Below are 72089 nucleotides of genomic sequence, written 5' to 3' on the forward strand. Positions count from 1 at the left end.
TTGATCTATTTGGGAAAACTCCTTGCTTGGGGAAGTTTGGGACACCGCAATTATAGGACTACAATAGCATGATATTGACCATTAGTTCTACTCATAGCTAGTCACTCACGGTTATAGGGCCATGGGGGTGTGCTATTTAAGTATGAGGCCTAGAAATAGCTCTAACTATAAGGGAGAGCCAATGTTGGGCTTATTTTAGTTTTGACAAAGTGCCACATCAAGGTGGACAAAATTTTAACAAAAAAAAGTTGTTTAAACATCTGATATAAATATAGATCAAATAACCCTTTTGAAAACTTTAGTATTTTCATTGAGTAGGCTTTCATACACCATTCTCTCCAAAGTGACTAACCCTTAACTAGGTTACTAGGCCCTAGATCAAGCTCATACATGGATCTTCCAATCCCTCAAAATATTGGGCACATGGCAACTTACTTTCCTATCTTTGACAAGACGATGGGAATTAGTAGCCAAAAGCCTTGTTGACTTCCCATGCACCATAAGAGTGGATATATCACTCATGTTTGGCCCACACTACTCAACCATTGGCCATAGTATCAAGTAGTGCCCTTCTAGGATTCATCATCACCTTTTAGCGACATGGTGGAAGAACTTGGGTCAAGTTCATTGTTGTATAACCTTTCCTTGCCTCATTTGTCCATTATTTTTGAATCATGTGAGGGCTTTTCCTTGCAATATCTCCTTAATTGTTACAAGAAAACATCAAGAAAATCCTATCCATATTACAAAAGGTAGTCCTTTTAAGGCATTTGTTCTACTTACAAGTCCTTGTGATTCCATAAATCCAATCCTCCATCACTATACAACAATACTTTCTTATAATTAGTAGGTGCTGACCAAGCAACACCGTTGTCTAGCCAAAAAGTATTTAAGACATACTTAGTTATTGATATCAACTAACCCCTTTCTAAGAGGTCTGTGAAGAACCTATAAGGTACTTTGTACCCAAAGTCTTATGTTAGGATTGAAGGTTGGTCTAAGGTAGGGGTAGGAGACATCATTAACAAAAATACTTCTAGGATTTGTTAGACCTTATTCCAAGGACTTAAGGATTCAAGGGTGTTAAGTTAGCTACAATGGAGCTTCTGTGTAGAGATGCACGTTGAGAGAGAGAAGAGATAGAGACACATGGTTTGTGGTCCTAAAGAGTGTACCTTAATAATGTTTTAGATAGGTATATGTACTCTGTACAACCTCGCCCTTACGAGTGAACATGGGCATTGCCCTTTATCCCAACAACCTCCCCCCTAAAGGCAATGTGCCCAAAGGTAGAGGAAAAGAATCAGCTAAGTCTAAGTATGTACAAAGCTGAAGAGACTATACCTATCCAATATCCATCATCTATCGACAATGGGAAAACCTCTTTGCTAGAAGACCTTTCGTGAGAAGGTCTGCAAGGTTATCATCAATGCGCACCTTGACCAGCTCAATGCTCTTACTGTCAAGTACCTCTCTAATGAAATGATACTTCACTTATAGGTGTTTTGTCTTTGCATGAAAGACAGGGTTCCATGCTAACATGATAGCACTTTGACTGTCACAATGGAGGACAGGAACCTTAGTAATCCCAAGCTCAGCAATTAAATGTGACAGCCCATAAGGCCTCTTTGCATGCCTCAGTGGTGGTAGCCACATACTCTACGTTCATAGTAGACAGTGCAACACACTTCTGTAGCTTGGATATCTAAGAGACAGATCCCCCTATGAAGTTAAACACATACCTTGTAGTGGACTTCTTGCAATCCGCATATCCACCATAGTCTGCATCTGTAAAGCCAATGACAGATGTCTTCTACTTACCAAGGCAGATGCACAAATCCGTTGTGCCCTTGAGGTATCTCATAATACCTTTCACTGCTTCCCAATGCTTCTTGCCAGGGTTTGACATGTACTTGCTAACCACTTCCACTGCAAAGGCAATGTCTGGGTGTGTAGCAACCATAGCATACATCAAACTATCAAGGGCTGAAGCATACAAAATCTTGGCCATTTCAGCCTTTTCATCATCAGATGTAGGATTGTCTTTTGCGTTGAGTTTCACATATGGAGGCAATGGAACTTCGATTGCTTTCCCCCCCTCCATATTGAAACACTGCAAAATCTTGGATACATTCTCCTATTGAGATAGATAGAGTAACCCCTTCAATTTATCTCTGAGTATCTACATCACCAAGATCCTTCATGTCAAAGCTGCCATGAAGACTTTGCTTCAAAGAATCCAAGGCATGAGTATCCCTATATCAATTAGCATGTCATCAGCATACAAAATCAAGATAATCATGCTGCCATATGCTGCCTTCTTGGTGTACAAGCAGTGATCAACTTGACTTCTCTAAAAGCCTTGAGACTGCATGAAAGTATCAAACTTATGATACCATTACCTCAATGCTTGTTTCAACCCATACAAACTCCATTTCAGTTTACAGACCATCATCTCTTTGCCTTTAGCAACAAAACCTTCAGGCTGCTACATATATATGCCCCCATGCAGATCACCATGTAAGAATGTAGTATTTATATCCATCTGTATGAGCTCCATATCTTCAATTGCAACCAAGCCCAAAATGGTTCTTAGAGTAGTCATCTTAACTACAAGAGAGGAGATCTCATCAAAGTCAATTCCATGTTCCTACTTGTACCCCGTTGCAACTAACCGTGCTTTGTACTTTGGCAAAGAATGAGAAGTGGCCTTCATCTTGTAAATCCACTTGCATGGAAGAGTTTTATGTCCTCTAGGCAGCTACACCAAGGCCCAAGTACCATTCTTATCAAGTGATTCCATTTTCAATAGTATGGTCTTGAACCACTTCTTGATGTCCGGTCCAGTCATTGCTTCCTTGAAGCATGACAACCCACCACAGTCAGTAACCATGACATAATTTGCAACATACTACACACCGAGAACAAACCTATTTGGCTGCCTTGAAGGTCAAGACCTACACAATGAAGGTTCTGCATTTTTTTGCTGCTGGGCTTGCAAATCTGCATTTACAAGTTGTTGTCTTGAAATACGGGTCTATAATTCTGCATATATAGGTTGCTGTCCTAAAATTCTAGCATGCTGTTTTGACAATTCAAGCTATCCTAACTACATATTTCCAAGCTAAAACTGTGGTGTATCATGGGCAATACCTTGTTGGTCATTTCCAACACCATTTTCTGCGTTTTGAGGTCATTTACAATAGGTATATGTTATTGTCCACTGGGCACAAATGGCTATCTAAAAGGTACAACCTCCTTGAAAACAACCCTCTTGACTTCCTCAGTCTTCTTGGGCTGATTATGCTATATACTATCTTTCTTTTTTTGAGATCCCAAAGTCTATATCCCATCTCACCCTAGTCATCGTATCCTAGGAATATACATTTACAGGACTTTGGTTCCAATTTTTTACGTTCTTCTTTCCATATGTGCACCAAAGCCTCACAGCCAAACACTCACAAATGAGCATAAGAAGGTGGCTTGCCCAACCACTCTTCTTGAGGGACTCTCCCCCCCTAAAGACCTGTTCAGTGACGTGTTAATCAGATGAACAACTGCCATAACATCCTCTACCCAAAAGCCATGGGGTCCTACCATGCAGCATGAGATAGCATCGTACGAACCTTATCCTGTATGGTCCGATTCATGCACTCTATAACTCCATTTTGGGGTGGATTATGAGGGGTAGTGAGCTCTCTCTTTGTCCCTTTGCTATCAAAAAATGCCTAAAAAGGTTTTGGACACATACTCCCCACCGTCATCAAAGCAAAGACACTTAAGTGTCTTATCAGTTTAGTTCTCAACCAATGCCAAGAATTTTTGAAACCTGACAAGCACTTCATCCTTGCTATGAATAGGGTAAACCCATACCTTCCATGTAGCATCATCAACAAATGTGACAAAGTATTTCTTTCCTCCTAGAGATAACCCTGGCATCCGATATACATTGGAATGTACTAACTCTAGAGGTAAAGATTTCAGTGAAAGAGACTTTTAATGAGTTGTCTACGCATGCTTACCATAAACACAATGATCATAGTGCTCAAAATCAGCATAATAAAGACGAGGCAAGTAACCCAAATGAGAAAGTACTTTCATTCCTATTTGACTCACGTGTCCCAATCAGCCATGCCACAAGGAAATACTTGGCTGCTTGATCACGTTGAAAACATGGTCACACACACTAGGTACATGAAATGGATACAAAGTATCACTCTTGCAACCTCTTGCAATAACCCTAGATCCCTTATAGATCTTCCATTTTCCATCACCAAAGGTGGTATGAAAACCATCGTCATCTAGATGTCCAGTACTAATCAAGCTCTTCTTGAGATGCGGTACATGCCTTACATTCTAAAGAGTGAAGACAGATCCATGTTAAAACTGCAGTTGCACATTGCCAATGCATGCAATGTTACATGCATAATTGTCCCCAAGATGGACAACACCATGTCGACCTCCTGTATAGTCTATAAACCACTCACGGTGAGGGGTGACATGAAAAGAGGCACCTAAATCCAAAATCTAAGTGTGCATGTCATTGTCTGTATTGGCTATCAAAGCATGTGCACTAAAACATGAAGAGACAAAGAGTATATCATTTCCACTATCTCTCCCATGGCTAACTACATTCACCTCTTTGATCTTTACACTGCTCTTCTTAGCAGGTTGACTCTCTTTTTTCTCTTCCTTGTTGTCATCTGTTTTCTTGACATTCCCTTTCTCTTTCTTCCATTTATAGGAGTCACGTTTGAAGTGACCCTTCTTGCCACAGTGATGGCATTGGAAGACTTACGGGATGCATTGTTTTGTCAATTCATTTCTTCCATGAGTAGAGCACTCTCTACATCAACATACAAAAGCATAGCATTAGAATTGTTCATAGCAATCCTGAAGGTATCCCAGCTCTCTGGTAGAGTGCAAAGCAAAAGCGTAGCTTTGAACTCATCATCAATATTGAACTGCAAAGCAACAAGCTGGCTAAAAATGGAGTTAAACTCACTAAGGTGAGTAGGCATTGTAGTACCCTCTTTCATACACAAATCCATGAGTTTCTTCAGCTAGTAGACTTTGCTTGCATTACTCTTTGGGCATACAATTATGTCAATCACTTCTAAATGTCATAAGCAAAATCCAACTCTTCAATGTTAAACAACAAGGCATCAGAAATCGATAGCTCAATGGTCAAGCGTGCAAGCTCATGTAGCTCATCCCAGTCATCTTGCTTTACATCAGCTGGTTTGTTCCCTTTACTTTAATCGGCTTTGCTCTGCAACAAGATATTATAGCAAAGCTTTTTCCAAACTGCAAAGTTGTGTGCTCCTTCAAGCTTCTTGATATGCATAAGATGATTATCACTATTGCTAGCCATGATTCACAACCAAATAACTGTATGATAGTAAACGATAGCTAATGGCAAGCAATGGAAGCTCCAAAATCCACTCGATAGTATGTTAGAAATATCCCCAACTATGTAGTAGCAAGAGCATACATCAGTTCATTGCCCAAAATGCCTCAAAAGCATTCTATGACAGTAAGCACATCAATTTCCTAACAAAAATGGAGTGCAGTCTTGAAATTCCTAACAATACAGGTGGTTATCCTACAATTCAGGAGTGCAGTCCTGAAATTCTTGACAATATAGGTAGTTGTCCTATAATTCCGGAGTGGAGTCCTAACATTTAGAAAAAATTGGTCTTGAAAATTTAGAAATGAAATAACCTCTCAAACTGACTGAGATTGAGATGCAAAGATCATGCAAAGCTTCTCAAAAATTCACCATAATGTTATAGCATAGAAACATATCAAATTTCTTGACAGTGAGGTATGTTGTCCTGAATATGCAAGAAACTATCATGAATGTATAGCAATTGACCTGTAGGTAAAGCTGATCCAAAAATGAGCTTTAATCATTGCTCAAATGCATTCTGGAATCAAATCCAAGCATGTAACATCAACCACAAGTATGAATACATGGTATAGAATGCCCAAGACCAAGTCTAGAATCAAGACATAATGCATATGCAGTCAAAATGTCATTCAACCCTGTTATTCCAATAGCCAAATCTCTGTCAAAATGAAGCAAAATGATGACTCTAAACACCCCAAAATGATCTCTAATCATGGACATAACATCTCCAAGTCATGTAGCACCAAATGGGCATCATGTAGTCATCACATAAGTGAATCATAAGCATTATTCACTTAAGAAATAGTTGCTTCCCTGTTTCCAACCACAAATATGTTTGCAAAATGAGTCAAATCCTTGCCAAGATTAGCTCAAAATGGCCTCAAGTCAATGCCACATGGTTCCCAAAGCATCCAACATCAAGATACATCCAAATAGCTATCATATGAGCATCAATATCAAGAGAGCAAGTGCTGCCCTATTTATTACAGATCCGAATACTGTGTATTTCAAACCTAAAACTGAATGTATATCAGCCCCAAGTGTAATACTACACTTCAATGCTCAATGCTAAGCATTAGATGCAAAGTTTGGAGCACAACCATGATGCCAAATGAAGAGGAGCAGCTGATGTAGGTCTTGAGCATGCTGAAAACCAGATTTGCATACCCACACTGATGGCACCTTCAGCCCTGAAGAGATTTGAATGCTAGTCCAAGTGTTGGAGATGATGGGGAGGGTCCCCAAGTGGCCAATGATGAATGTCAACAAGCTCAAATGAAGAGGGAAACTTCAAGCTTCAAGAAGAAGCTTCAAACCTTGCTGCCCTGCCTGTAGACTTTCATAGTGCACTCTTCTTCAACTTCAAGCTCCTGCACTTGAAGAAATGCCAAGGTCTTGATTGCTTGAACTAAGCTCTGATACCAGTTTGTTGAGTTAGCTGCAATGGAGCTTTTGGTGTGTAGAGATGCAGGTTGAGAGAGAGAAGAGATAGAGACACATGATTTGTGGTAGTGGAGAGTGTACTTCAATAATGTTTTAGATAGGTATATGTACTATGTACAACCTGGCCCTTATGGGCAGACACGGGCATTGCCCTTTATCCCAACAAAGGGTTGGTTATTCCTAAGAATTTAGACTCGTATAGTCAAGATAAGGAGGTTTGCGGTCTATGGGCTCTTTCCTTTGACATTAAATAGGTTTGTGGTATGTGGGCTCTTTCCTTTGACATTAAATAGGTTAACATGTCCATTATATAGTACCTTCTAGATTAGTTTTGAAGTTTAATGGACATCAAGTGTCATCCTAATGGGTGCCTTTGTTAAGGAAAATTAAGTTTTGGTTATGATTGTCAAGCCATAAGGACGTATTACTCTTATTTGATTCACCTATTCTAACCCTTTGTTACAAACCCTAGTGTTCTATTCTTTTTATTAATTCCCCTTCATTAACTTGACCTCCTCATCTATCTCCTTGTTACCCTACTTGGACTAGGGAGTGAAACCCTAAATGGGGATGTTAATTTGCCAAGCCATTATTGGGGTAGCTCACCCTAAGGCTTTGCCTAGCTAGAGTTACCATGGTTGGCTTAAGGCCCTCCTAACTTCTCACCCTTCTTACTAATGGCCCTTTACTTTTCCATAAAGGAACATAGGGCTAACCCTAGTGTCCTAGATTTTAACTCATTGACCCTTGGGCTGCTACAACCATTTAATAAAAATTTCCTTTTATTTTAATGTTATTGGCTATAGCATGGGCCCAACTTTACCATCTTAAATTAAAAACCTATTTCCTTACAACCTCTTTAAACCACTATTAACAAATCTTGTTTCACCTAGTGATTAGGAAAGTTACCCTAACATTCATCCTCACTTGGGTCTCTCTCCCTCTCTTCCTCATAAGCTAAGGTTCTCTACTCTATTAGTAATCTACTTCTCCCTTTACTTTTCCGAGTAGTGTATAGGATTACAATTCCCTTTGTTAGATGCAGTAGTCTTTCTAGAATTATGAAATTTCTTAGGATTTCCTAAAAATGGTTATGGCTTTTAATACCTTATTATACACTCTATGCTAAGACTACCCTACATAGTTTATTGGTGGGTCTAGTAAGGTTGGCGTTTAGTGACAAGCATTTTTTTCATAGCTCCAAAAGAGCTTGAATTCTTCCCTAAAAGACTAAATAAGGCTAGACATTCATCCAAAACATGGTTGAATCGACATGTTGCCATCTTTACAAAACAATCACAATTGCATTAACAAAAAAAGAAAGGTTAGAGTTACAAATTGTTTGTCTAGGATGGCCATCATTTGTTTCCCCTTCCATAGGAATTATTTTCTAAGGTCTTGACACAATAATGCTATAATAAAGTTATTTTACAAGATCATATCAACCCTAATGAGCAATAACTCTTCCTAGATGCTACCACTTTCACTCAGTAGTTTCTTGCTTTTAAACAAAATTTAGGGGTTCCTTATGAACATTAGGGCCTTACAATAGCCTATAACCTTATTTGATATTTCTTTAACTTACATAATGATCTCCCAATGTAAATTGGTGAATGCATTGCTACTAGAGTCCTTGGTTATTCATTTCACATTAAGGTTGCATGTTAGTTGAACATGTATCATTGTAATGTAATCTCAGATTCAACATTTACCCTAACTAAGGTTTAACTTTAAGTTTTAGTTACCTAAGCTTAACTTTACAAAGATGTAGATAATAATATTAAGATTAGGAGAGTGATATTTGTAACCCCTCTTAGTTGTATATATCATAATTGTCAAATGAAGAGAACTTGGACTCCATGATTGGATGGTGGTAAAACAAAAGTGTTGTTCGACAGAGCTATGGTTGAAGCCAAAACTAAGGTGGTCAAATGGCTCTTGGGTTCTGTGTCACAAATTCCACGGGCTCATAAATGTCTCACTAATAGTCTTCATCATGTTTTTCAATTGGCGTAGGAGAGCCTTCATATAATTTGTGGGATGGTGGGATGATCATAACATTCAATACTAAATGATGGAGCTATTAGCAGTAAGTGGAGCAATAATAATACACCACAAAAGTGAAGTGTATGGTGGAGAAGGTATATAAGCTAATGGGTAGAGTAGAGGAGGGAGAGAGATTAATGTCAAAAGAATGAAAGAGGCATGATTATGGTTTAGGGCAATAACCATAGAGCATAGGGCAACAACTTGTCAATGTATTAAGTTGACCAACTTGTTAAACTTGGTATAATAACAAAAAGGGTAAATGTGTAAATAATACGTATGAAGTGTCACAAAGGTGTTCTAGTTGAGATGGCATTTTGTGTTTAGTGTTTATTGCTAATTAAGAAGTGGCTTTAAGAAAATGCAAACATTTTGAATTACTTTTGATTGGGCTGCATCATAATCAAATTAGATCAATGCAAGAGGGGAGTGATGATAATTAGGGTGATATCAACTAACATCAAAAGAATGAAAGGGAAGTGATGATGATTAGGGTGATATCAATAGAGAACATATGAATTGCTCAAGTATAGTTACAGAAGATTGACCTTTCTCTATCGATTGAACTATCACTTGTTGGTAAACGTGGTTATTGTGTTAAAAGTTTTGCAATACACTTCTTATTTTCCTCTAACTAACACACATACAATCTATATATTTTTGATGTATTGATTTTTGAAGAGTCTACTTTTGGCCTAGAGAACATACCAATTCCAATATTATTTCTGCTAGAATATTGTTATTGTTATTATTATTATTATTATCTTACTACTATATTATTTTGGTTGTAGGTGAACCTCTAGAGGGCTTTTAGAACAGTACCCCCTTTTCCAAACCTCCATTATTCAATTAAAACACGCTCCCCTCTCCTCTCTCATGTGTAATCTCTCCTTTTCTCTTCCCCCTCCCCTCTCCTCTCTCATGTGTAATCTCTCCTTTTCTCTTCCCCCTCCCCTTTTTAATTAAAAGTGCCCCCCCTTCTCTCATTGTAAGGCCTGGGCTTTCTCTCTCTTTGTCTAATTAAAACCCTCTCCCCTCTCTCTCATGTATAATCTCTTCCTTTCTCTTCCCCATCCCATTTTTAATTAAATTCCTCCCCCCTCCTCCCCTCTCTCATGTGTAAGCCTTAGGTTCTCTCTCTCTCTCTCTCTCTCTCTCACTCATAGTTACCTTAAACTTTCTTTTTAATTAAACATTTTTAAAGGATTTTTTTAGTTTAAAGTTTCTAGACATAGCTTTTCACACTTTGAGAGAGAGAGAGAGAGAGAGAGAGAGAGAGAGAGAGAGAGAGAGAGAGAACCTAACCCCTTTTCCAAACCTTCATTTTTCAATTAAAACCCCTTCCCCTCCCCTCTCTCTTTTTCCAAACCTTGCTTTTTTAATTAAAACCTCCGTCCTTCCACTCTTTCTCACGTGTAATCTCTTTTTTTCTCTTCCTCCTTCGCTTTTTAATTAAAAAGCCCTTTACCCTCCCCCCCTTCTCTCGTTGTAGGGCTTAGGCTTTCTCTCTTTCTATCTCAGTCTCTCTTTTTCCTCTCCTTTAATTAAATCAAACTTCTTCTTAAATCAAATGTTTCTCTCTTTGTTAGATTAATTTTAATTTTAATTTTTAATGAAATATTTTATTTTTTTAAAAGTTTCAAGTTTTGGACATAGTTTCCCACACACTTTGAGAGAGAGAGAGAGAGAGAGAGAGAGAGAAGAAAAATAATAGGAAGAAGAAGAAGGATAAAAAAAGAAGAAGAAAAAGAGAGAAAAAGATGGAGAGAGGGGGGAAAGAGGAAATAGATTAGTCTTTTTTAAATTAAACATTTTTATTCCCATCTTCCCTCCTCTCTCTCTCTCTCGTGTAGGGCTTAGGTTCTCTCTCTCTCTTCCCTCTCCTTTAATTAAATTAAACTTCTTTTTAAATCAAAAGTTTCTCTCTCTCTCTCTCTCTCTCGTAGTTAGATTAAACTCTTCTATTAAACATAATTTTTTAAATTTAATTTTTTGGACATGGTTTTTATACTCTTTGAGAGAGAGAGAGAGAGAGAAGAAGAAGAAGAAGAAGAAGAAGAAGGAAAAAAAGAAGAATGAGAAAATATATAGAGAGAGGGGAGGGGAAGAGGAAAGAGAATAGTTTTTTTTAAATTAAACACTTTTTATATAGTTTTAAACTTAGAGAAAGAGACAAAGAGGAAATATATAATTTGAAAGAGAAAGTAAATAGAGGGAGAGAAAGGGGAAGAGAGGAAAGAGAGAAATAGAGAAAGAAAAAAAATATATAGAGAAAAAAGCGAGTGAGAGAAAAAACCTGAAAGAGAAAGAGAGAGGAAAAGAAAAACACAGAGAGAGAGAGAGAGAGAGAAAGAGAGAGGAGAAGAAGAAGAAGAGAGATTATAAAGAGAGAGAGAGACTAATAGAGAGAGGAAAGATAAAATTTAAGAAAAAGAGAGAGAGAAAGAGAATAAAAATTTAAAAAGAGAATGAAGAGAGAAGAAAAATGAAAAAAAGAAGAAAAGAGGAGAGGGAGAGAGAAGGAAAAGAGAGGAGAGCAGTTGGGGGAGAAAAAAAGGAGAGAGAGAGAGAGAAGAAAAGCAGGGAGAAAAAATGGAGAGAGAGAATCAAGAGGAGAAAAAATAAACTAAAATAGAAGGCACAAAGAGAGAGGAAATTAGACAAAAGGAATTGAGAGATAGAGAGAGAAAATAGAAACAGAGAAAGAAAAGAGGAGAAATGAATTGCAGAGTGCGTGTGCATAGAACGCTAGTTATTATTATTATTTGTACATTATCTGATATCAAAATAAAGTTTTATTCTGAGTTTCTGGCCTAAGTAACTCATGGCTTAGTCCGGTTCCGCGTCAAAAGTCATCCTCCCGCAATCAACAAACAATTCGGAGTCTTGCTGTTGGCCTTTTGTGAAGATCGGCCATCGTGATCGAGCTGAGCCCCGTCTACGGCGAGCCAGGCCCTTTTCCGCCATACGAGTTTGCAGTTGGCTGAATGTTTGGAGGCATTTGCGACTGCACAACAGATTGATCATACACAGACTGAAGTTTCTTGCAAGGCTTCTGTATTCAACGCGTGGTTAGTTCATCAGGCCGCCTTCATAGTCGATTTCTCCTAAAACCTCTTTATTGGTGCACGGGAGAGGCATTATATGTTCAATGTCCTACCTTAGAACGCATACGTTTTCCCGGCATAAAGCATAAAATGTAGTTTGAGCTTCTCTGAAATTTTTGTTCTATTAGGACTTGCATCGAGAAGAAACAGTACATTTCTAGTTTTATAATAATAGATATATGGTGGTGTATTCTCTGGTCAAAAAGTAATGCACCAGAGTGAAGATAGTTATGAAATCAGAAAGATCATCAATGATCACCGCTTGTATGGCCTCTAGTTTAGAATTATCATTACTGTTTTTATAATTCTCTGAACTTTTCCACGTTTTGTCTCACAAATGCAGGCTATATTGTATCATGCTAGAGAAAAGAAGCCTTGTCATTGCAACATGGGACTAAAGATGATGTGTACTTGCTCGAGTGAGCAGTTCAAAGCAGAGCAGGACTCTTTCTATGCCATGGCAGCTGAAGAATATGCAGCTAGCGGTCTTTCTGCAAAGACTATAGAGGGTGAGACTAAACTTGATGAAGGCAACATTGAAGAAGCAGAATCCTCTCTTCGTGAGGCCCTATCCCTGAACAATGAGGTAACTGGGGATGAGCTCCTTTAATTTATTCTTTGTATAAACCAAGTGCCCTTGAATAAAACAGAACATATAGTCTCCATATTTTTTCCAATTTTGCAAAATAAACCCTCCAAGGTTTTTGTCCTACTATCACAAGTGGATGTAGTGTCATAGACCCTGTATACTCAAATCCCTGCGTCCATCCCATTGGACTTTTAGTTTCATTTATCATGTCATCTTCCTAGCTGATCACCCCCACGAACAATTTTGATTTGGTAAAATACAGTTTTATTGGTGCTAGATACCTGAATGCACCAGATTTAGCAGCGTATGAGATGCCATTCATGTAATCAAGTTTTGAAAAGACTCTCTTATAGCTTGTCAAAGTCATAATCTCATGGTGTTATAGTACCTATACTAGTTGATTGCTTCAAGAACAGGTTAAACAGTGAAACCTTATAGTAGCATGGATCTCAGGAAGCTCGAGCTCTTCTTGGCCGACTGGAATACCAGAGGGGCAATGTGGAGGCTGCTTTACAAGTCTTTGATGGAATTGATATCACCACTGTAAGATCTCGAATGAAATCTTCAATTGTAAGCAAAGGCTATCATCGTCGAGCCCGATCAAAAAATGAAAGTGTCCAACCGCTATCTTTACATGCAGCCAGCCTGCTTCTTGAAGCTATATTCTTAAAGGCTAAAGCACTGCAAAAGCTTGGCCGCTTAGCAGGTACTTGTAATCTGCATTGGATGCCATGGGGTGATGCATATGTGCATGGTTGAATGATCGAAATGGAACTTCCAAGTGAGTGAGTGTAATGCTACTAGGATCCATGAAGCTTTTGACAACAGTTGCTTATAATCCTGCATAGTGCATACACCATTTACATGCCAAGTATGACCCCCTGTGATACTGCATTAAAATGTTTGAGAGTGCTACTTGTGCGAAGGTCTTTGTATATACACTTAGATTCATGAAGTAAAGTGTTTACATTGAAATTCTTGAAGTCGACATCACTAGCAATAATTTTCAATAGTGCCCTGCCTTTATGGAACAAATTTCTTGCTTTTTGTAACGTTCCATTGTTAGCAGTGCAATTGTAAATCAGAATATGTCTTCATGAACTGCAAAGAAATCATATAGGAAACAGTGCAAGGAAAACTCAATGCCCAGTAATTGTCAGGAAACTCCATGATGAAGTGAAGTCATAGTTGTCTGTCGTTAGTTCTCATTTCTGTTTTAATGAAAAATTTCAGAATTTAAAGTATTTGCTTCGATTTGCAGACGCAGCTCAAGAATGCAAAAGTATACTTGATACACTAGAATTTGTCTTTCCCCAGGGCATCCCAGATGCTTTAGGTGAGAGCAAGCTACATGAGACCATCAGCAATGCTGTGGAGTTACTGCCAGAGCTTTGGAAACAAGCAGGTCTTTACCATGAGGCAATGTCTGCTTACAGACGTGCACTGTTACATCAATGGAATTTGAATCCAGAATGCTGTGCACGTATTCAGAAAGAGTTTGTCCTTTTACTGCTGTATGGAGGCATAGAAGCAGGTGCTCCTAGTTTAGGTGCCCAGGTTGAAGGTTCCTTTGTTCCCAAGAATAATCTAGAGGAGGCTATTCTGCTGCTAATGATTCTTTTAAGAAAGAGCTCATTAAGGAAAATTGCATGGGATCCAACTGTAATAGAGCATTTAACTTTTGCTTTGTCAATGTGTGGGCAGACTGCAACTTTAGCAAAGCAGTTTGAGGAAGTTTTACCTGGAATATACAGTAGACCTGATCGTTGGTATAATCTGGCACTCTGTTACAGTGGAGCAGGTGAAAGAAAGGTAGCATTGAATCTATTGGAAAAGTCATTGCATCAGTTAGAGAAGCCCGATGACATCTCTGCACTGTTACTAGCTGCCAAACTTTCTGCTGAAGAGGTAGATTCTGCTGGTGATGGGATCAAACTTGCAAAAAGAGCATTGGCAAATATGAGAGAAGAGTCTCATTTTGGCAAATGTGTTGTGTATCACATATTAGGAGTTGCCATGGGCAAGCAAGCAAGGATTGCTTCTTTAAACACTCAGAGGACTGGCTTACAGACAGAGGCTTTAAAGGCATTGCATGAGTCTGTAATGCTAGACGAAGACAATGCAGAGTCTTTCTTTGACCTTGGGATAGAGTATGCTGAGCAGCGAAACATGACTGCAGCATTGGAGTGTGCCAAAAAATTTCTTGACTTGACAGGTGGTTCTGTAGTGAAAGGTTGGAGATTCCTTGGACTGGTGCTTTCAGCTCAGCAAAGGTATGTTGAGGCGGAGAATGTGCTAAATGTTGCATTAGACGTGACTGGCAAGTGGGACCAAGGTGAATTATTGCGAACCAAAGCTAAGCTGCAGGTTGCACAGGGTCTATCTGCACGTGGTATTGAAACATACATGCGATTATTAGCACTGGTCCAGGCACAGCGAAAGAGTTTCGGAGCTGGCAGTTCACGTTCAAAGGTTTGATTCTTAATCCAGCTTGAGCTGCATTGCATGTCTCATAAATTCTGAGTTGTGGGAATGAAGAACATGCAGTTAAATCATAGTATCGTAATGTAATGTATAGAGTGTTTTACAATGTGCATTTCAGAAAGCTACAATGCCTGGTGCAAATGAGTATGAGATTGTAAGTCCAAACGGATTTCCTACTTGGAGTTGTCAGCCAGATTGGGTATTCAGATTGGGCATATCTTGTAATTATCAACATGGAAAGATGCATCTTAATGTCAGTCTGAGGAGGGAAACCTGTTTTACCTAGGATGGTTATTGTTGGAAGGTAAAAGAGAATGATGGAAACATATTTTTATAATTTTACTGCTGCCTTGGTATGATCTTCAAGTTGGAATCTATTTATTTGTTATTAGAGGAAAATTGAGTTTATGGTACTTCCTTTTGGGCTTTCCAATTGCAGCCTCTCCTTGGGAAGTGTGTTATTCTGTTTCTAGATGCTATCTTGGTTTATAGTTAGTCTTGGGAGAGGCACTGTGATCACTTGGGGCAGGTCTCGCTCTTATTCCAAGAGAATCAACTATTCTTGAATCGGTGGAATCATGAATCCTATATGATTTTAATTTCTCATTTAGGGTACATCATTTCTTCAAGGGTGATATTTATAGACCCCAAGAAGGTCAAGGCAATCATGGAGTGGCCCTGTCCTAAAGATGCACCAAAGTTGCACATGCTCTTGGGATGGATAGTGCTTTATCACAGGTCGTGATGCACTATATGTACGCGACATTGCCTCCTATAGGTACCATGAGGTAGGAGCTCTAGTGGACTATGTCATTGGAGGTGGACCAACTTCCAAGCTTTCAAGGAGTTGATTACCATCTATTCTTTGGGTCCTGTGCTGAGATTGCTTGTCTCAATGAACCTTTTGTGTTGATTTGTGATGCTGATGGTCATGGTGTAGGGGCAATGTTGCAACAACATGGCCATCTAGTGGCCTATGAAAGTTGGAAACTCAATGCAACTGAGTTGAATCATTCCACCTATAACAAATGTACGTGACATTGCCTCCTATAGATACCATGAGGTAGGAGCTCTAGTGGACTATGTCATTGGAGGTGGACCAACTTCCAAGCTTTCAAGGAGTTGATTACCATCTACTCTTTTGGTCCTGTGCTGAGATTGCTTGTCTGAATGAACCTTTTGTGTTGATTTGTGATGCTGACGGTCATGGTATAGGGGCAATGTTGCAACAACATGGCCATCTAGTGGCCTATGAAAGTTGGAAACTCAATGCAAGTGAGTTGAATCATTCCACCTATGACAAAGATCTATGGGCCATTATGCATGCCTCAAAGAAATGGAGACTTTATTTGATTAGCCATGATTTTCACATCAAGTTTGATCATCAAGCTTTATGCAACCTGTCACTTTGAAATTGGCCTTTGATAGCTCAAAGGGCAGTAAACCCTAGTTGGCAAATGCAAGATGACAACATAACCAGTAAATTCAACAATTTAATCCTCACAAAGGGGGCATCCTACTCTGCATAGAGACACCTGATTGGCCCCAAAGCTTGGTGCCCCTTTTGGTGTTTCTTGATTTGATGGAGAATTGCCCTTTATTGAGTATAGTGCAACCTGGCTATTGGTTGGTCTTGGCCCTATTGAATGAAAAATGCATTACATGCTGATTAGCCACAAACACGATCCTAGAGAGTGTTTGTGTCCCATAATCCAAACCCTAATTTGGGAGGGCCCATCCATCTATAAATAGACCTATTGCCCACCATTCAGTCTTAATCTTGTTTTTGTAGCTTGCAGGTGCATTCTTTGCTGTCCACACTCTGTTTGTGGAGCATATCTTAGTTTTGAGTTGCTATCAACATGATACAACTTCCTATCATTAGATGCTTCTATTCAATCCTTCTTCTACTTTGGTGACCGTTACCAGCTAGTTTACACTGCTAGATGTCTACTCCGGGCTATATTTTGTTGTTCTCTGTCACCTATTGCCTGCCTTTGACTATTAGCTGCTGTTGCCAATTGTCAAAATCAGTGCTTACTGTTGTGTTTTCAGTGTGTGCTGTCTGTACAGCCTGCCACGCCACTTGGACTCTTAGACAGCTGCTTTTTGGAGCTGCTGCAGTTGCCTTCATCCTGTAGACTAAATTCCACTGTTTCTTTGTTGCTCGTTTGTCCCATTGATCCAGCCACCTACTTCTGCGTTTGTTGCTGCCAAACACTCACAGAGACTGCCTGCTGCATTTCAGGATTTGTCATAGTATGGCACTCTCTTCCGCTCATACTCTTTGCCTTGGTCCTTGAGACATGGGAGTTCGGGGTTTAGTTTTCACCCTTGAAATAGTGTGTTTGCTGCATTGAACATTGTAGTTATTTATTCATTATTCATATTTCATTATCTTCTGTGTTAAACCCTGACCCTAATTGTGTTATGGGAGCACTAGATTGTGCTCGAGACACTAGACTAGATGCAAGATTTGTTACAAGAATTCTGATTTCAAGATAATCCCACGTAGGGGCACAAGGTACAATGATAACTTAATAAGATATGAAAAATCTCACAACCCAGGACCGTAGGTATAGACAATAGGACTCCATAGGATATGAAGGATTCCACATGGGATCGTAGATATGGATACAAGATATTGGAATTACAAGATCTCCTTGGATAGGGATGAACAAGATACAAGATAGTACTAGACAAGATCTCGTACTATGAGATTACAAGGTGACAAGACAACAGGAGTATAATGGAAGACAAGACAAGACTAGATATCATGACTAGATAAGAACTAGAATTGGAACTCGAAGTTACTTACTTGGTGGTCTTGACTCCTTAAGCTCCCAAGATTGGCATTGGCAAGACTGAGGAGCTCTATGGTGAGCCCCTCCTTTTATAGATGTTGGAGGGCGGCTAAAGGTCTTCTAGAGTGTTCCATGATGACATCATTGATGATGCAAGCAATGACATGGTATATCTTCTAGAAGGTTCTATGATGATATGGCAAGGGTAGGTTCGCATGGTTGGCTCGAGGATGTTCTATTAAGAGTGCATTTGCATGGGGTGTGGATTCATATGGCATGAGCAAGAGTTAATCCATACACTTGATCGTGCCATTTTTGTGATATCACCCCCTTCTCTAGCGCAAGTTCAACGAGGAGCGGCTTGGTGGTTTGGTCCAAGTTTCGTTGGATTCCTCTTGTGAAATCATTTAACTTTGAGAGGTGCTCTTTTGAGATATTATGCAGGTTCCCAAGTGTGATCATTGATGTCAGATCCTTTCCAGTGAACAAGATATTCCAATCGACCTTTGGAGATCCTCGAGTCTAAGACATGCTTGACCTCAAATTCTTCACGATCTTCAATTTGGACAGGTGGTGGGGTATTAGATCTCTCCCCCCTTAGTGGTGAGCTATGACATGGCTTGAGCAAGGAAACATGGAAGACTGGGTGGATCTTCATGGTGCAAGGGTGTTGGAGTTAATAAGTAATTGGATTGATCTAGGCTATAATAGTGAAGGGTCCAAATCTTTGGTGATCTAGCTTGGTGGAGGGCCTTGTTGTTTGGAGGTTATGCTTGAATAACCATGCGTTATGTTGTATGCTGGATGTTGGGGTCGATGCTGGTTCGTATAGTGCTTGTATTGATTTTGATCCTTTTGGATTTATTGCTTGACTTCTTGGTGTATATCTGCTAGGTGTTGAGCTTTATCTCAGGTGGTAAGGTTCTTTACTTGATTGGAGAGATGTACATCCATCCTTGGATGCCGGCCATAGTTTGCAAAGAAAGGAGTTTGCTTGGTAGATGCATGGATACTATTATTATAAGCAAATTCTGCAGGGCCAGAGTTCATCATTCTGATGGTAGTTAATGGTGCAACGGAGATATTGTTCCAAGACTTGATTTACCCGTTCTGTTTGACCATCAGTCTATGGATGATTGGTTGTGGATAACTTAACTTGGATTCCAAGGAGGTTACAAAGGCTCTTCTAAAAACTAGATATGAATAGGGGATCCTGATCGTTGATGATGTTGTTTGGGAGTCCATATAATCTAAAAATATATTTGAGGAAGAGTCTAATGGTAACTGCGCCTGTGATGGTCTTGGTGGTTGAAACTAGCCTTCCTCCTTGGATAGGGTGGTAAATCCCTAATTACAACTTAATTACAGCAACAAACAATAAATGCAAATTTGAAAATACAAATTTACCTACTGATCTTGGACAATGCACACCCGATTGGTCCCAAAATTGGTGCCTCTTTCAGTATTTCTTTAGCTTTATTGAAGAAAAAGTTGATTTACAATGAGATTCTCCCAATCCCTTTCAGTGTTTCAACTCCCCTTGCTGTCCAAATTGACTAGCAAGTCTTCAATCTATTTTGCCCCTTGATTCGGGCACTCGATTGGCCTTCACCCTATTTGATGGAGATGGAAAATACCCTAGATTCAAATATTTGCTGGTCCCTCCACTTGAATAGACTAAAAACAGCTTCAGCCCTATTCAATCCAAGTCTTGGAGCTTCCAATTTCTGGCATGATTCTCGAGTCTGCTGCTAAACCCTAATTTTTGCTGCATATTAGGGTTTACAGCACAAAAATCTGAAATTTCTCAACCTCCAAGGGTCCAAATGTTGAGATCTTCGGAGCAAGGCTGTGAAATGGTTGGGAGATGAGAGGGAAAGCTATAGAGAGAGAAAATTCAGAGTTTTGTCACGAAGAATGATTGAAAATCAGTTAAGTGCAGCTGCTGCCCTGCCACAACAGCATGTAGATGCAAAGAATTGAAGAAAATCAGTCATTTACTGTTGTTGCCATGCCTCAACAACCTATAGATGCTGTCTCTTGTTATTGATTGCTCTTCTTTTGCCCCTTGGCTACCTCAGAAGGTCCTCCAATGGCTGCAAATCAGACCAACAGCCTCCCCTCCTTCTCTCTTGCAGGCTGAATTTATAGAAATGCCTCTCTCCAGCCTCTAAAGACGTTTTCCAGTCTTGCATGGGCATTTTTCACAAGTGGCAGCCGTTCTAAATGGTTTTTCCAGCATTTTTCATAATTACATAATAATTTTCAGCCTTAGAATATTGAAAATTAATCCAATAATTATTTCGATGCCGTGAAAAATAATCTAACTGGCCAATAATTAAATTGGCTAGGCAACTTCCATTCCCGAGTGTCTCTGCGCCATCTTTGACCATCAGATTGGCGTTAGGTGCCATTACACACCACTTCTCTAGTGTTACCAACTGACACTTATGGCCAAATGGAGGACCTAGACTAACAACTGGCATCAAATACCACGAAGAACGTGTGTGGCATAACTTATAGCAACTTTTGCCTTTGACATCTTGTGATTTCTTCGGGTCCTGGGCTCGTAAATTTACTTTAACCCCAATTGCACCTCACATGTGCATCATTTACTTAATCATGTGATTAAAAATTAATCCACATGTTAAGTGAGGTTTCAAAAATACATGTCCTCATGACAGCCCTCCCCCTTGAAATCCTTGCAATCGTCCTCGATTGTACTGCCAAATGCATCAAAAGCAAAGTACTACACTGGAATTTTCCATAGGGCATCATAGTCAACATAACATTGCGCATTGTTGTGCAACCGTTGCGTATGCCCAACATATGCTGAAAATTACCAGCCAACATAACATAGGATAAAACTTGCAAAGAATCTCAAAAACATTGCCAGATTATCATGTGACATGTCCATTTCCCATGAGCTCAACTCATTTAGCAAAATCAAACCATAGCAAAGCATAACCAAGCATAAACCATGGCTAAAACATCAATGGCATCATAACATATGTTGTTGTCCATGGAACTAGATATAAACCATTGAAAACTGAGCATAATCTGATCATAAATTGATCACCTGTTGATCTGAGAACTGATCACAAACTGCTGCAAATGTGACCCCAAACTGGTCACAAAAACCTGCAATCTGTGCAAAAACTGATGCACAACTGATCCAAAAAGTGACCATAAACGACTCTCAATCTGATAAAAAACTAAGCTGAGTACCATTGAATATTAATGATCATACGCTGAAAAATAACATTCGATTATCAGCCCTTGATGATCATTAATTGATGCTACACCAAGCATAACCAATGCCATACCAAGCATAACTGATTACACCTCGAGCATAACAGATATAAATGTACAGTTTTAGAGCTGCAGTGAAAATCATACCAATCTGCATATCAATCATAGTGACTAGTACACTGAATAGTGATCTCTTGGCAAACATACTGTTCAGCTATAGTACCCTGAATGTATGCTGAACATTCGAGATCCACTACATACGAGAGATGTCCATAACTGGAGGAGTGGAAGTGCTACCTTCCCCTTGAGCATCAGGCAATACTCCGGACCCTTGCTCTGCTGAACTTGACAGAACTAAAGTCGGCTCTAACTGAAAGGCATCTAGGTAAAGCTGCAACAACTGAGGATGGTCTGCCAAGTCATCCTCTCCATCCATTTGGCATCCATTGGTGAATAGTTCTGAAACTTCACCAAGTACCTCTTGGAAACTTTACCTTTGATCTTTTTTTCCTTGTGTGTCAAAATCTGCTTAGGTACCAAAATCTCATCTAGCTCCTCAACCTCAAGTTGAATTTCAGCAGACATATCCTGTGGCACATCATCATGAAAAACCTCAACAAACTGACATGAAAGTCATTATGTATCTGCCAATGTGGAGGTAATTTCAGCTGATATGCCACATCCTTGATCTTCTCCAATACTTGGAAGGGCCCATAGTATCTCATACTCAACTTCGGATACAATCTTTCTCTTCCTTTTATCTTTTTCAGCCTTGCCTTTTCAAAATGCAGCAATACATAATCACCCTCTGCAAACTGCAAAGCACGTTTGTGTCGATCAGCTGCCCTCTTTTACTTTTCTTGCTATCTCTAAAGTGCATATTTTATCTTTGCATAAGCTACATCCAAGTTTTCTACATAATGATCAGCCTCAAAGATCTCATTCTTAGTTTGCAGAATAGGTGGTATCTTCTTGCTACCCTCAACCACCTCAAATGGAGCTTTGCCCGTAAAACTATGCACTATGTTGTTGTAAGCAAACTCAACCAAGGGCAAATACTACTCCCATTGTGTCTTTGGTCTGAAACATAGCACCTTAAAAGATCTAACACTGTGGAATTTGCTTGCTCAGACTGACCATTTGTCTGCGGATGGAAGGATGATGAGAATTTTAGCGTGGTATCCATATTCTCAAACAAGTCCTTCCAAAATAAACTGGTCATCTGGGGGTCTCGATCACTAATGATCGACTCTGGTATACCATGATACTTAAAGATATGCTGCAAAAACAATCGTGCCATATGATCAGCCTTTATTTTCTTCCTTACCGGAATGAAATGGGCTTGTTTGCTAAACTTGCAAATGATAGTCCATATCCCATCATTCCCTGTAGGTGTCGTAGGAAGCTAAAAAATAAAGTCCATTGCAATGCTTTGCCAAGGCCTATCTGGAATAGGCAAGGGCTGCAACAAACCTGGCATCTTTTGCCTATCATGCTTTTCCTTTTGGCATACGATGCTTTAACAAACTGTTCCACATCATACCTCAATAACTCTAGGCCTTAACTCTTATACAAAGTGTCCATGCCTTTGGACATTGCAAAGTTAATCATGAACATTAGCAAAGTTCGAATCAGCAACATATTGCTCTTTTATGGCATCCAACTTAGTGTGATAAACCATATTGACAGCCGACAATTGAGGTTTACGTGACAGTGCATCACTTTTCCCACTCTTGCTCTGCGATTTATTTCACTTTTCAGCCATATTTTTCAGATCTGCCTTGATTTTCAGCTTTATTTTCAGATTTACCCTTTTTCTCAGCCTTAGCCTCTTTGACATGTGACTTGGCATCATCATCATAGAATCCTGCATCCTCTCCACGCAGCAATGTGTTTGGCTGTAGTAGCAGTTTCTGTAAGCTGAGACATGCTGAAAACAGTGGACTTAATGCAAAAATCCTTGATTCCTTTGGCAAACCACAAATATACTTCTCCACCTACTCATTGAGGGGTACTGTGCAATAAGAAGTAACTGGCAACAATGCATCCCCAATGTCTACTTCAAAGGTACTTTTCAACCAATTTGAAGCAAACATTTACCTGAATTGGACCCAAGTGGTAGGTGACTTCCCTTGAATAAGGAGTGTAGAGCACCACTGCAACGCATTTCCCGTAAAAAATGTGGCTGCCTTGCGTATCTTAGATGCCTCTGTGAAGTTGCCTCCAGAATAGGCTACATCAAACTACTGAATAAAAACAAGTGCTTTTAGCCTATCTTGTGCTCCGCACTTCACACTTTTGCCACCTTCATCATAGTCCTTCGACGGACCTATGGGAGTCAAGTTATCATAAATGGGCTGCTGCAAAACGGGTGCATTGGTTGTATTTGCATGAAAACCAACACTATCTGAAGCACCTACATGACCGGCAACAAATCCTTGTGCTCCAATAGTCCCTGGGGGTGTTGATACATGTCCATATGGCCCGCTTTGTGCCCCAAGCATCATACTTATGCTGCCATACATGGGATTAGGCATTCCACTTGCATTACCCGGATACATTGGGTGTTGTGAGCCATGCATTGATTGTTGCATACCATAGGGATTTGTGCCATACATTCCCGTATGCAGTGCTTGTTCAACCATAGCATGAAAAATGGTTTCACCACCAAAGTATCCTTGGTGTCCCATGCTTGCATGTGCATAATTGCCTTGCTGCCCATGTTCCCATGTATTGGCACTACCAAGTTGGCCATGCATTTGCACTTGCTGCCCCACAGATACCAACTGTTTGAGCTCATTAGGCATTTTGGGCTCTTCTAAAGAAGGCTTAGGCATTTCCTTCTGTTCTTGTCGGTGTCTTGAAGCTGTAGAAGGTGTCTTCTTCTCTTTGCCTTCGCTGTCCTTCTTTGGGGCATTTAAGAATCGAGTAAACTGGGGATCCTTTGCCAATTCAGGCAAAAGATTTGCTGCTGTACGCATTCGATCTTTGAAGCTATTATCAAATTCTTCAGCCCCTTGCTGGTCATCAGCCTCTTAATGCATTGAAGTGCCAACATTTGGGTCATTTTCCACATTTTCAGCATGTTGTCCATGCTGAGAACCATACCCAACATCAGTCATTGCATTTCCCCCTTTACCATGTGATTTATTAAGGAGTGATGCATTCTCTCCACTTGATCCCGTATCACCATGTGAAGACATGCTTGCTATAATTCACTGTTGAGAACAATTTCAGCGATAATGCAATAGTCCCAAGTTGCAATCAAGTACCACGGGCCCACCAATTCAAAGGATTTGATGGTATCTTGGCAATGGAACCATGTAACTAGCCTTCCCTTGGATAGGGTGGTAAATCCTTGATTACAACTTAATTACAACAACAAACAATAAATGCAAATCTGAAAATACAAATTTACGTACTGATCTTGGATAGTGCACACCCGATTGGCCCTAAAATTGGCACCCCTTTTGGTATTTCTTTAGCTTTATTGAAGAAAAAGTTGATTTACAATGGGATTCTCCCAATCCCTTTCGGTGTTTCAACTTCCCTTGCTGTCCAAATTGACCAGCAAGTCTTCAATCTATTTTGCCCCTTGATTCGGGCACTCGATTGGCCTTCATCTGCTTTGATGGAGATGGAAAATGCCCAAATTCAATTATTTGTTGGTCCCTCCACTTGAATAGGCTAAAAACAGCTTCAGCCTTGTTCAATCCAAGTCTTAGAGCTTCCAAATTTTGGCACAATTCTCAAGGTTGCTGCTAAATCCTAATTTCTGTTGCATATTAGGGTTTACAGAAGAGAAATCTGAAATTTCTTAGCCTCCAAGGGTCCAAATGTTGAGATATTCGGAGCAAGGCTGTGAAATGGCTGGGAGATGAGAGGGAAAGCTGTAGAGAGAGAAAATTCAGAGTTTTGTCACGAAGAATGATTGAAAATCAGTCAAGTGCAGCTGTTGCCCTACCACAAGAACATGTAGATGCAAAGAATTGAAGAAAATCAGTCATTTGCTGCTGCTGCCATGCCTCAACAGCCTATAGATGTTGTCTCATGCTGCTGATTGGTCTTCTTTTGCCCCTGGTTGCCTCAGAAGGTCCTCCAATGGTTACAAATTAGACCAACAGTCTCCCCTCCCTCTCTCTTGCAGGCTAGATTTTTCAGTCTCGCATGGGTATTTTTCACAAGTGGCAGCCTTTTCAAATGGTTTTTTCAGCATTTTTTATAATTACATAATAATTTTCAGCCTCAAAATACTGAAAATTAATTTAATAATTATTTCGATGCCGTGAAAAATAATATGACTGGCCAATAATTAAATTGGTTAGGCAACTTTTATTCCCGAGTGTCTCTGCGCCATCTTTGACCATCAGATTGGCATTAGGTATTAAACGCCACTTCTCTAGTGTCACCGATTGACACTTATGGCCAAATAGATGACCTAGGCCAACAACTGGCACCAAATACCACCAAGTACATCTGCGGCATAACTTATAGTAACTTTTGCCTTTGACACCTCGTGATTTCTTCGGGTCCCAAGCTCGTAAATTTACTCTAACCCCAGTTGCACCTCACATGTGCATCATTTACTTAATCATTGATTGAAAATTAATCCACATGTTAAGTGAGGTTTTAAAAATACATATCCTCATGACAATGGTAGGGATGAAATGTATCATTTTTGTGAACCTATCTACCACAACAAAAATAGAGTCATATTTGTTTGATTTGGGAAGATTTGTTATGAAATCCATGGAGAGAGAAGACCAAGGTCACATTGGAATGGCCAAGTATTGCAAGGCCATGTGGTTTGTGACGAGGTACCTGTTAGAGATTGTCATCTTGTGGACATGCATTTTCCTTAGTTAGGTTGTGTATATATGTATTTTTCTAGCCGGCGGGTTGTCATTTGAGAGTGTTTTGGGTACGTAGAGTAGGTTTACCATCTGCCAATGCAACGTCAAAAGTGCCAAGTTAGTATCTAGATAGGCAGGGTGCAGTCAGAGTGCCACGTGGTAGTCCAATCGGATAGTGTAGTACAGTCGGTCAGTTTGCAGTACAATTGGCTGCATTTAATGTAGCCGACCTAACAGTTTTTTTTTTTGTATTTCAGCAGGCTATAAATAGTTTGACACTAGCACGCTCTCCTACACTTGCAGTTGTAGATTTCAAGGTAGAGATTGATCAGATTGTAGTAGACTTCGATGTGTCTAGCAGCAGGGAGGCATTGTTGAGGTTAAGATACGTAGACATATGGATTGCGCCTGTGTATATATCTGTATTCCTTTGTATTCAGCATACTTTATACAACAAATCTTCTTATTCTTCTGTCTCTCTCTCTCTCTCCTCTTTGTGTTCACCCTACTCTCTCAGTCTTGGTCTCCCACGCTTTTGCATTGCTGCACTCTAACAGTACCTTGGCCTTGTTGCAAGTATCACATGATTTTATATATTCCTTAACTTCTTCCCACATATGAGGCCACCAAAAATCTCTTGAAATAAGCTCTCAGATCTTGCTAACTCTAACAGTACCTTGGCCCTGTTGCAAGTATCACATGATTTTATATATTCCTTAACTTCTTCCCACATATGAGGCCACCAAAAATCTCTTGAAATAAGCTCTCAGATCTTGCTAACTCTGAAGTATCTTGTTGCTGGGGTGTCATGGCTTTGTTGGAGTACTTGGAGTCTCGGGTTTCCTAGAGGGATGTAAAGTAGATTCTTATAGTATAACAATCCATTAGTTTCCTGAAACTCACATTTTTCCTCTTGATTTTTTCTTTTGATATTGTTGGCCAAATCATCATGCGGCATGGCTTCATGGATTAACTGGATCAAGGTAGGGTCGCCTTGGTGACAATTGGAGATGGCTGCTAGTTGGAGGTGCTCTGACTTGAGTAGTATTGCTCGTTATTGATCAAAAGCTTCTCCTCCCTTCTTAGGTGCTAGGTAGGATCTTCTTGATAAAGCATTTGATTGGCATTGCTGGTGTCCTGGGCAATAGGTGATGACAAAGTCAAACCTAGATAAGAAGTTACTCCAGCGGGATTGTCTTCGATTGAGAATGCGGGCTGCCATAAAGTATTCTAGGTTTTTGTAATCTGTATAGACGATAACTTTATGGGCTGCACCCTCTCGATGATGGCACCAAGTATCAAAAGCATCTACAATGGCAAGGAGTTCTTTGTCATGGATCTCATAATTTATCTTTGGAGGGGAGAACGTCCTTGAGTGGAATGCCATTGGATCCGCATGACCATCATCTCCATGCTAGGACAACATGGCTCCCAAGGCATAGTTTGATGCATTGGTCTCCAAGAAAAATGGCTTGGTAGAATCTGGGTGGACTAGGATTGGGGCGATGGTGAAAGCAGTCTTCAAGGTTTGGAAGGCCTTCTTAGCTTTTGGGATCCATGAGAACTTTAAGTTTCCTGTGAGTCTGGTGAGTGGTGTGACTATCTTTGAGTAATCCTTGATAAATATCCTGTAGAAGTTGACAAAGCCAAGGAAACATTGGATATCACAGATACGTGTGGGTGTTTGCTAGTCAAGAATAGTTTTGAATTTCTTGGGGTCCATGAAGATTCCTCTTTGTGAGACATTGTATCCCGAGAATTCCAAATTTGTCTAATGGAAAAACCACTCCTCAAGTTTTGCATATAGTGCTTTTTCTCTGAGCTTTTCCAAAACTAATTTTACATGGTGCTCATGCACCTTTAGATCTTTTGAGAATATCAAGATGTCATCAAAGTATATAACTACAAAATCATCTAGATGCTCTCCGAAGATATCATTCATCATATGTTGAAACATTGTAGGAGCATCGGTGAGATCGAATGGCATAACAATCTACTCGAAGTGACCATACCTTGTGCGGAAGGCTGCCTTCCATTTATCTTCTTCTTTGATGCGTACAAGATTGTAAGCTCCTCGTAGATCAATCTTTGTGAAGATCTTGGCTTTTCCAAGGCGTTCCAAGAGCTTTGGTATCAACGGCAAAGGGTATCGATTCTTGATTGTTATCTTGTTGAGTCCTCGATAATCGACACACATTTGAAGTGACTTGTCTTTCTTCTTCACAAACAGAATTGGGGCTCTAGCAGGAGCCTTTGAATGCCTAATGAACCCCTTGGCTAAGTTCTCATCAATGTTCTGGCATAGTTCAGCTAGTTCATCAAGGGATAGCATGTAGATGGGTCCAAAAGCTGATTGAGGCTCCTCATGGAGTTCTATAGCATAATCATATGGTTTGTGTTTAGGTAAGAGTTCTGCAATTTTTTTTTCAAAGACATCTTGGAATTCTTAATACTGGCTTGGTAGCTTAATTGACTCATCCTTACTAGATTCTTGAGTTGGTAAATGATATATCATATAGGTTGGTTCTTGCCTTTGTTGTGTGCATAAAGGCTTTGGCTTCTAGATATATCGACTTTCCTTGATTTTCACAACGTATAGTCTTTTGCTTAACCCAATTAATTTCTAGGTTGTGTTTCTTTAGCCAAGGCATCCCAAGGATCACTGGATTTGTGGGACTGGATATGACATTAAAGCATATACGAGATTTGTGATCACCAAGAGTTACCATGAGTGGTCGGGTTTCCTTGGTAATATTTCCAGATACGAGAGGTCTTCCATCCACGGGTGTAGGATTGGTCTTTTGGAGTACTGGAATTTGGTATCTATTCACAAAGCTATCATCAATGAAAGATGCGGAGGTCCCAGAGTCGACCAGGGCTTTGAGGGAAAGGGTCTTTCTCCGCAAGATTATCTACACTGTGACAAGGAAAGTTTCCATGGGTGTGGATGGGATCAAGAGATCCTTTCTTATATTAAGGTCCAGTTGTATGTTCTCATTTACAACCAGACATCCTCGTTTTCCTGCTCAAGGATGGTTGCAACAACTATTGGGGTTCTTGCCCTCTTATTTGGACAATTCAGGGCGACGTATCTAGGGTTTCCACAATATAGGTATAGATGATTCTCTCTTCGTCTTTGCTTTTCTTGTGGGGTCAAGGGCTGGAATTTGGTATTATCTATTTGAATTGGTTCGGGTTTGGTTTCTTCTTTGATTGGGTCTCTGATTGGGGTTGGGTTTCATTGGCGAGGCCTTAATTTTTCTTACTTTTCTTGCTTCCTCTCGAACAATCTATTATCACATTGGATGGCTTACATGATATAATCGTTGAGTGTTTTTGCCTCAGGCATAGTGAGCATGAGGTCCTTGATGTCATCTCAAAGATCCCATGTAAATTGGCTGATAAAACACTCCTCATGCCAAGTAAGCTCACATATTAATTACCTAAATTCAGATATATAAGGAGAGATAGGGCGGTTACCTTGTCGTATCTTTTGAACTCTTGTTTTTGCTACTCAACCAGTGTCCATATCTCCAAATGTGGAAGTAAGCTTGCAAAGAAATGCCTTGTAGTTATGAAGTACTGGTATATTCTTTTCTAAGATTGGGGCGAACCATAATAAAGTTTGACCACAAAGCAAAGTCCCAATGAATCTCACCTTGAAAGCATAATCTAGGTACCTATCTGATTGCATGCGGATATAGAGCTTTACTTGTTTCAAGAATCCCTTGAACTTCAAACGATCACCATTGAACTTCTCTTGCCATGTTGATCTTGGGTTCTCTTATTGGGGTTGATAAACACGTGGAATCATTTGATCACTTCCTTTGTTGTTTTGCAAGTCTCGGATCTAGTCTTGCATCTCTTGAAGCGCAGGGCCTAGATGCATAGGGTGTTCTATTTGAAGTTACACTTGTTGTTGATTCAATTCTTGAATTTGTTGTTAGAGGTTTTGAAGGGAGGTCATGACTCTTTCAAGGGTCGCCTCTATGGTGCTCAGTAGGGCTAGAAAGTAGTTTTGCCAAACTGTTACGGGAGCACTAGATTGCGCTCAAGAGACTAGACTAGATGCAAGATTTGTTACAAGAATTTTGATTTCAAGATAATTCTACGTAGGGGCACAAGATACAATGATAGCTTAACAAGATACGGAAAATCCTATCGCCTAAGACTGTAGGTATAGACAACAGGACTCGATAGAATATGAAGGATCCCATAACTCGGGACCGTAGATATGGATACAAGATATCAGAATTACAAGATCTCCCTTGATGGGGATGAACAAGATATAAGACAATACTAGACAAGATCTCGTACTGTGAGATTACAAGGTGACAAGACAATAGGAGTATAATGGAAGACAAGACAAGACTAGATACCATGACTAGATAAGAACTAGAATTGGAACTCGAAGTTACTTACTTGGAGGTCTCGATTCCTTGAGTTTCCAAGACTGACATTGGCAAGACCGAGGAGCTCTATGGCGAGCCCCTCCTTTTATATGTTAAAGATCTTCTAAAATGTTCCATGATGGCATCATTGATGATGCATGCGATGACATGACATCTTCTAGAAGGTTCTATGATGACACAGCAAGGGTAGGTTCACATGGTTGGCTCAAGGATGTCCTATTAAGGGTGTGTTTGCATGGGGTGTGGATTCATATGACATTAGTAAAAATTAATCCGTACACTTGATTGTGGCATGTTCGTGACAAATCACATTGTTTTATCATTTTGTGTGTTTGTTGTACGAATGCGTATGCATTCTATAGATGAGCATTTCTTTACATAGTATTAGAGCTAGATGCTCATTGAAGAAACCTAGGTCCTTGATTGGAAAGTTTTGTCTGTAGAAACAGAAACTACAAAAAGAAGAAGACATTCATGGCTTAGAGAGCCATGAAGATTGAAGAGCTCAACAGAAGAATAGCCTTTTGACAACAGCTACTCAATGGACGTATAATTGATTCTTTTTTGTTAGATGCTACATATAAATCTGCTGATGTAGGGCTGTAGAGGCCTCCATTAGTGATGGATCCCCAATGTTGGAGAAAGAGATCTTGAGTATGTCCCTTACTTTCATATTATTCCTACTACTTCAGTGCAAGGTATACAAATTTCGTTCCTTCTTTCTCTTTTACTTATCCTCCTTTGTTGCATTTTGGTAAAGATTAGGATGAAGCTAGAGTGCTATATGTTGATCATGGTAAAAGCCCTTTTGAAGCTTCATTTTTCTATGTTAATACACACAGAGGTGACTATAGAAAAAAGATTAGTAACTCTTATTTCCCTTTTGCTTCTTTGAATTATGCTTCTCAAAGTCAAAATGAGTTTGGTTTTTTATATTCTATTCATTTCAATTTCTATCATTACATCAACATTATCAATTTAATGCATTTGTATCTACATCATTTACACCTCAATTTCAAAACCCATCTATTCCATCTACTTCTTTTGTTGCATCGTGATTACCATTTACACCATTTACTTTCCCCTTTTAGACTCCACTTATACAACTGCACACCACACTAGGGGGATCTTCAAACATAGGCACATCTTGTCCCTTTAGGTTCTTTTCTTTTGCATAACCAAGAGGTGGAGGTACATGAGTGTTGGGGGTTTATCTCCCCAATCCAACCGTCCATGGGGGCCTATATGTAGGGATATCCCATCCACTTGTCCCAAGCCCCATCCTATTCTCCCATCTCCCAAGTGACCACATAGTTTGTTAACATGCCATTACCCATCCTACATTTTTGTGGTATCTCGACTATCTTTTACTACTTAGTCTAATTTGATATGGCATGTCTTGGATTTCCAAGGATCGTGGAGATTTGTCCAAGGACAAGAACTTGAGCATAACCCTCGTTGGTTCTCATATGAGGTTGTTGGTTGATGCAAGGTTTCATGCTGGAATTTCACTCCGAACTTCAACAATTTGACCTTGCCTTTGAGCATTGGACACATCTCATTGACCCACTATGCGGCTTGTGATCGTATCCGCTGTATCAACCTTGGCCATGAGCTCCAAGAGTTCAAAATCATTAAGAGGGATGATTTCTCTATTAAGCTGGTAGAGTATCGACAATTACTCGTTGAATTTGCCACAACTAGGGTACCCAAGTCACCAGATGATTGAGTTACTTTGTTCACGAATAAGTTATCCCAAAAATACTTCTATTTTATCGTGCAAATCATTTGCCTAACCGACTATACCCACCTTCTATGAATTTGAGTGTCAACTGTGGCTTGACGCTCGACTATTGAGCAGTTTTATAACACTCCCATTTTCCTCTTTAGAGGGGGGCCTTGACTTCCCAGAAAGTGAAGCATGGTAGTGGCAAGAGCAACACCAAGATAGATAGAGGTGGGTAAAGAGGCACAAAATAGCACCCCTCCAAGATTGAAACTGGTTAAGGAAAATATTCCTAAAGAAAATAGGTATTCTCAGCATTGTCAAAAATCCAGTCACTTTGATGATGAATGTCACTCAAAAGACCAAGAGTATTGTGCTCAAGACTCGTCCCTCCAGCACGTTAGGTGAGGGTCCTTTTGTCCCACCTCCACAGCCAAACGGAGGTGATTCTCAACCCCAACAGGGTTGCTCTCTTGTTCATATGGTGGTTGGATCATCTGCTCCCTCTTTACTTGAGGAGTCATCAAAAATGTCCACCCACCCTATTGTTTTGGACTTTAGCCCTCTGGCACTTCTTGTCTTCCTTGATGATAGACTTGATGGGTCCCCTTCTCTTTTCGAGTTGCCCTCTACATTGAGTGTGTAGTCAAAAGTAGTTGAGGCGACTTTCTCTGGAGATTCTTTGATCCAGCAGATTATGGGGCCTTCTTTCGGTTTCAAATGTTGACGACATTAATCATAGACGTATACACCACCCACTGCATATATGTTGATTCTTGTAGGCCATGCTCTAGTCTAGCTTCACTACTTAGTTGCACATTTTTACTTTTACTTTCCTACCTCTTTAGCATGCCTACTTTTTGTAGTGGGACCATCTTCAAAACCAATCCTTTGTACTCACAAGCACTTTTCATTGTAGTTGAGGTATGCATGTTTTTGGTTTTATGTGGTATTTTTGCTTCTAACTTGTCTTTTGTAGGTTGGTACTAACTCTAATAGGACCTACTGGCTGATTGGAGTGAAGACTTGGATCGTTCAAACACTTCTTGGTTGCCCTTCCTAGATGGGGATTTATACTTTGGATCAACAAGGAGTCTTTTTCTTGGGAGGCCAAGTTCTTACCTTACTTGAGATGCCCTTGGAGGCCATTCATTTCATGGGTTTTCAATTGGGTATGTAGTTCACTCTTCTTCCTTGAGTGCTTCCTCTTTCTCCCATCGACATTGACATCTTTGGGAGAGATAGATACTCACTTCTCCTTTCACCGTCCGATCGTCAGAGGAGTGGTCTTCTACTCTTGTTGTCTACATGTCTTCGATTACTTTAGAGACATTGTCATTATTGTACTTTGTATCATTATCCATATCATGAGGATGATTATGATTATAAAAGGATGCTTGGGCAAGTGAATAATTCCCCTGTGAGGGCATTGTCCAAGTGGCACCATTGCATAGCATTTTGCATGAGCATGATAATTTGTATTGTCTTTTGCATAACCCTATGCATTGGCATTTTGTTCTTGTAAACATGCATATGTGCATATTTATCCTCTTTTGGTCAAAGAGTGGTTGACTCTAGATCACCATATTTGCGGTAGCTCACATAGCAATCTTCCTTTGTTTCCACTGATCTTTTTTGCTTCACTGCATATCCTCCATAGATTTCATCACTGATATCCAATAATGATCGGGATAGCTTGTCAGTTTTGTGATGTGTTGGGTTCGACCATCCCTTTATTCTCCTTAAGGGGCACATATTCCTCAATAGGATGAACACTGATTGAAAACCTACACTTAATGTTAAATCAAATCAAAGGTTTTAAAAAAAGAAGGCAAAGTCCACTCATTATGGTCCCATCTACCTTTGCATTACATGTTGAAAGGGAAAAAAAAGGGCTTGGGTTATCACAATCCCTTTCTGGTTCTAGTTTTGTGTTTGAGAGGGGGTATTGAGCTAAAAATGCATTATATATTGATTAGCCACATTAAACAACCTCAAAACAAGCTTAACTAATCAATTTATTGAAATTTTCATTAAAAAGAAATGCAATCCTAGAGACTGTTTGTGTCCCATAAGCCCAAACTTAATTTGGGAAGACCCATCCATAAATAGACACGTTGCTCACTACTCAGTATTACTAATCTCATTTTTGCAGCTTGCAGGCCCCTTCTCTCTACTGACACCCTGTTCACAGAGAATATCTTAGTTGGAGCTACTGCCCACTGCTTTCTATCATTAGGCACTCGAATTTAGCCCTTTATCTACTTTGGCAATTGTTATCAGCCAACCTACATTGCCAAACTTCTACTCCAGGCTGTGTTTTGCTGTTCTCCATCAACGTGCTGTTTGGTTTTGACCATCAGCTGCTGTCGCCAGCTGTCAACGTTAGCATTCACTTTGCATTTTCAGGTTGCGCTATCCATACATTTGCCATGCCACCTAGACAGCTGTGTTTTGGAGCTGCTGCTGTCACCTTCATCCTATAGGCCAAATTTCACTATCTAGTTGCCCATTCATCATTGATCCAACCACCTATTGCTGTGTTTGCTTTGTTGCCAAACACTCATGGAGGTTGCTTGCTGCATTTTGGGATCCGTCAGAGTACAACACACTCTACCTAAGACTTTTGCTTGTACTCTTTGCCCTAGTCCTTGAGACATGGGAGTTTGGGGGCCAGTTCTCACCTTGCATAGTGTGTTTGCTACATTGAGCATTGTATTTATTCATTCATTATTCAGTTTTCATTATCATGTGTGTTCATTGTCTCTGTGTTAACCCTAACCCTAACTATGTTTCTTTATCAATATGTGTGCTTGCTGTATGATTGTGTTTGTATTCCATAGACGAGCATTTCTTTACAGGCCTTGACCCCTAAGCTTGAGATTTGTGGATCCTTTAGTCCCAATTTGCTCTCGGACACTTATAATTGACAAAACAATAGGTCAGCTTGCAAACCCTAAAAACTGAGTCATAAAGCAGCAGCAAATTGGTCCACAAAAGGGGCAAATGCTCCAATTTTTGTTTAGTGTCTTATTTGATGTCTCCTCCTTGGATCAGCCTTGCAGGCTCCAGTGCGTATCCAATACCTTCTCCTTGGCTTAGCCTTACAATCCTCTCACAATCCAAGGCATTTCATGCAACAAAATTGTCTAAATTTCGTTTTCTTCATGACAAGGGTGTTCATCAAAAGTGCTATAGTGCCGAGATCTTGAGGAATGCAAATTGGAAGAGTGAAAGAAGAAAACCAGCAATAGATAAGGCTGATTTTAGTGTTCCAAAGCTGCTATGTTGATTCTCAAAGCATAACGAAGAAGATAAATAGCCATCTTGACCCATGCACAAGCTTTAGCTTCAATCTCCATGGTTGAGTCTCCCTAAAACAATAGCAAAATTGATCCAACATGAAATAGGCCTTTAGAAGCCCAGAGGGAAATAGACCACATTTTATCAAAATTGATTTAGCTTAACAGTAAATTCAGCAAGAAAAATTTCCACAAATGACATGCTATCATGTGTGTACAAGTACAATGAATGAAAGCCATGGAAAACCTTATCTATACAAGTATTTCAACAATATGCATATGGGATGCCAATTGCCTCTTTTCACAAGGTCTTGAACCAACATGGTAACATCATATAATGTCCTTTGCAAGAGCCAACATGTTAGTAGGGTATTAAGCCAATAAGTGTCAATGTGTGGTGTAGGAGCACTCTAGCTCCAATTGTGTGTTGAGTTTTCTTGTTGAATTTACTATTAAGTTGAATTAAGTGTTTGCTAAAATGTGATTTAGTACCATTTGGACTTCCAAAGACTGGTTTCACAAGCCCAAAATTGGAACCAAGAAGGGATTGGAAGAAAAAGCTTAAGCCTAGTTTTACCCCTAGGCGTCCCATCCTGAAGCAACCATGGCATCGGACATAGTGTGCACATTGGTCGCTCAGTGGCCTACTAAGACTATAGAGGCGATGGTTATCTTACTAAGGGAGTCTAAGTAGTCACCCTAGAGAGGACAGGGTATCATACAAAGATTGCTCATTGGTTTCCCTGTGGCCTACCAAGTCCTACAAAGGCGGATGGAATTACATTCAACTTTTTTTTTGGGACAGAATAGAGATGGTTTGTGGCTTTCAAGTACTTTGTTCCATGGGGAGAATGAAAAGAGATGGGTACATCCAACAGATGACGAAACAAACAAGCTAACCCAACCAAGGGTGTCGATGATGAGAGAAAGGGTGATGAAGTATGGTGAGGTGATGGTAAGGTGGTGAAGTATCATGGGTGGAAACACCTTAGGGTCCACCCAAGGGTGCTATGCATTATGAGATGCATAGAGTAGTGTGCTACGGGATGAGAATATGCATGCAACATGTGCCAATTGGATAGTATCTTTCATGGAAAAATTGTTCATTTGCTCAAGTGCCCTTTACAAAGATAATGAAATGATGCAATGCAAAGGAGAAGGCATAATAGGGGGGGGAAGATCGATATTGAAGACAAGTGCCTAAACTTGTAGAATACCACGAAAGGGGAGGAAACTCCTCTCAACCTTCGATGTCGATGCGGAAGAAGAAAGAGGTCGATGTTGGTCTTCATGTGGTGCCGAGAACCATGATGATGAAGATGAGGAGGAAGCACCCCATTGGAAGAGCACGGTCGAAGTCATTACCATGATAGCATCAAGAGAGATGTTGCATAATTTTCCTCCTTGAGAGGGGAAGCCTCCATGCTAGTAGAAGAGTGTATCTCGTAGGAAGATGAAAACACAAAGGGCATAGCACACATCCCATGTTTTCAGCCTAGGAAGGACCAGTGCAAATTTGCATGTTAGTTCTACATTGAAATACACAACCTTGCAAGAGAGTTCAGAATTTGCAAAACAGAGGCTAGTATTGAGAAGCAAAGCAAAACAATGCAATGAGTATATATATGAGTCGATGCAACGGAAGATTGAAGGAGAAAAGACTAACCACTATTGTGTACATTCATCAATTGGTCGTTGCTAATGAAACGCTTGATGAGGTAGAGAAGTGGCCCTAGATGGAGGTGTAGAGGATGGCCTAGAAATGGATGCAAAGAGCAATGGGTGATGAACTAGCAGATCAATCTGCTAATCCTTCAAGAGTACTGAAAGATATAGACCATTGACTCTTGAGGTTGTCCGTGTACCGCATGTCTAGCGGCCACCAGGTTTGAAGGAGTAGATGGGGTAGCAGGAAGAGGTGCAGCCCCACTGTATTGTCCAATAGGAGTGGAGGTAGTCATAGTAGTTTGCTAAGGTTTCTTAGGAGGAAGACCTTGGGCCTTGGTATAACACTTCTCGTCCATATGGCCCGATCTCTATGAGTGTGTGCAAAACCTATTTTTCTTAGGGAGTAGTTGGTAGATGGGTTTTGTTTCTTTGGTTAGGCAAGTAACTGTCTACATTCGGCCAACTTGATTTTTAGATCATCCTCTTTTTTAATGGAAAATTTTGAAGCTCAAAATTGAGATTTATACGTTGAATATGATATTGTGCCGCATAGCAGTTAATGAGATGACTCCAACTCTTAGATGCGAGGTAGAAATGTTGTAATTGAGAATGGAACTCTAGAAGCAACCCTTGGATAAGCTCAACATTAGCTGTGGCATTGCAGACTCTCCATTGATAGATGTGATTAGGGTAAGCTGATTGAGGGTCTTCCATCGGCTCTAGACCAACAATGAGGTTCCAAATGCCTTGAGATTTAAGTATTTGTTGCATAAAGTTCGACTAGGTAGTGAAATTTGACCTGTTGAAATGAGTTGTACCTGTAAAGGCATTCTTGGCCATTGTAAGAAGAGTAGTAGTGCTAGAAGATGGATAAGGTGGGGGAGTGGAGTACACTTGGGAATGAATCCTTGAGTGCTCACTATGCATGCAGTAAGTGTGCACAATGGATTCAAAGGTGGGAATGGATTGACTAGGCATGGACATGGTGATTGCATGAGTAGCCCGTGGAGAAGAAATAGGGATATGTGGAGTAGAAGATGGAAATCCCTATGTAGGAGTGATCCATGGAGTGTGATAGCACACCATAAGCAAATGATGGAAATCCTTGCATCTAAGAGGCTGATAGATGGGAAGGTGAGTGGCCTAGGTAAGTGAGGGGGATATCCATCATTGCCATCCTAGAGTAAATAGATGTGCTCACTTGCAGGTGTGGGTAAGGCACAATATTAAAGGGTGACATTCTCCCTAGCGATGTACCAGGGGGTAAAGTGACATTCACTGAAGAGTAGGTGACATGGGGTGTAAAGAAAGAGAAGGACCTAGGATCAGAGATGGAAGACCCAACTTCTAGTGTGTTGGATACAAAAGTGGAGTGCAATCCTAGAAAGAGATTTGGGAGATGTGGTAGGATAGGAGGAATTTGAAAAGAGTGGTTTACATGCTCAAATGAAACAAAAGATGTAGATATAGTTGATCAAGAATCTTTGCTTTAAGAGCCTCCTGTATTAAAGTTTACATATTGCAAACCATCCGGATCTTGCATACTATAAGGAGAAATAGGAGATTGTTTTGATTCATACGACTCAAAGGGGTTATATGGCCTTGCTGAGACGAAGAAGATGGGTCGCTAGTTGTCCCAAATGTTGTATGTCCTCCAAGATCAGAGAGGTGATCAGTCTCACCAACTGGTTCGGATGTAGCAGCAAAGCTGGTAGGAGGGGTGTAAGCTTGACTATATGTGATGCACAAGTACTCTTCAAACTCCTCTGCCATGCAACTAAATTTGGAATAGGAGAAGAAAAAGAAGGTGAAGATGAAGGTGGGGTGTTGTCTTCCTCATGGAGTTCATAATGCCTCCTTAGGGCCTCCAAGGATGGAGAAGCCTGATAAGACATCGTGGGATCCCAAGAACAAGGTATTTGAGACATCATGAATTAATTATGTGTTGTTCGTGTATCTCGCACAAAACCAAGGCTCCACATAGTCTGAAACTAGCCTTTCTTCCATGGAGGGGTGGTAATTCACTGATCAAGCACTTGATTACAGCAATCAGTAAATAAATATACATTGAAATGCACACTTTACCTTCAAGATTTTGGACACCTTGTTGGCCCCAAGACTGGTGCCTCTTTCGGTATTTCTTTATCCTCAATTGCTAATGGATTGATTACAAGCCGAGATTCCACTATCTCCTTGGTTGATCCAAAAGCCCTTTGCTGTTTTAATAAACAGCATACAAATTGGGCAAATTGCCCCTTGGTTTTCACCTAGAACTTGCTCTAATTGGACCCCAACTGACCAAAGGCTACCCCAAATTCACAAGGGATGGACTCGCATCTGAAATCCTTGGCAATGCCACAAATTGTAGGTGCTAACTTGAGTGGATGATGCCTTCTATTGATGGCATGGGTCCAGAGGTGGTTGTTGCTAAACCCTAAATTTTACAGAAATTTAGGGTTAATAGCAGATTTCCTTTGCTATCTGCCAAATTTGGCTGAGGTCTACCCAACTGGCTGAGATAAGCTGAGATCTTTTGAGAATGGGCCAGAGAAGATGAGAGAATGCTAGAGAGAGAAAATTCAAAGATTCTTCATGGAGTAACCCTCCAGAATGGTTGTAGCTTGTCAAATTTGATCTAGGAGTTGTCATCCACTGCTAGGGAAGCCAAAAACTGTTGTCACTAACCCTACATGGCATTCCTCCTGCTATCACTTACCTGCTAAGGCCCCCAAATGGCTGCCGCCAGCAGCAATTTGCTGTTCCCTGATCGGAAAAATGGACCCGGCCCAAAAAACGTTTTTCTTAGTTTGCACGGGTATTTGTGTTAAGTGATAGCCTTCTAGACCCAATTTTCAGCATTATCCAAGCATTTTTTCACTATTTTGGGGCTGTTTTAAAGAGCTACTCATTGGGTAATAAAGTTTTAGCTTAACAGGCCCATGTGGATTTTGGAGGAGATTGCATATGTGAAGGTTGCCCTTGGCCAGGAGCACACATCAAGGCTGAAATATAGGTATACTATAGGGCATACATTGCATGAATGAAGTTAAGCTTTGTGCTATACTTAAGATTTGAAAGGGGATGCTTTTGGTTGGATATATGAAGATTCACTGTTGTAATACACTGTTGTATACATAGGGAAATAGGGTAGCATTGTGTTATTCATGTTCTCTTACAGTTACATGCTCATGAATGCCTTGTTTAGAGAAGATCAAGTGGACTGTTTTGAAGTCTTCTTGTATGTATACTGTCTTGACGATAAAATCAAGGATTTGGAAAGATTTGGTGGGTTGATCTTGTTGTTATGTAGGGATTTTTGTATGTATATGGGCTATTATAGAACTGGACTGTTCTAAGGACTGTTTTTGAAGCATGAAAGGATTGTATGTTGTCTTCTCATAACCATAATGATATATATGGAATTTGATTGATATTGACCATGTCCATGATGAAATGTGAATCCCATAATTGATGTATATTTTGGTTATGATTCATATTTATGAATCTTGAAGGCTTCTATGAAATACAAAAGAATTTTGGGCTCTACTTCTTGAACCCTTGTCTCATAACTATCATTTCTTCCCTTGTTTGTTACAAGTCTGAAACTTGTTTCTCCCTGCTCTGAGCTCTATTTCCTTGAGTCCCTATGACTTTTGGCCATATACGGGTGAATTCCCCTGACATCTTTGGTGAACCCGACGTGAAAGGCCAAAGGAAGAGTTCTACAAGATGGTGGATAATATAGTGCAATCAAATGACACAAGGCAATTGCTTTAGACCTTCAATAAGTATTTGCAACAACAATAGTAGCGGCAATAATAGTAGTAGGTACAACAGCAATGATAACAATAACAACAACAATAGCAGCAACAATAGGTTGTTTCTAAGCTCGAATCAATTGTGACAAAAACATTGCGAGTTGTAGAAATAAAGTGAAATAGTTTGATGGTAGGAATGTATCAAAGTATTTGAAGGTCTATGTAGAAAAATTGCATTTCTTTGGGATGTTTGCAAATCAAATGGGTCACTATTTTGTGCGAGTTGTAGCTCAGAAACTCAAGCCACATGGGATGATTTTAAGAAAGCACTAAAAGAAGAATACCTTATAGAAGATGCAAGGCTAGTCACAAGAAAACCTTCTTGGAGTGGGTTGCGAAGTCCAACAAAGGGGTGGCTATAGCATAGTTGCCTTGTGGATTTGAGCAGAGATATGCCTAGTTGGATTACACAGTGTAGCAATCTCTTGAATCCAAAAAGATTGAGTTGTTTATTTAGTTAGCGGACTCTGCACTACAATTGAGCCTTGAGTTGCTTTGAAATCACAAAGCAATGATTTAAGTCAGATTAGAAAGATGTTAAAGATGTTGTGTCTATGATGGTGAAGCGACAAAGGAAAAGGGCAAAGATGGACATTGGTGGTATTCCTTCACTTACAAATAAGGCAACTGAGCAAATAGGTAAATAGCCGGTCACTATTGTGACTCTGATGAAGGATATAATATAACAGATGAGTTAGTGAAAGGTATGCAAGGCTTATAGCTGAAATTTGCAAAATTGAAAGAAAAGGAGTGATCTTTGTTGGAAAATGATAGCGAGCTATGGAGGAGAGAAAAGAGAGACAATGAGAGTGTGCTAAAGCAAAAGAGTAGAGTGTACTTGCTGGGAGTGAAAGGTACAAGATAGGTCTAAGATAGACTTAGCTCTAACTCAACTAGAGTTAATTGGCTCTAACTCTAACTCTAAGAGTGGTGATACAACTTGTAACTTTAGTTGTGTTAACACTAAGAATTGAAAAAGAACTTAAGACTAAAACATTGGGCATTGCCCATAGAATTGGCAAATTCTAATACCCCCCCTGTAGTACCAATGTGGTAAAGTATAAGAATGATCAATCACCAAAGGATAGCAAGTTTAAGGACTCACAAAAAGCCTCAAACTTCTCACGAGATAGTGCCTTTGTGAAAATGTTTGTAACATTTTCCTATGTAGGAATATACATTAAATTGATCTCTCTTGCATAGCATCTCTCTAACATAATGATAATGCACGTCAATATGTTTCGTGTGAGTATGAAAGACAAGATTTCGTGCCATTGCAATAGCACTTTGACTGTCAGTAAGAATGAGTATAGGACCCTCCAATGGTAAATGTAGATCAACCAACAATCTGTGCAACCATACACATTCCATTGTTGTCGTGAAGGTTGCCCTATACTCAGCCTCATAGTACGAGGTAGCCAATGTATGTTGTTTCTTGCTTAGCCATGAAATGAATGAATTGCCCAGAAAGAAACAATATGCATCACATAAATATCCTTATATAAATCCTTATTCAAGAATATTGTCTTAATGTCCAAGTGATGTACCTTCTAACCATAATTTTCAGCCATAGCAATTACACATCTCACCATACTCATACGGCAGGTGTAGGAGCAAGAGTCTCTTCATAATCTATACCTTTCTTCTGTGCATCGCCTTTTGCTACCGAATGTGCTTTATACTTATCAATGGTACCATTAAACTTGCCTTTGAGTTTAAAAACCTATTTGTGCCAATGGCCTTCTTGCCAAGTGGTGAATCCACAAGATCCCATGTAGAGTTAGTGGCAATAGAGTCCAACTCAACTTGCACGGCTTGTATCCACATCTTGTTGAGCTTTGTCCAAGGAAGTAGGTTCAACATCATCCAAGAGTGAGCTCATAAATATATGCTCATCACAATCAACTACTTCCGTAAAATCAGCCAAATGGGCTACCCTTGCATCATGTGCTTCATGTTAAGCAGCCCTTCTAGTGTGTTGAGCTAAAGGAGCATTCGTTTTACTCTCCTGGAGAGTTTGTAATAGCCATTGTAGGGCTATTTTTGCTGCATTTACAGCAGCCCTTTGATGCTGTAGTGCATCTTCCATAGCATGTGGCAAACCATCGTCAGTATCTTGCTGTTCAGGCGCATATGGTGCAGCAACAACTTGCTGTATTATGTCTGTCCAGCCATTTATAGTAGGCACAAACTCCAAAGAAAGTGGCAAGAGACCCTCAAAGACATCATAATGTCATGGGTGGTTGGCATTTGAAACTGATCATGTGAAAATGCAACATTTTCAGCAAATATGACATCCCTATTGACAAAAACTTTCTTTGTGCGTGGGTTGTATAGGCGATGGCCCTTGCTTTCTGAACTATAGCTAGTAAATATGCATTTTACAACCTTGTTATCAAGCTTTCCATGAAGCTCTTTTAGAACATGGGCATAGGCTATGCAACCAAACACCCGAAAGTAGTCAACCTTGGGTTTCTTGTTGTGCCAAGCTTCAAATGGGGTGATTGTCTTCAGTGCCTTAGTGGGTTCATGATTTAGCACATGATTTGCACATTGAAGGCCTTCTAATCAAAATTTATGAGGCAGCCCCTTGCTTTTGAGCATACAACGAATCATCTCCGTAAGAGTGATTCTTCCTTTCAGCAACACCATTCTATTGAGAAGATATTCTTACAGTGGCTTGATGTGTAATGCCATGATCAAACAAATATGTCTCAAAAGCACGAGACATGTACTCCCCCCCTCTATTCATGCGAAATGTGTGCACTTTCAAGCTAGTTTCAATCTCAAGCTTTGCAACAAGATGTTTAAAATGCATAAACACATTAGATTTTGCTTTCAACCTATACACCCATGTATGTCAAGAGTATTCATCAATAAATATAACAAAGTCAAGATGAACCTCCAAATGCACGTGTCCTCATGGGACCACAAACATCATATTGAATAAGCTGCAATTTTCAGACAACATGTAATGCACCATTCTTTTTGAAGGAAAATCTGTGCATCTTGCCCAAAATACATCCCTTGCGTGCATGAGGTGGAGTCTCCACTGAAGGCAATGGATCTACCATATGACACCTTTGAAGGGTCATCAAACTCCCAAAACTCATATGCCCATAGCGGGCATACCATAGCTCCGCATTGTGCATAGCATGAGATTGTGCACCATAGGTATCCAACAAAAACAAACCCTTATACAGGGTCCCAAACAGTCAAAAGTGCATAATCCATCTCCCTGTCTCTAACAATGCATTTGTGATCCTCAAAGATGACTTAAAAGCCATGCTTGTTAAAAGCAAAGATAGACAACAAGTTCTTTGTAATACCAAGCACAAACAAGACATCTTGAGACATGAAGTCAAAACCATCTACAATAGTAATAGTGACTGTCCGAATGCCATAAACATCATAATTGTTGTTGTTCACACATATAACATGCTTCCTAGGAGGGGCTGAATGCAAAGAGGAAAATAAACACTTTGTAGAAGTGATGTGCTTTGAAGTTCCACTATCAAAATACCATGTTTGTTGCATTTCAACAACATTAAATGTTAAGTCAGCCATTGAAGAATCATAACTGCAAGCCAGAAATGCATAGTCCTCCTCCACAAAGTTGGTTGAAGTATCAACATTAGTAGATTTGCTGGCTAATGTCTCTTGGACAGCCAAACCAAAGTCATTTTTCTTCTCTTGGGCTAATCTCTTACAGCATTCATAAATATAGTGACCTAGCTTCTTGCAATAATGAAATTTTCCCTTCTTTTTAGACTTTTCTATGTCTTGGATAGCCTTATTTGATGGCTATCCAGCATCACCCTTTTGTTGATTTTTTGCATTTTGCTTGACTTTTCCTTTGCCTTTGAACTTGGAAAGCATAGCCACATCTCCTGAATGCAATGCAACATTCTTTCAAGTTTGTTACTCTTGCAACAAGAAGCCTTTCAACTCCACAAATATAAGGGGATGTTGCCTCCTCTCTCAAAGACAACATCAAAGAGGTGTGGAAACCAAGATACGACTTTGGAAAAGAGTTCAGTGTGATGTTTACCAATTCAACATCCTAAATAATTTCATCCACAGTGAGTAGTTGCTTGCGCAAATCTTGTATGTGAGTAAGGTGATCTGTCATGCTATCATCCTCATCTATGTTTACATTTACCAACTCTCTACAGAAATAAGATATTCTAGCCTCGTTATGTGCTGCCAACATATGCTCAAGTACATCCCATACTGATTTTGAGGTATTACAAGATCGGATGTATGGAATGATCGATCTTTTCACTGACAAGGCAACTAAAGAAAGTGCCTATGCATCTTTTGAGTCCCATCTCCTCTGATCCTTGGTAGGAGGGGGGAGGGGTAGTAGCACTAGCAGTCTCTTCTCTAGCGTTACGTTGAGGTGCAAGATCTCTTGGTCGCTATAAATCACCTGTAACATAGTCCCACAAGTCCTTTGCTACAAGAAGGTTGCGGACCATAAAACTCCACAATGGGTATTTTGATCCATCAAGTTTGTTCTCCTGAGTGAGGACACTAAGGATGTTGCTCTGATCATTAGTCCCTTGACGTGCCATATTGTCAGTAATGGACAAAAATCTGCAGCCAAATACTTCTTTGCTGAAGTATAGATTATACTCCTCAAAGTACCTAAAATCCCCTTGGGATTATGCAACAAGTACCAAACTGTCACATAAATGCCAAAGTGTGCTCAATTTGACCCAAAGCAACACTTAGCCAAGATATAACAGCAATGCACTGTAGTACCACACCTGCCTTGTAATGTGCATAATCAAAAGTACAAACTAAAGCAACTAAATGTTGATTCTTACCAAAATTGCTGATTTTTTTTCGAAAATTTATGCTCAATCTAATTGTAACAGCAATTAAATACTATTGTACCATTTTTTTGCTGCCTTGCAATGCCTTTTGGATAAAAGCTTCAAATTTTTTTCTAAAATTTCAAAGAAATTGAAGAAATTTGTACCTTACAGCTTGAATTTCTACAGTAATGTCACCTTGGGTGGTGCCAACAGTGAGCAAAAACTAGAATCTACCTCGTGATGCGTGCTAGAGCCTCTAGGACAAAAGCCCTAAATTTCTTGCACAAATGTTGATGAAATTGTGCAATGTTGGTGTTTCCAATGAAGATTCGCATGTGGACTACAAATTGGGCAAAAGCCTCGGGAATGTCAAAGAAATTGTGAAATTTCTTCGAATTGGTTGTCAATTTAAACTCCGGGAGTGAAAATTGACAAAAGCCCCAAATTTTGGGCAGCATGAATTGAGATCCGGAAAGAGATGGGCAAAATGGATGGGAAATCGCAGAAATTTTGAAAAAACCTCACTTTGAAATTAGGTTTTTGCACTTTTTAGGGTTTGTAGAAAGTCACAAGCAAGGTTGAGAATATGGCGGGTAGAGGTGAGAAAATAAGGAGTGGAGCTGAAAACAGTAGCAGCTCCTCCAAAACAGTAGCTTCTTAGGCTATGTGCGGGCTGCATACGAGACTATGTGTAGGGCTGTGCAGGCTGAAAACAGCAGCAGCTTGTCCTTCTCTTCCTTGGGCAGAGAGTTGGTTGACAGCACAGGACCTTATGCGGGGCAGCACTAGTTGACGATGGCTGAATTGAATCCGTGTGTAGAACCTTGATCTGATACCAAATGTTGGAAAATGACAGCCAGCTATGGAGGAGAGAGAAGAGAGACAATGAGAGTGTGCTGAAGCAAAAGAGTAGAGTGTACTTGTTGAATTGAAAGAATGAGAATGAAAGGTACACTAAGATAGACCGAGCTCTAACTCAAGACTAAAACATTGGGTACTACCCATAGAATTGGCAAATTCTAGTAGTCTTCAAGACCGAAGTTTCAGACTCGTAAAGACTTTGTGTGCATATGTATTTGGTGGGATAGTACGGAGCATGAATATAGAGATTGTGAAACATATAAGGATGCTTTGGATAAAAATTAGTTTTTCTTCAAAGATGAAAAAATTCATGTGTGAAATTAGATTACTAATCAATCCAAATTTTGGAAAGTGCGGTATGCAGTAATTGATAGATGAAATGACTGTTAACAATGAATATGCTGCAGTCGAGGTTGCAACCTTTGGCTTGTAGATAGAGAATATTTCCAGGAAGGATTTCGGATGTGAGACTCTGTTTGGCAAGAAAACAAAACCTTGGTCACATGTGATGCATACTACAGAGAAATGGAAGATTCCTAGAGATGAGTTGAACAAGGCAGGGAATTGTATTTGGGAAATAATAGGATGGGATGCTCTAGTTGATTCTTTCTTTTTGTGTATGCATATTTGGCCAAAACCTAAAATACCAAGGTTATTGTAGAGGAAAAGAGGAATCGGGATGATGGGAATCTAGGGACATCATAGAGGGCAGCAAAAGGGAGTGGTACCTCTTGTCAAGGAGCAGTCTATGGAAGATGTATCAAAAGGAAAGAAGCAAGATCATGGTAAAGTCAAAGGTAAGCAACAAGGTACAAATTGCAATTTGATATTTAGATAGCTATTGAGTTGAAAAAAGTTTTGGAAGAGCGGATTTTAAATAGTGAAGTGGAATTCACATTGGGTGAAATTCTTGGCATTGCTAAGTGGGAATTTCATGAGGAGATTATTGATATTATGAAGAGAAAGTGGTAGCTTGTTGGGGATCCAACACATGCTACTATTTATAGGTTTGCAAGGTATACAAGCAATGCAAGAAGATGATGAGGATACTGAAAATGTAATTTCTGATGCTGTAAATGTAGTTGATGCTGAAAATGCAGTGTGTTGTAGTAATACTCATCAATCGAGATGATATGACCAAGATATAACAATTGCATGCTAAAAAATTTGCACTTTGATAGTTTTGCAAACAATTGCTCTTGTCTTAAGGGATATAAGACAATGCACAAATGTTTCACATGTTCCTCCGATGACTTACCATAAGTAAGGATGTCATTGTCCACTTTTGTGTTCAAAATGCATTTTTTGAGACATTTTCAGAAGCTATCCGTATCTAATGGTAACCGGTTGACATACACCGAACTTTAGTGTTGGTCACTTATCACTTTTATTGGCCACATATTAAGACTATGGTTGAGTCTTATGTGCGTGAGTGCCCCCAATGTTAGCTCAATAAAGCTAAATGCCACAGACAAGTGGAGATATTACATCCTTTACAAATTCCCAATAGAAAGTGGAGTAGCATTTCTATGGATTTTATAGTAGGATTACCCTGTATAAATCAAGGTCATGATGAATCCAGGTTGTGGTCCACCAATTGACAAAAATGGCTAAATTTATTCCTACAAAGACAACCATGAAAAGCCACGAGCTAGCTAGCCTCTTTGTCAAACATCTTGAGACTTGCAATGTCAATTTCTCTCTTGCCCGGTGGCAACGTATATATGGTCTCGATTGTTCAAGTTTTGGGGATATTTTGCCGGGCATCCATGCATCCACAAGATTGGGTTCTTGACAAACCCAAATGTGATAATTGTTTTCCACCTTTTGTGTTGGGGCTGCTGGCATAATTGGATTATCCGGAATGGGTTCATTTTTCATTCCCATTCCAAAGTGCACAATCACATTGGCTGCTTGAGAGGTCTCCTACATTTGGTGTTTATTATCATACAATATGCAAGCCTCATTTCAAGGGATGATTTGGCTTCTTGGCATGCTGTTATTTCTTCAGTCTCTTTGTCTTACTTATAGTTCTCTTGGGACTGTTGTACTTTGTGTTCAGAATAATTAATACAATCACCTATTATATGTGTGTGTGTGTGTGAGAGAGAGAGAGAGAGAGAGAGAGAGAGAGAGAGAGAGAGAGGGATAATCCCTTTTTTTTGGATGGGGAGTAGGTTCAAGAAATGAAGGTGGCTGAGGTGGAAGTCTGGCAAGATCTGGCTGGGATATACACAAGCTTAGCCCTGTGGCATGATGCTGAAGTATGCTTGGAGAAAGCTCAAGCACTGAAGTTACATTCTGCAGCAACATGGCATGCTATTGGTCTGTTTGCCTTCTTTCTTACAGCCAAAAACTATTTTTAAAATGAAAAATCATATTTAAGTTCAGTTGTAGTAAACTAATGTAGAATCTAAGAAAAGTGCCTATTATTCTGTGCCTGTTTTGAACTCCTGTTAACGTAGTCTAAAATTTTACCTCGTGGACAACATCTACAATGACTTGTTTTTACTCTTCTGTAGCCTGAGAATTGTAAGCAGTCATGAGGAGTCTAGTTACTTATGAAAATGGAGCTGCATGCAGATTATGGATCCATCGTTTTGATTTGGTAATACTGAATCTGGGCTGTGAAGTGCACCTCGATGGTGGAAGTCCAACCACAATTGTGCAGTTAGAACTGTGATAAGTGTCAAACATTCTCTTTCCTAGGAAACTTATGCCCTTCCTGAGGGAACCGGTAGTCTGTAGTACTGTCCAAGTAAAAGCTACGGAACTTGAAAAGAAAGAAAATGGATCAAAAGGTATGCAAAAACAAGCTGTGATGGATTATCAAGAGGAATTTGTAGTCCAGGATGTTACTAAACAAGGCCATCCAAGATACTGCAGTTGTCCTTAGGTCCTCATCTCCTACAGTTTGGATTTGTCTCCAGATATCGTAGATGCCTGTATGGTGTTTTGTGGCATTAAAACGAGTCATCATTCTACTGACCTTGGCCACAATCAATCAATTATTATCATAGCCACTATGTTTTCTGATGACCCCATCTATGGTGTTTCATGGCATTAAAGTGAGTTGTTTATTGAACTTGCCTGCAATATTTCAAAGAGTATTCTAGTCTCTAGCTGTTCCGATGATCCCATTTATTCTCTTCTTTACCTTGAGGGTGCTTTCAAATGATTGGGCAGTTACGATTTATTGATAAGAAGATTATGGCACTTTCAAACCAACTTTCCTGTGTTTGTGTTTAGAAGATGTTGCATTTTATTAGTCAATCTAATATTTCGGGACTCTTCTGAAATTCAGGATGCACAAGTTGGATGGATAATTCGTTCATTGATCAGATTGATAAGGGTTCTGTTGATTCATATCCAGGAAATTTGCATGAAGCTCGTGGGCGATTACGTGAAGCTGCAACTGCCTATGACAATGGGCTTGCAGTTGACCCTGACCATGTCCCAAGTAAAGTCTCAAAGGGAGCATTACTGCGACGAACTGGTGGAAATTCCTTGCCTGTTGCTAGAAGTCTTTTAACTGATGCACTTAATCTTGATCCAACAAATCATACTGCCTGGTACAATCTAGGGATGGTACACAAACTTGGAGGAAGGGCTTCAGATGCTGCAGATTGCTTCCAAGCTGCATTTTTGCTAGAACAGTCTGCTTCTGTCGAAAACTTCAGCTCACTGTACTGAAGTTTTGCATGGAATTTTGTGTTATTTAATTGTATTCTACTGATTCTTTTCCAAGTCTTGGCACATCTTATGCATTGTATCCTGTATGATTGACTGCTACGATGGCCATCTTTAAATGAACACGACTGCTGAGTCATACATTAAACTTGGAAGGGTTCTGTATTAGTAGTGTCTTACATGCGGGTGAAGGTTTCTCAGTAGCCTCACCAATGCCTCTGCTGGTGTATCTGCCCTATACTTACAATAGCAAAGAAAGGATGCTCTGTTGTGCCTCTGCATTTTCCATGTATGGAGCAGCAGAGACTTTAAATCCTGGTTCCAATGAAGTTTCTGGGATGGAGTATTCTAGATGCTTCCTGTTTTTTTTTTTTTTTTCTAAAATGAAATTTCTTATGAATGAGTTAGCTCTTAATAAGCTTTGGAGGATTCACAGAAGGCTAACTCTCTCCTAACCGAGTTTTTGGAGATGCCAGATCATCAAGTTTTGATTGACATCATTGCCAATGGTGTTCACCATCCCATGGGATTCGATTATTGTTCTTCCAGCTTGTGAGCTGTCGTGAGTCTCAATCAGTATTCCAAAATGATGCAGTAAGTTGGAATTTGTTGGTTTTGAGTGGATTGGAAGCATGTTTGCAAATTTTATTATCGTGAGTCATGACAAATCCTAGCCTGAATGGATTGTTTGTGTGACCAGTAGAGAGAGTTTGTACATCAGTTTGAAATGTTTGGAACGAGCAACATCATTTTCCTTGAAACGGATAGTTTCAGCACACGATGTGCCACTCCAATCCCAATGGCAACCACAAAACCTTACGATTTTCTTCTCCTATGCTCTCATCTCAAAAATGCATCTTCTACATTGATGCTTCTGTTTTTTTATTTTGTCGTAACAAGGATATACCTTGCCATGGTTTGAATCATGTACTATTGAAGAACACTTCGGATAGATGCGGAACAAGGATATTCACATCATGTTGACATAATGTTAAATAAACATTTAGATCAAACAAAGCCTGTCAGTTAGAAAGCAATACCAAGTGACATATTTTTAGTATGAAAATACTTGGGATTATATAGGCTCCGAACCCTGAAGATATATGCATATGCTCTCTCTCTCTCTCTCTCTCAAGTTTATAAGTTGTGCGATGAGGTTATCTCCATAAATGGAATTTATGAAATGCATGACGAACAAATCCACAATAAGGAAAGAGATGTTTCTTGTTAGTGTATAACTTTGTGAACCATGTTATTTCTTTATCACTCCAGAAAAGTTCGAAGAAGTGAGTCTTGTTTGAGTTGGAGGTGAGATTATATGTTGTATATACTTCGAATTACTTTAGGAAGTTGTACAATCATCCCTAGCTCTAAACTTATATATTTTCTTGGGAACTAAGGAAATCCTTTCTTGAACTGGGCATGGCACCAAGTTCTACAAGTAGAGAATTTGCTACATGCATTCCAATATGAAGGGCATGAGTTTAACTCAATCTATGTTGCACTAAATCAATGAAAGATCGAGTCACTTGAAGATCTTGTGAGACTTACATTTTGTAGTAGCTTCCTAATGTCATCCATCTCTCATTGCATGTTCTCCTCATGTTGAGAGGTTATGGTCCAATTTGTCAATTTAGCTAGTGTGACCTTGCTTCTCCCAATTGGATCTAATTTTGATATTTTGCACTTATTGATTACAATTTGCTAGTGTACCTCTTGGAAGCTACCTAGGGCCACACTTGAATCTTCTAACTCGTCCTTCAATTAACGACTCTTTCTTTATTGTTGTGTACTCTAACATAGTGGGCTAATAGGATTTTAAGCATATGCAAATGTGGCCCTTATTACTGATTCTTATGGTCTTATAATGGAGTCTCTTAGTCCCAAGTGATAATTGAAATTGGTGATGCAACTCTAGAGTGTGGTGTGTCTTGTGTACGATCCTAATTTATATAACCTACTTTCTAAATTTGATACCCTATTGATTGGTATTGGTACACCAAGACTGAAGCTCTAGAAGCTACAATTGATCATGATGTCTATCCTCAAGGTAGGTGGAATGAGAGCTTTTTTTGAGCCCACGAAGGCCTTACAGAGAAGTTCTTAGAAGGTAGCACCATAAAGAAAGCCAATCAGTTCCTATAATTAGCGCCCTAAGGCACAAGATCTTGCTGTGTGTCTTTGTTGTACTATGGTGTTGTGACCATGTCCTAGGGTTTCTTGCTTTCTAAGGTGGTGATGATTTTAATTATGAGAGGTTCTCTTTGTGAGATATGAGTGCATCTTGGGCACTTCGTGAATTGTGTGCCTAGTGTATGTTTGCCCAACACTTTCGATGACCTAACCCTTAATTAAGAATGATGCGTAAAGAGATCAAGTTACAAATGTGACTAGAAAACCTTGAAGTTTTTGAGTTGGAAAGCCTCAATACTAGCACATGAAGTTCTTGCATTTATCTTGAACTCCCTTCAAACTTATGGGGCTTGCCTCAATTCTAGGTTAGTGAAGAGTTTCCACCTACACACGTAGTTTTGAGTGCTACTATATACCTTATGGGTTCAAAAAGAAAGCTCAGTAGAGTTTGCGAGTGTGCTTGGTTCCTTGTGGGAGGCACTTTTTGGGCAATGTATAAGCCCTAATCTTAATGCATTGAGGGTTTATCCTAGAGCATGGGTAAAGCATATTAGCCTTGCACTACAAGTGTCATGAATTGTCACTACCTTCTCTTACTTGGGAGGTATGACCCTAGCAATGGCAAAGAGGTTTCTACAATGCTCTATTTATGAATGTATGCAATGGAACCTAAGGGTCATGGCTTTATGCTCCCTAAAGTGCCTAATAGCAACTAGTGGTGAGGTTGTTTTTTACATGATGCACATGTAGTATGGAATGAGTTACCAAAGTTAGGCGTGACTCTTTATGGTTGGTGCGACTAGTTGGGACTTTGATAGGGGCGTGGGTGAGTTCTCAAAGGTCTATATCAAGTAAGTTTGTCAACAAGGATAAGTTTTAGGCAAGATTGTCAACAAGGATGTTGGAGCCAAGACTGTCCCAAGATTCATGTACTTCAACTAGGGCTTTTTTGCGAATGCAAATGCACTCTCTTATTGCTGGTGATTCTTCTCCTAGTTGGCCTAACACACCCTATTCTCCTTAGCTAGATAGACTATGACTGAAACTAACCTAAGGGATGTGCCTATTCTTACCTAAGTGCCACATGTGTTTCTATATAGATTTTCTAAGGGTGCTAGTGTGTTCACAACTCACGACTAGGTGGGTATGTGTGCTTCTATCCTAGCCTAAGTGTGTGTGATGTATTGTGTGTCTATAATGTGTGTGGTTTGTCTTATGTGACTAGAGTAGTGACTAAGCATCTTGTGGTTGGTGCAGTGAAGCTAAGCTAAGCATGTAGTCCAATTAGTGTATTGTAAATAAGTGTACCTACAATGGGTGTGTGATGTGTGCAATACCTAGTGCAACTAGTTGTGCAATGCATTTATTATGTGTGATGACTAGTGCAGTGTGTGTTATGCATGTGGGTATAGCTTCGTGTGTTGTGTGATGTGTTAATGCAATGCCCTATGTGCTTAGTGAATGTGCATATGGATTTGATTGTGTTTATAGTGAGTCATTGCAAGTATGAGTCATGTCTATCATGTGTGGCATGTGGCACATGGATTTGAGAGTGAGAGTGAGAGAGAAAGAGAGAGAGAGTGTGTGTAGTGAGTTGTTATGAGTGTGAGTCATGTCTATTGTGTGTGACACGTGGTGCATGTTTAATGACAATGCCTATTGGACCTAAGGGTCATGTGTGAGTGAGTTATGTGACTAACATGGTGAGGTAGGGTCTATACTGTGACTCATGTGTGCACGTAGCATCTAAGGTGTGTAATACATATGTGTGTATCATAACCTAGAGTGAAGTGTGTGTTTTTGTGTATAGTGGAGTGTCGTATGTGTGGATTGTGTATGCACGAGTGGAATATAATGCTTATGTGTGTTTCGGTGTAGTGGAGTGTGGTATGTGTGTGTTTAGTGCATTTGAGTGGAATGTAATGCTTGTGTGATGGAGTATGGTGTGTTATGTGTATGAATGGATGTAGTGTGATTAGCGTAGTGAGTGTGCAAGGGGGGGTGAGTTTACTGTATCACTAGTATAGCTTAGTGAGTTGTGTGACTAATGAGTTTGTAAGTTATGTCAGTAAGGTGTCTATGGGTTATCCCTATACACAGAGATTACCTCCATCATCAATAATTAGAGTTATTATACTTAATACTTTATTTGTAATTTGTGCACATACTCTAGTGTTCAATGTGTTGAGTGGGAGAAGCTACTTACTAAGGATCATCAACAAGAAGTTGAAATTTTGGTTTATGTGCTACATAGTAGTCCCAACCCCTATGCGCAAGCTACTTTAGGAAGGCAAATGGTCCTTAATTTTTGAGAGCCAAACGCTCTATTTTGGCAAAGCTTCTCTAGAGAGTTACTATCAAGGAGCGTTCATTTTGCACATTTCTCCTCGTTTGGAACACAAAGATAATAATACAATTGGTTTTTGGGAGAGAGAGAGAGAGAGAGAGAGAGAGAGAGAGAGAGAGAGAGAGAGAGAGAGAGAGAGAGAGAGAGAGAGAGAGAGAGAGAGAGAGAGAGAGAGAGAGAGAGAGAGAGAGAGAGAGAGAACAAAATGGAGGCCTCGTTGAAGGTTGTTTTGTCATAAAGTCTATGTTGTATACATCGTAGGAACCATTTGTTAAGTAGGGCGTTCACAATATAGTTGCTTAACGGGCATTACTCTTTATCCATTTGCACCAATGGATATTTTTGATGGACAAAACAACATTACATCTAGTTATTTTTTTCACGTAGCCATGTCACAACGGGCTTCATGAGACCAAGCATGACTTTTTTTGGGTGGAACTTTAGCTGGCTTAACTATGATATGATCATCATGACCATGATCAACTACATTCTAATTTCTAAGAATATTCTAGCTTATGCTTTCGACAACTATTGAGTCTCAACTCTCCTTCTAAGGTAGTCTTTTTTGCTTCTAGAGTATGTCTTCTAACTCATGATAAATTGATGCAGGGCTTTACTTCAACCTTCTTTTATATTACTTCATGCAAATTCCTAGACTTGAGAGTTGCAACACTCAATTACAAAGTTGCCAACAAGCGAGCTCCCAACATCACCTTGATAAGGATTGGAAGAATCTACTACAATTGTTGTTTCAACTAGAGTGATTGCAACTAGTGCCTCTATAAAGTGGCATGATCATTATATTGGCAATAATTATTTGTCATATTGAATGTGTTATATCGTTCATGCTATGACACCGCAACCAAACCACTTGCATTATTACCCTTATTCATAATAATGCTAGAGTTTTGTTAAGGAGGTTGACTAGAGAGGATCAAGATTAATATAAGAAAATTGGTTGCCTAAAATTTTTAAACAAAGAAGACCAAGAAGGTTTATATGATTGAGAGTTTGAACATGGAACGAAGGAGGAATTTGAAGGGAAATCTTGAGGCCATGGTCTTGCATACATTGCAAGAGTTGAAGAGGTAGAAAAAGACATTGCAGACATCAAAGCATGAATTGTGGATCCTTGCGAAATAGCCAGAATTAAAACAAGTATGTTTAGATTGGCTTGATTGGTTTTGGTTGTTATAAATGGTTTCCATGAAGAAGGGAGAGAGGCTAATAAACATATAGCTTGGAGGTTGTCAATGAGGCTCGAAATTGTGAGGTCATCCTACGGTCCTCTAAGTTTGCAAAAATGTGGGAACATCATCAGCATTAGTCATATTAATTTTCATTAATTTCTTAAGATTAGAATCTTATGAAGAAACATCAGTATGTTGATAGGTGTCTTTTAATTGCTTCCAAATTGTAGCAGCTATAGTCAAAGTTCTTACAACCTATTTTTGTTTGTTGTCCATGTGCACGTAAAGCTTGAGGCGAGGATTGAGATATTTCACCTTCCAATTGGCAACACCTTGGGCATTCACCAAGTTAGTCAAATTTGACATAGGCAAGGTTCCATCAACAATGGTAAGCAAGTCAAGTTTCTACAACAATAATTCCATTGTCATCTTCCATGGTTGATAATTGGTGTCGATTAGCTCGTCAGCCTTGTTGGTATGCAAAGCAACAACAGCTTGAGCCATTGCGATGACTATCAAGATCAAAAGTTAGGATGCTCTAGCTTTGCAAGTCTCTTTATGGCATTGCTTAGCTCCTCAAATCTGTCGAGATACCATGTGAGAATTTGACACATAGAATACAAGACAAAATTGTTGCTCTCACAATGTGTAACAGGATTAAGAAGAATGTCAATAATTGTATTATTCAGAATGTCTCGAGTTACATTTTGCACAAACAATCATTTGTGATTATTTGTCACAGATGTGTCAGTTCAATGAATGAAATGTATGTTTTTATTTATTAAATTGGACTTTAGACATTTTTATTTCAATAGCTAGCCTTACTTCTGCCTCTAGCCTTGTGCTCTTGCACTAAGCAAATCTTGATTTTATCATGTTTTTGCCCTTGAAAATAATCACCCCTCAATTTGTAAAAATTACATGGTGCAGGGAATAGAATTTGAGCAATAGATAGAGAAAGAGAGTACATTGCAGATAAGAGGAGAATAAAAAAATCCTTTAACTCCAAACAAGCTGATACAGAGCAAGCTGGCTCTATCCACGCATGTGCTTCCAATGTGAAGCTTAGATGGTGATCTAGACAAAAGATAGGTGAAGAGCTTAAGGCTAGCTAGAATAACTTTGATTAGGTGAAAGGATGGATTATGAAAGCTGTGAAGGGGTCTACCTTTTATAGCATGTGAAGGGGGTCATGATGGATGACCTTTAATATGCACATGTGTCTATTGACCTTCCATGTGTACATGTGCTTGTTGACCTTCCATGTGCACATGTGTCTTTTGAACTTCCACATGCACCTGCATTAGTTGGCCAATGAATATTTTAGTGAATATTCCCTACCCTTAGTCAAGACCTACTTTTGTAGCCCTTAGACCCAAAATAGGGGTCCTTGATAACTTTCTTACCCCGCAACTCAATACGGTGTGCCTCAAGTTGCTACAAGCTTTAACTACGTTGTCTAACCCAAAGGTTGACTCCGGTCACCTTTTGGTCACATAGACCTCATTTGAGATATAAGTGAGGATCCACCAATGTCTAGGTTCACACATGGCTTCTCCTCATAATGGGGGCCTTACAACTTTGAGCACCATGGATCATTGGTGCCACCTTACAAGGGTAGGGCATTGAGCATATCTAACACTCCCCCCCCAAAATATCCACTTGCTCTCTGCAAAAGGCAGATGAACTAACTCTTTGGCCCAATGCCAAGTCTCTGAAGATGAACTTGAAGCATAACCTTTGAGAGTGCTTTGGTGAAGATATCTACTCTATTCTCTTCTGTTTGGTGGATAGTAGTCCAACTCTACTATCCTATCCTCAATCAAACCACACACATAGTGATACTGGATCTCTATATGTTTTGTGCATGCATGAAACACTAGATTCTTGGCAATGGAGATCAACTTTGATTGTCATACCTTAGCACAATTGGATCTTCATCCTACACTCCCATATGCCATAAGATCCTCCTTAATCATATTGCTTCACTTGCAGTAAAACAGGCTGCCTTGTACCCTGCTACGGTTAGAAGACAATGCCACTATTGGTTGCTTCTTATTACTGATCCAAGATAAAATTCATGAGCCGAAAGAAAAATAATAACAAGAAACTAACTATTTGGAATCACTGTCTCCTGCCCAATCTGAGTCACAATACCCCACAAGAGAAGTATCGAAACTGTATGTGATACCATAGTCAAGAGTTCCCTCCAAGTATCTAAGCACTTGCGTCCTAGCCTTCTAATGACTCTCACGAGGTTTGTTTGAAAACGTGCTAAAAAATCTAATAACAAAACTAATATTTGGCGTAGTGTTGCACAAGTAGATTAAGTTGATGACCAACCTCTTGTACCTCCCAATGTGTATCCTCAATGGATAACTTTGCATTGACCTCCATAGGTGTAACTATCTCCTTGCACGTAGTCATACCAAATGCTTTCAAGATATCCCATGCAAACTTCTTTTGAGAGATGAAGATCTATCCTGACTCTTGCAAGATTTCAATCCCCAAACAATAGTGCAACAAGCCCAAGTCTCTCACTTCAAACTCACAGCTCAAAGCCTTTCGAGTTTGGTTGATCATATCTTCATAGTCACTTGTAATAAGAAGGTCGTCCACATATAGGACACTAACTACAGACTTTTCGCCATCCTTGTAGACATACAATTTACATTTGAGGCACATCTTTTGAAGTTTAAGCTTAAAAAGAACTTATCAATTTGCTAGTACCATGCTCTAGGGGCTTGTTTTAGCCCATACAGTGCCTTCTTCATCTTACACACTTTGTTCTCAGAATGGGGGGTCTCAAACCTTGGTAGCTGAACCACGCACACCTCCTCCTTGAGGTTACCATTCAAGAATGTTGATTTAACATCCATTTGGTAAATTGGCCACTTATTGTGGGAAACCATTGCAAGTACTATGCAAATAGTGGTCATTTTGGCAATTGATCAAATGAATCTTCAAAATCAAACCCTTCAACCTGTGAAAATCCCTGTGCAACTAGCCTCGCTTTGTACTTTTCTAAGGTTCCATAAGCCTTGTACTTAACCTTCCAAACCCACTTGGTGCCAATAATCTTTGTCTTTGGTGGCCAATCCGCTAGCTCCCAAATGTCATTCTTCATTATGTTGTCATACTCAGCTTGCATAGCTACCTTTCATGTTGGATCTGCAAGTGCTTCTTCAATGTTAGTTGGCTCCTTTACTTCTCTCATAATCTTAGCCATCAAGGCCATATTAACTATGTGAGTAGTAGCTCTTCTTTGCTCCTCTATTCTTTGAGATCTCCTTGGTCCATCTGCCTTCTCCTCAATAGATGTAGGTATAGGTTTATTTTGGTCATTGAGTTTCTTCACCCATCATGGCAATGGCTTTTCTGGTGGTGCGATGTCAGGTTGGTGAGCTTTCTCTTCATCGTCCAAAGATGATTCTTCCTCCTCCTTAAGGATAGGGGTAGCTCTCTCTTGGGATAGGTTCATAGTGGACTACTACTTCATTTGATGTTAAAGTGGAAGAACTTACCTTCTCCTTCTCCATTGTATGCAGCTGCTCCTTAAATACCACATCATGGTTTGCTATGATATTCTTTGCCTCTTGGTTATACAATTTGTAAACCTTTTTCTCATCAGGTTCTTACTTGTTTATTTTCTCATGAAGAACTTGTGCATATCACTCACATCCAAAAGTTTTGAAATGTGAGATAGATGGTTTTTAACCAGTATAAGCGCATGATGAGGTGTTTTTTCCATGAGAGCCTTTGTGTAGCTCCAATTTAGAGTGTAGACTGCAATATTTACAGCTTCAGCCCAAAAATGGTTTAGTAATCACTCACCTTTTAGCATGCACCTTGCCATCTCCACAATAGTGTGATTCCTACATTCCACAACACTGTTATGTTGAGGTGTATGAGACATCATCAATTGACGCTTGGTTCCTTTGCTACTGCAAAAGTCTTCAAACTCCTTTGCATTGAACTCACCATCACCATCTGTTCTAAATTTCTTTACACTTTTCCCTATTTTATTCTCAAAAAGTTTTAGCCATTCTTTAAACTTATCAAAATCTTGAGCCTTATCACAAAGAAAGTACACCCACATCTTCCTATTGTAGTCATCGATGATCAATATGAAATAAGAAGATCCTCCCAAGGCTTGTGTAGGCATCTTACTGCACAAGTCATCATGTACCAACTCTAGAGGAGCATTTTTCCTATTTTTGCTTTCATGTGGAAATACCTTACTCTGTTGCTTGCCCATCATACAAGCTTCACATGGAGCCTTCAGTTCAATAAACTGCATGTAGGTGAGCAACCAAACCTTGGTTATGCATCACTTTCAAAACTACAAATCCAATGTGTCCAAACCTTTCATGCCAAAGCTTACTTGTGCCCACTCTAGCAGTGGCTGTAAGAGCACTTAGCTCATATAGGTTGTTCATTCTTTCTCCTTTGCTAACAACTTTGCTAGCACTATCAAGAAATTTTGCACATGTCTTCTTGAATCTCACTTCATGACTAAGATCAATTATGACATCAACAACTGATAATAGATTTCTCCTAATTTCTAGAACATGCAACATATTTGAAAGCTTTTTGACTTCACCATTTGTAGAAACAAAGAAAATAGTACCTGTGCCCATACCAAGGCATTTTGCATCATTTCCAATTGTCACAGTGATGGATTCTTGTAGAGGTTACATAGAACTATATAGACCTTTCTTGTTGGTCGTGTGATGGGAGTCACCACTATCCAACACCCATGAATTAGTGGTAGATTCTTCTTTTGTCGAGGAATACACTTCCTTGATGGTTTCCATGAATAAATCTAGCTCTACTTCAATCGTGTTGACTATCTCCTTCCCCTCACTTTTAAGGGTACCATTCTTTTCATCTGCCTTCTTGACATGACAATCTACAATTGCACGTTCTTTCTTTTTGCAATAGAAACACTATCCTTGAAATTTATTATTACCACCTTTCTTTTTTTTGTCATCATTATTTTTGGTGGAGGAGCCACATTTTCCTTTTGCATTTGTGGAGAATGCAACATCTCCACTGTTGCTTCCTTCTCGGGCTTTTAGCCTCAACTCCTACTCCATTAATAATGCACAAAACTCCTTAAAAGTCAAACCTTGAGGTTTCACCTGAGTATTAAGGGCAGTTACCAATCCATAAAACTTTGGTGGACATAACCAAAGACACCTCCTTGCTAGCTCCTTGGTAGTCTTTTGTATCCCAGTGCTAGCTATATGGTCACACAGATTCTTAATCGGAGTGATAAATGCTTCAGCTATCTCTCCTTTAGAAAACTTCTCCACTGCTTATTGATTCTCTAGGTTTTGAATGCTTGTTTGATTTCATGTTTTCATTGACTTCTCAGTACAATTCATGCTTCTGATGCCTTGGTTGTATGTTGAATCAAAGTCAAAATACTATTAGAAGAGCTTGTAACTAAGGCACATAGTGCATCTACAATCCTTTGTTTCCAAGCTCATAGAAGAGCTGCATTTGGAGGAATCATCACACTCAAATTTGATCGGTCAGGGGTCGGTTGTGGTTCTAGCATCGTCTCTAGGAGCTCATAAGAATCAAAGACTGTATTGATTTTAAACTTTCACAAAGTATAGTTTATGCCATCTAACTTGACTTCGCTAAAGGTTGGTGGATGAATCCTCAGTGTTTGAGTAGTCTATGTACAGCAACACCACCTCTAGAACTACTTTGTGATGTGCCAAAACGGCTTGTGAAAGTCGACATTGTTTCTCCTTGCTATTGAATCCTTTGCCTCTCACGTACTCTTCGATCCCTAGAGCCCCCTGGGCTTTGATACCATGTAAAAATTACATGGTGTAGTGAAATAGAATTTGAGTAAGAGATAGAGAAAGAACATATGCAACAAATAAGATGACACCAAAAATCTTTAACTCTAAACAGGTTGATACAATGATGGCTTTGCCTACTTGTGTGCTTCCAATGTGAAGCTTAGATGGTGATGTAGATAGAAGATAGGTGAAGAGCTTAAGGCTAGCTAGAATAACTCTCACTGGGTGAAAGGATGGATCATGCAAGTTTGCGAAGGGGTCTACCTCTTAAAACATGTGAAGGGGGTCATGATGGATGACCTTCCATATGCACCTCTGTTTGTTGACCTTCCATGTGCACCTCCACTAGTTGGCCAGCAAATATTCCAATGAATATTTCCTACCCCTAGTCAAGAGCTACTTTGATGGTCCTCATATCCAAAATAGGGCTCCCTAGTAACTTCCTTACCCCGCAACCTGATGCGGTGTGCCTTGAGTTGCTACTAGCCTTAACTACTCTGTCTAGCCCAAAGACTAGACGGCGGTCACCTTTTGGCCATTGTCACATAGACCTTATCTGACATACAAGTCACCCACACATATCTAGGGTCACACATGGCTTCTCCTCATAATGGGGGCCTTACAACTTTAAGCACCATGGATCATTGGTGGCACCTTACAAGGATAGGGTTTTGATTATATCTAACACAAGTAGCCTGTGTCGATGTGGCTACTTAGAGGCGATTCTTTTCAAGGGCAATCCTTTATTTGAAGCTAATAATATGTAGGAGTAGACATGTTGTAGGCTATGCTCATGCCCTTCAAACAATCCTCTATATTAATGGAGATGCCTTCAGAATATTTATCTTGTAACCCTTGGTTATTTTCCAATCTAATTTGAAGCATATATTGGTAGCACTATAGGGTTTCTGAATCCATGGAGGGAATGTTGAATCAAGGACAAAGAATTGCCTTTGTGCAGTCATGGATGCTGTTGATACAGATACTGGAGATGTATTCTTTTTTGATGGTCCTGGTGGGTCTGGGAAGACTTTCCTATACAAATGTTTACTTGCAAAGATGCGCAGTAGTGGTCGTATAGCATTGGCAATAGCATCATGTGGCATTGCTGTCTTGCTTTTGCCAGGTGGTCATACAGCTCAATTGCGGTTTAAAATCCTAGTAGAATTAAATAATCGATCCACTTGCAATATTCCTATTCAAAGTGGCCTTGCTTGATTATTGAGACAAACAAGCCTTATTTTGTGGGATGAGGCTCCTATGACCCATCGATATGCCTTCGAAGCAGTTGATAGAACTCTAAGAGATGTTATGAGCTGTGATAAGCCATTTGGTGGAAAAGTTGTTCTGTTGGGGGGGGGGGGGGGATTTTAGACAGGTCTTCCTGATTGTGGTAAAGGGAACACGTGAGGATATTGTTAATGTTACATTGTGTTACTCTGATTTGTGGCGTTACATAAGGGTGCTAAGGCTATCTGGCAATATGCGAGTGTCGACAGCTAGTAGTGTGGTGGACAATGGGTTCATCTATTGGATTCAAGGAATAGGGGATGGAGTGGGTGTTACCGAAAGTTGTGATAAGTTGTGTGTCCCACGTGGCATGATATTAAAAGGACACTCTATCAAAACACTGATTGATAGTGTCTACAGTGACGTGTCCAATGTGGGTGACTACACGTTGTATTTTAGTGAGCGGGCTATACTTGCCTCGCGAAATACAGAGGTGGCTACTTTGGATGACCGTGCATTGCAACTAATGCCAGGGGAGGTCAAGCAGTATTATAGTACAGATTCAATTGTAGAGACCGACGACTCATTTTTGTACTCTATTGAGTATTTAAATACATTGGACCTTGGAGGTGGATTTCCTCCTCATTTATTGCTGCTAAAGATAAATGCACCTATTATTCTTCTTAGAAACCTAAATCCAGGAAGGGGTATGTGTAATGGTACGCAATTGATATGTAGAGCTTTCAATAGGAAAGTGATAGATGCTCAGATAATAACAGGGGCAAATGTGGGCGAACGAGTTTTTATTCCCCGGATTACTTTTGTTTTGAATGCTACACAATTTTCATTTACTATGAAGCGGAGACAGTTTCCCATTCGGTTGGCATTCGCTATGACAATTAACAAGTCACAGGGGCAGACTTTCTTCATTGTTGGGCTTTATCTAAAGGCGCTAGTATTTACACATGGTTAGCTATATGTTGCATTTTCAAGGGTAAAATCTTCGCATGGTGTGAAAGTGCTATTGGGTGAAGAGGATGGGGATATGACCACAAACATTGTATACAAGGATGTTCTCCGAAAGGTGTAGTAATGCGCATTACTTTCTTTGCGGAGATGTAGTTATTGATGACCATGTAGGGACATTGGTTTTGCATATATGTGAATTACTCTTTGTTGCTTTCTTTGTGGAGATACAGTTATTGATGACCGTGCTGGAACGTTGGTTTTGCATATGTGTGAATTGCTCTCTATTCCTTGTTTGGTTGGCATATACTCTCTTGGAAGTATAATTTTTTCATATTTCACTATTCATTTAACTTTTGCATATGCCTACCCTAGAGTGGCACTATTACCCAACTTCTGACTATCAAAAGGAGCTACAATGCACATTACTCACTATAGCTCCTGATGATATCATAAGAAGGACACTTGCAAGGGTCATCGAGCGTTTATATGATGATGTTAATATCGATATCAAGCTCCCAGTTTTTATTGAAGTTGTATATTGTGGATACACGCAATGTTTTCGGGTGCATATGCACGAGGTTGACTATAAGAAGAGATTTTAACGCTCTCATATCGATAAGATACCGAGGCATTGGTTCAAGTATGGATTCAAAGATTTGGGTTGTTTTGTGACGTTGCATCAACGTTTGTCAGTATACCTATGGAGCGGTTCACAAATGTTCGACCAACTATTATTATTGTTGGGACGGAATGATCTTTGTTAGTTGTTCCATGTACTTATATTGTAATTTTTATTCTAATGTAGGTGGTAAAGAGAGAGGCATGACCGTTGCATCGCCCATGCGATTACCAATGGAAACTGTGGGATCGTTCCCTGCTTCACCTTCACATATTTTGCTCAAGGAGGAGGATTTTGTTAATGATTCCTCGAAGAAAATGAAGATTTCTTTCCATTAGGCGTCTTCGAGACATTGTCTTTTTTTGTTGGCATCGGCCATTTGCCTATGGTACTTGGAAACACGTCGGTGTCTTATGCTTGGCCTTTGTGGCTTCATTTTGACTAGCTCTCTTATAGAAATTATTTTTGTGGTGCTTGGTCTTTGTCTCAATTATGACCCGCTTTAGTGTGACATTGTTGTTCCACGTACTTATGTTGTGATTTTTGTTCCAATGCAGGTGGTAGGACCATTGCATTGCGCATGCGATTACCAATGGAAACTATGGGATCATTCCCGGCTTCACCTTCTCATGTTTTTCTCAACGAGAAAGATTTTGTTAATGATTACTCAAAAAGCTTTGTTTCTATTAGGTATCTTCGAGACATTGTCTTTTTTTTTTGTATCAGCCATTTGCCTATGGTGCTTAAAAACACTTGCGTACCTTATACTTGGCCTTTGTGGCTTCGTTTTCAGTATTACATTGTTGTTTCTAATTATCACGTGTGCAAGCATATGATTGCTTACATTGATATCGAGAGGAATGTTTGTAAGTATGGTGCATGGAAGAGATTGTTTCTATGTTTGGCATTTTGTGTTACATTGGTTTTAAACTACTTTTAGTTTTAAGTTTGGTGTGTGTGTGTGAGATAGAGAGAGGGTGCTTAGAAAGAATTGGAGAGAGAGAGAGAGAGAGAGAGAGAGAGAGAGAGAGAGAGAGAGAGAGAGAGAGAGAGGTTGAGAGTGAGTGAGTGAGTGGGGGGATTGAGTGAGTGAGTGAGTGAGAGAGCGAAAAGGAACGCTATCCCACATGTGCTTAGAGAGTGGGGGGATGTGTTTCTTTTTGCGGATAGCGTTCCTTGCGCGTGAAGCGCGCTAGAAACGCTAGTTACAATTACAACATCTTGGCCATCGTTGATAATATTTTTGAGGTAATTTCTAAAATAATCGAGCATTTTGTATATATGTGTCCATAGGTGTGAGTTTTTCTTATTGTTGATATATAGTACTAAAATTAAATATTGTTTCATTTTATATATTATTATTAATGTATTCTATAATTTGAAGTGTCTCAAGTGATATTTTAGGACCTTGATCTTGAACTCAATATCTAGATCATGTTGTAAACATAGCCAAAGAAAATGGCAAATCGAGTTGTGAGTTTATTTTCTACTTGTTTACAATTGTTTGATTGTTGAAATGCTATTTTAATTACATTTTATTATGTGAAATTCTTAATAATCAATTTCTAGTCTTTGATCAAGTTAACTTAATATAGCTAGAATGTTATGTGAACCATGTGGAGACCATGTGATAGGAATCCCTTCTAATACAATACGAACATCATGCAACTTTCAATCGTCTTGTCACCATAAGCATGCAACCACATTCTCTAAATGATCCATGCGTGTGAATATGTACTCATTTGGAAGGATGGAGAAAGCTTTTGACTTGACTCAATGATCCTGGCACAAGTTTGCTTTAATGGTGCTTGATGTTATTGGTTTATTGATAGTGACAAAATGCTTGGTTAGTATTACTAACTTGAACCATGAATGTGTTTAGTGGTTGCACTATTTATTCTTGAACAAAAAGATTATCGTATTCTTTCATTAAACCCTTCCATCACGAAAAATCTCCACAAATCAATCCCAATGTACTAAGTTTTGTGCTTTTCTTGGATCAATGAAAAGTTAGTGGAGAAGAAGATTTGTTTATTTTTGCAATTAAACAATAAGGTCAAGGAATATCTATCTTTGTAAATAGAGGTTTGTAAAAGATGTCAAATCTCAATACACTACCATTATTTAATAAGTATTTAAGGTTACCATGATGATGTAGTGGCCTTGAGTGTGTCAAATTTCATGGTAATGGTCTAAGAGTGTAGCCAGTGCGTCAGCTCAATGCCACTCTCCATCCAGTTTCACATGGATTGCTATGTTCAGCAGGTGTTCATGGTCCGACAGTCATGTAAGTGGAAGGTGCCTCTAGAGCAGGCGTCGTTAACGGCATCGTCGATGGGTTTCCACCCCGTTGAATAGCGCGGGTTCAACTAAGGGCCTTTCTTGCAAACTCAGGTCAGTAATACGAATTGAATGAGCCGTTGTGCTTGCTCCCCGTGTTCTCCAAATCAATAGCCTTGGCTTTCCATCATGAGATTCTTTCTTCAAGACTAGAAGCATCTTGCATGGGAATACCCATATCCACGCCTCATGGTGGCATGTTATTAATGTTGATCACACCTATTCATCTCAAATCTTCCATCCTATTGAGTTATTGGGTCCATTCTTGAAAAGTCATGCTTACAAAGCCTTCTTGGTATCCAATATCACTTAGAAACTAATTTTCTATCAGCTAAATTTCTAGTTGTTTCAAGCTTATTTCATTTGGAGGGGGGGGGGGGGGGGGGGGGGAGGTGTGTGTGCGTGTGCACGGGCACGCAAGTGTGCACACACGCGTAGGCAAAGCGCATCATAGCACACCCCATTTCCTTTCACCACTTCACACACACACACACACCTCCCCCCCAATGGAGACATGGTATCCCTCACCGCACCCCACCATGTCATAGCACCCCCCTCCTCAAACCAACAATAACATGGTATCCCAAACCCTAAAATCAACTCCTAACATGTGATCGCACACATGCCCCCCACATCAATTGTAACATGGTATCCCTCACCCCATCCACACCCACCATGCCATGGCACACCCCTCCCCTCCCCCCTCCCCCCAACACATCAACACACCCCCCCCCCCCACACACACACACACATCCCAACAAAGACATGGCATCTCTCACTGCACCCCACCACATCATGATGCATCCCTCCCCCTTCTCCCCAACCAACAATAACATGGTATCCCAAACCCAAAAACTAACTTCCACCACAGCATGATACACCCCTCCCCTCCCCAAAACACACCATGCCAACATCATATCCCCCTCACCCTATCCCACCCAAATATATTATGGAAAACCCCTCCCGTCCCCCCAACATATCAATGCCTCTCACCCCATCCCACCCCACTACATCATGGTAAACCATGTCATGGCATCCCTCCCCAACACACACATACACACATCCCAAACGGAGGCATGGCTTCCCTCACTCCACCCCACCATGTCATGGCACACCCTCCCCCTTTCCCGCCCCACCAAAAATAACATGGTATCCCAAACCTTAGAACTGACTTCCGCCACATCATGGCATACCTCTCCCCTCCCCCCAATAGAGCAATGCCAACATGGTATCCCCCTCACCCCATCCCACCCCACTACATCATGGAAAATGGCACACCCCTCTCTGTAACACACCCCTCAGAAATGGAGACATGGCATCCCTTCCCCCCCTCCCCCCCCCAAAAGAAAAACACCAATGGAGACATGGCATCCCTCACCCCATCCCATCCCACCCCACCATGTACACCCCTCTCCCCTCTGACCCCAAAAAAAGAAAAAAAAAGTCATGGCACGACATCCCTCCCCCTACTCCACCATGGTTGCATAATAACATGCCATGACATGGAAAAACTTCAAAAAATCTCCACTCCCCTCTTCAACACACCCCTAAGTACCCTAAAAAACCCCCCTCTCCTCTCCCCTCTATCCCATTGCACCACAAGAAACCATATAAAACCTTGCTCCATGAACGAGGGGTGCCATGCCACAATTGAGGTGGGGTGAGGGGGATGACATGCTGCGATTTGGGGGAATGTCTTCATATTGTGGTCAAGGTGGGGAGAAGGCATTGCATTGTGGAGAGGGGATGCCATGTCATGGAAAGGAAAGGAGCGACCATGCATGGCATATACATGTGATGGTGTGGGGGCAACATCATATAGTCGAGCAAGCAAAGACAATCATGGTGTGGAGAGGAGGTGCCATGTCCTGGTGAGGGGATTGCCTACCATGGTGTTCACAAGGAGGGACAACCTAATCAGGAGGGTGTAATATGTTATGGTCTCGAAGCAAGGATGCAAAATAGTGCAATACTAGGACTTCCTAGACCATCCCAGTACTATTCAGGCACAAGTAGTGTGAAGTTCTAATGGGATTTGGTATATCAACATTGGTATGATTGCACCAATAATACAAGGGAATCACAAAGATCCCTTGTATACAAACTAAGTGGGATGAGACAACTCAAGAGTGAGTGAAGCAGTGGGGGTAGGGGGAGGCTTGTGATAGGAGGCAAAGGAGCATGGACCATGGTTGTAGCACAAGCGCATATAAGAAGGGTGTCATCATGCAACCAAAGGGTTTCAAGAGAATCGCAATGGACCGTGCAAGTCAAGTAAGGTTTGGAGGTGGGTGAGGTAGGGTACCACACCATGGTTTGGGGACGTCGTATCGTGGTGTGTGTGGAGGAAGGGGTACCATGGTGGAGGAAGTGTCATGCCATCATCTAATGGTGAGGTGGGTAGAGGCACCACACCTTAGTGTGGATCACGCTGAGGGGAGCATCACATTACAGCATCGGTGTGGATAGCATGAGGGTGTCATGGGGTGCCAAGTGGGAGGCATGAGGTGAGAGAGCATAGAAACTACCGTAGAAAGCCAAGTGTGCCAAGTTGAGGAAGGCACAATGTGAAGAGAAACCCGCCAACCAACCCATAACAGCTAAGTAAGATTAGGTGCATGGTGTGCACAAGGACTTAAACCTATGGAGACATAACACAAGGGCCAAGACGAAGAAACCCTCATTAAGCTTAGTAAAAGGGGGAACAAATCAAAGAGGTAGTGGGTTGAATCTCAAGGGATCATAACAGTAAGTCCACTTCGTCACTTACAATATCCGGCCACATATTTAAGTCATCTACAAAGGATCCATCTTCTTGATTGTTCAAAATTCCATTCAAAGTCCTCGAGGCAACCACTAGTGCATCAAGAGAGAGTCTCAACACATGCTCTCAAGGATGCACAAGCACCCCTACTATTAGTCGGGGAGGTAGAGAGTGATACATCTAGCATGGATTCTAACTTAGAGACACATGGTAGCTTCATTCCATTGGCCTTTCAAACCAAGCACAATTACCAATTATGTGAATCAATGGTTCCTCTTGTACTAAGTTGAATTACTATTGCAGCACCACTCATCAATAGGGTAAAACTAACATGTCTCACAATGGTCTAAACCCAACTTATGTTCCCTATTGATGGATAAACAATTCAACACATGCAAATTCTACTTCACAATGGTAGGAAGAGTATATCTAGATCAAAAAGTAACCTCGCTATGAATGCTTGGCTTCCATAAGCTAGTTATCCCTATGGTGACTTCTCTAACACCTCTTGCTTCAAATTCCAAAACACTAGAGAATCAATTGGCCATGCTTTCACATTTATGTTTGTACTGAAAATCAAAATCAAATGAGCTTTAAGCCTTTTATTCCACATGACATTTCTGTTCTTATTGACCTCGTCTTAAAACACCTGCATTATCTTTTAATAGATGTGCCACCCTAGGAAAACTCCCCACTTGACATATCTTCCACTTCGATTGGCATGTGAGTGTGTCTTAAGACTAGAAGTAGGGGTTGAGAGCCCCATCTTGGCCTCAGGGAGTAAGCAAAATAACAATAGAAGTAGCTGTATTTCACTTGTGCTAAACACTCCCACTTCTTGTACAACTCTCAAGTCATTTCCAAAGTCGCACTAGAGTCAAGCTCCATGTTCTTCTTTCATCACTGATTCTTCCAAGCCTATTCCCTTGGCTGTGGGTTCACTAGATAGTAGGTAGGAACAATGGGAATCTCGTTAATCCATTCATACACATCACTGGGTAGATGACGAGGCATTTGCTACCTTAAGAAATTCATAGTTACCACCATCATTTACCCACGCTTGGTTGAATTTCTTCACTTTTGACATTCAAAGCACTAAGCAGAAATCATGTTACATCAACACCCGTAGGGATTATTGCAATGCTTTGTTCTTCAAATTTCCCTTGTCTATATTTCGATGGATAATGTTCTGTCTCTATCACCCGATCCACACATGGAGCTCCAACCAGCCTCACCACTAGGGTAGCTTACAAAGACTCTTAACAGCCTATGCAATTAAGACCAATGTTCTATTAATTGAAGGTTGTTTCACCTTGGAGACATAATGCAATTATGACTATGATCGGATGTGATTGCCATTTGCTCCTCCAAATTTTCATGGGGTGCTAGGGGCACATCAGATGCCACAAGACATGCATTTCTTTACAAGTCTTTGGACCCTATCTCCAAGTGATCCAATTCAAGGTGGACAAGTTGTTAAAAAGGAAAGAGAACTCTTCCCGAGATCCCCACCTAAATCTTTAGATTTAGTCGAATATAAATTTGATTCCCTTTTGATGAGCAGCACACATTTGCACCCTTGACATAGAGCTAGCCCATCTCTTAGGATCCAACTAATCCATGTCCAATTACTTATGTGCATACATTTGTACTTATGCACATGCATGTGTGTGTGAGTGATTCACAAGAGATTATTCTTGTTTTCATTACCAAATATCTCTATTTAAGGTGTGACACACTTTGGGTAAGTCACCACTAGTATGCGACAAAGATTTGAACATCAATTGATATAACCAGTTTGTAATCTGCCCTTTCTATCCACTCTTTTGTTCTACTACTCTCATGCGTTCGCTCTTTCTTCTCTTTATCCCTCTTTCGCAATTTCTATAGTTCTCGAGCCAAATTGAAAAATCCACCTCACAACGAGATTTAAACATTTAGGAGAGAAGGAGGCAATGGTTTGGATTTTCTTGTATAACTAGAAATTAACTATTCAAAGACAAATTTTTTACACAACCTACAACTTGAACTTCAATAAGTATTCAAATACATATTCTTACACGATTTGTAGCTTGAAATTCACATGGAAGTACAGAGCATATGAATACAAAGGATGAGACCACAATGAGGGCCCAAGAACAACACAAAGATTGAATCATCAACTATATTGTCTATATAGGCTATAGATATAAAGGGACTTCTTATAAAAACTAGCTTACACTTTTGATACTTGTAGACCTCGACTATATATGGGTTAGACTTGGTGCTTTGTACACCTCTTGATCACTTGGAGACCTAGACAATATATGGGTCTCATGTGCTACCTTCTACACGTACATTGTAAACAAGTCATGTGATCACCATAGTACTCTTCGAGTATTTGG

General features: G+C 40.0%; 1 protein-coding gene and 1 pseudogene across 2 annotated transcripts; one reads left to right on the top strand and one right to left on the bottom strand.

The window, feature by feature from the left end:
• The first annotated feature begins 11727 nt into the window (after positions 1–11727).
• NPG1 (tetratricopeptide repeat (TPR)-containing protein) lies at positions 11728–50712 on the top strand. Of its 2 annotated transcripts, none has more exons than XM_087662324.1 (6): positions 11728–11973; positions 12353–12595; positions 13052–13304; positions 13860–15070; positions 15201–15386; positions 48779–48911. In XM_087662324.1, the coding sequence occupies exons 2-5, from the start codon at positions 12398–12400 to the stop codon at positions 15366–15368; spliced, it is 1830 nt and encodes a 609-aa protein (XP_087518450.1). In that variant the 5' UTR covers positions 11728–11973; positions 12353–12397; the 3' UTR covers positions 15369–15386; positions 48779–48911. The 2 variants fall into 2 exon arrangements, with proteins under 2 accessions (XP_087518450.1, XP_087518449.1); XM_087662323.1 differs by lacking the exon at positions 15201–15386 and adding an exon at positions 49975–50712 and having other exon boundaries at positions 11730–11973; positions 48779–48926.
• Positions 50713–69647: 18935 nt separating this feature from the next.
• On the bottom strand, positions 69648–70999 carry LOC148018449 (25S ribosomal RNA; annotated as a pseudogene).
• Between the last annotated feature and the right edge of the window lie 1090 nt (positions 71000–72089).

This window comes from Lygodium microphyllum, chromosome 21, assembly GCF_053477565.2.
Source record: "Lygodium microphyllum isolate KBCC chromosome 21, Lygodium_microphyllum_v1.1.10, whole genome shotgun sequence".
In the NCBI taxonomy this organism is placed as follows: Eukaryota; Viridiplantae; Streptophyta; class Polypodiopsida; order Schizaeales; family Lygodiaceae; genus Lygodium; species Lygodium microphyllum.

What these genes read in the sequence shown, in the direction of transcription:
- NPG1 (XM_087662323.1), top strand. Translation starts at nt 12,398, where the DNA reads ATGGGACTAAAGATGATGTGTACTTGCTCGAGTGAGCAGTTCAAAGCA. An exon ending in CCCTATCCCTGAACAATGAG is followed by an intron (nt 12,596 to 13,051) that starts GTAACTGGGGAT and finishes CATGGATCTCAG; the next exon opens with GAAGCTCGAGCTCTTCTTGG. An exon ending in AGCAACATGGCATGCTATTG is followed by an intron (nt 48,927 to 49,974) that starts GTCTGTTTGCCT and finishes ATTCATATCCAG; the next exon opens with GAAATTTGCATGAAGCTCGT.